This window comes from Equus asinus, chromosome 22 (assembly GCF_041296235.1).
Source record: "Equus asinus isolate D_3611 breed Donkey chromosome 22, EquAss-T2T_v2, whole genome shotgun sequence".
Classification (NCBI taxonomy): domain Eukaryota; kingdom Metazoa; phylum Chordata; class Mammalia; order Perissodactyla; family Equidae; genus Equus; species Equus asinus.
Window position 1 is genome coordinate 21,439,945 of NC_091811.1, and position 60,948 is coordinate 21,500,892.

At 34.4% G+C, this 60,948-nt stretch overlaps 2 protein-coding genes across 11 annotated transcripts; one reads left to right on the top strand and one right to left on the bottom strand.

Moving 5' to 3' along the window:
* The first annotated feature begins 6,330 nt into the window (after nt 1-6,330).
* Nucleotides 6,331-14,794, top strand: LOC106837406 (killer cell lectin-like receptor subfamily E member 1). The gene is made up of 7 exons (XM_014850920.3): nt 6,331-6,468; nt 7,770-7,970; nt 11,392-11,505; nt 11,738-11,776; nt 12,463-12,611; nt 13,458-13,558; nt 14,650-14,794. The coding sequence occupies exons 2-7, from the start codon at nt 7,784-7,786 to the stop codon at nt 14,792-14,794; spliced, it is 735 nt and encodes a 244-aa protein (XP_014706406.2). The 5' UTR covers nt 6,331-6,468; nt 7,770-7,783.
* Nucleotides 14,795-15,310: 516 nt separating this feature from the next.
* On the bottom strand, nt 15,311-56,314 carry LOC123280008 (uncharacterized). Of its 10 annotated transcripts, none has more exons than XR_011497159.1 (7): nt 55,976-56,132; nt 54,954-55,049; nt 54,058-54,141; nt 49,257-49,336; nt 47,110-47,178; nt 43,546-43,645; nt 33,338-34,121 (listed from the first exon to the last, which is right to left on the bottom strand). XR_011497159.1 is itself a non-coding variant. In XM_070495113.1 (5 exons), exons 1-4 carry the CDS (start codon nt 56,052-56,054, stop codon nt 49,266-49,268), a joined length of 330 nt encoding a protein of 109 aa, XP_070351214.1. In that variant the 5' UTR covers nt 56,055-56,132; the 3' UTR covers nt 15,311-15,443; nt 49,257-49,265. The 10 variants fall into 10 exon arrangements, 4 of the variants coding, with proteins under 4 accessions (XP_070351214.1, XP_070351212.1, XP_070351213.1 ...); XR_011497164.1 differs by lacking the exon at nt 33,338-34,121 and adding an exon at nt 34,136-40,772; XR_011497160.1 differs by lacking the exons at nt 33,338-34,121; nt 47,110-47,178 and adding an exon at nt 15,320-15,443 and having other exon boundaries at nt 55,976-56,130.
* Between the last annotated feature and the right edge of the window lie 4,634 nt (nt 56,315-60,948).

Below are 60,948 nucleotides of genomic sequence, written 5' to 3' on the forward strand. Positions count from 1 at the left end.
AAGGGAGCAGGAACAAGGAAGCTATACTAGACAAAAAAAGTGATTGTTTATGGCAAGATCATTTTCCTTTAGGAGATGACAGAGATCTATTAGGCAGATTACCTAACTAGTGCCAATTAGGTGATTCCTGATTGATTGGTTTAAGATCTCATTTCCAGGAGAGCTGAAACTGTAATTAAGTCTTGGTTTGGTGATTTGGGGCTTAGCAGAAACAACTCCATTTTGGGCCTATTGTCTTGTTTTTGACAGAATCAAGAGTCAGATGAAGAGATGCATATGACAAGGTATGGGGAAAAGGCACAGAGCGTCTACACCTTCTCTGAGTGTGCCACTCTCCCCAACTCTCCATGTGTTCACCAACCTAGAAGCTCTCTGAACCTCTTCCTCTTGGGTTTTTATGGAGGCTTCATTATATAGACATGATTGATTAATCATTGGTCATTGGTGATTGAACCCAATCTCCAGCACCTTTCCCCTCCCCAGAGGTGGGGGAGTGTGACTGCAAGTTCAACCCTCTAGTCACATGGTTGGTTCCTCTGGTGGACATCTTAGGTGACCTAGGAGCATTCCAACACTCTCTTCACTTAGGAAATTCCAAGAGTTTGAGGAGCTATGTGCCAGGAATGAGGTCAAAGACCAAATATATATTTCTTATTATAAATCACAATGTCACCTGTTTTCTGATTATACGCAAAGGATCATTGAAGACCTTCATGTGATCGGTAGTCACAAGTGTCATGTTTCATTGTTCCTCATCCTTATCAAAGTTTTATTTAATGTGGCAATAGTTTTGTAATTGGATCTCTAAGGTCCCTTAAACCTGAGTTTATAGATAGTGCCTCTCCAGCTAGATCTTTACTAACATGCCACTCTTAAAAGGAAGGCAAGCAGTTTGGGGACGGGAAGTGATTCATGTGACTTGGCCATCTCAGTAATAGTGCAAAAGGCAACGAAGTGTAAAGTTTGAATCTAAATGAATGAAATGCTTCTAATCAACAGTTTTTATTTATTTTATTATTTTTAAAAGACTTAAATGCAGCCCCATGTAGCCTCTGCATGCAGCTACAGAGCTATTCAAAGAGTGAAGGCTACCTTTCCTAACTTTGTTACTGCTTCTGAATATTGTTAATAATAACAAAAAAGTTCTTTTCTTGGGTTTTATTTTCAAGTCTAATATTTCTCTTTTCCACGTTGTGAGATTACACTACATTTATTGACTGAATCATTTTATAAGTATATATGTATGTGTGCATATGCATACTATGCATCATTCTAGGGGAAAATATATAACATAATGAACGAATGTGATTTCTTTTAAAACTGTCGTGACAGGGCAAATCATATATTAGCATATATGTGGATCATTAAGAAATAGAGAACGCGGGTCAGAATATGTTGCTATAACTGAGCCACATACATCTGTTTATAATCCTTCTTTAGCAAACGCAAAAAGGAGGGGCTTGGTTAATTATATATTTCTCCTTAATTCTGTAAAGAAAACATGAGTTCCTTACAAGAAGTAAAGATTTTCCTAACCATTGCATCAAGTTAAGTTACTGCTTTGTAACATATTGAAGTGGATAACCTTATTATTATTCCTTTTAATGAAAAGAAATGAGATTCTCAAATTATAAGTAGTTTTTCCATCCTCCTGTTACTTTCTAAGATTTGAATTCTTGATTGTATAGCATTATTAGTTGCTTTGAATAAGCAAGGATACTAGATGAAAAGTCATTCAGGGAAGAGAAGAAGGCAGACTCCAGGAGAAGAAACATCCTACCAAAGTGTATGAACATGCAGATTCTTCATCTACAGGAAGGAGAATTAATTTTTAGAGCAAGCTGATTTAAGCAAACCAAGACATATCACTGAAAATATATGGTGGGGTGGTATGGAGTAAAATATTTCAGCTGCCTGTGCGCAAGAGTCAATAAGCCAATGTTAGAAGTGCAGCAGTGTGATTTGTGACTTGGGTCTGGTCTGCTTGACTGGACATAGCTTTTGTGGATTCCCCCTTCTGAGTCGGTGGAGAAAGGTGAAAGAAAAAATATATAGTAATTCAGCATCCAATGAACATGGTTTTGAAATTGCAGAATACCTCTTAGAAGGGATTGGGGTTTTTTTTCTATTTTACTTTTTATTGAGGTTATGATAATTTACAACCTTGTGAAATTTCAGTTGTACAATATTAGTATAGGTGCACCACTTCACCCTTTGTGCTCACCCCCCCTTTCCCCTATTAACCAGTAATCTGTTCTCTTTTTTCACGTGTTTGTTTATCTTCCACATATGAGTGGAGTCATACAGAGATTGTCTTTCTCTATCTGGCTTATTTCTCTTAACTTAATACCCTCAAGGTCCATCCATGTTGTTGTGAATGGGATGATTTTATCCTTTTTTATGGCTGAATAGTATTCCATTGTATATGTATACCATATCTTCCTTATCTAATCATCAGTCAATGGGCAGTTAGGTTGCCTCTACATCTTGGCTATTGTGAATAATGCTGCAATGAACATGGGGGTGCATGTGTCTCTTTGAATTGCTGATTTCAAATTCTTTGGATAAATACCCAGTAGGGAGATGGCTGCGTCATAAGGTATTATCTTTGAAGGGATTTTTTTTTAAGTTAGAAGTCTAGCAAATTATTTGCACCATATCCTGCCACATGTTTTATACATTTGTTTCATTCCCCAAACCAAAGCTACAAGAATAATCTTAAACTTCTATTCAAATAGGACTTTGTTCAAAATAACACAGCTAGGCAGCTTTCTGATAGCTCAGTTTGGCCCAAGAATAAATCCAAAATTGGTAGATTTTATACTAAAAGATTATGTATGACTGTCATTCCTCTCATTGTGAATTTGAATAAAAAGTGTATGTAAGAATTTTCTTATGTTTATTCAATGGAAAGGACATACAGTTTAGCAATTTGGTGGTTGCATGAAATTGATTGTATAGAGCTACCTACAAAAAAGAGAAAATAAACAGATTGAAAACGTATACTTTAGTGGAGACTGTGAGTCCAAACCACACTTATTGATTTATTGGATAAGAAATTTAATCTCACAAAAAGATTCATTTACAAGTAGAGGTGATTTTCTCAAGAAAGACTATTATTATGTGCATAAACCTTGTATGTTGCTATGTTTTCTTAATAAATTAGCCTCTTTATTGTCATGAAATCAACTTCTTTATCTCTGGTAATATTCTTTGTTCTGAAATTTACTTTGTGTGATATCAGTATAGCATATCAGCTTTCTTTTGATTAGGATAGGTATATATTTTTTCCATCATTTTAGTTTTCACCTATTTGTGTCTTTATATTTAGAGGGTGTTTCCTTCAGATGACATATAGTTGTCTTTTTTTTTTTTAAATACAATCTGTCAATATTGGATTTTTTTGTGTGCGTGAGGAAGATTAGCCCTGAGCTAACATCCACTACTGATCCTCCTTTTTTTGCTGAGGAAGATTGGCCCTGAGCTAACATCTGTGCCTAACTTCCTATTTTATATGTGGGACACCTGCCACAGTATGACTTGATAAGTCCTGCATAGGTCCACACCTGGGATCTGAACCTGTGAACCCCTGGCCACTGAAGTGGAGCGTGCGAACTTCACCACTACACCACCTGGCAGCCCCCAACATTGGATTTTAATTGGGATACTTAGGCCATTTACATTTAGTTTAATTATTGATATGCTTACATTTAATTTTACCAATTTTTTTCTTTATTTTCTACTTGTCTCATCTTTTATTCCCTCTATCTCCACCTTTTCTTTTTCTTCAGTCTTCCTTTGGATTAATTGAATATTTTTAATGATTCAATTTTATCTTCCTTGTGGGCTTATTAGCCTACTCTTTGCTTTGTTAATTTAGAGGTTGCTTTAGGCTTTATAGAAGACAACTTTACCTGTCACAGTCTACTTTCTAGTGATATCACTTCATCTGTAGTATAAAGACCTTATAAGAGTGTGCTTTCATATCTCTCTTCCTAACCTTTTGCTACTATTGTCAAATATTTTACTTTTACATATATTATAAACTCCACATTGCATTGTTACTACTTTTATTTGAATAATTATTTTCAAATAGATTTAAAAAGTAAAATTCTCATAACCATGTAGTTACAATCTTTGTGCTCTTCACTCCTTTGTGTAGAACCATATTTCAACCTGCTATAATTATTTTCTATCTTAGGTATTCCTTTAACATTTCTTATAGTGTGGGTCTGCTGGTGATGAATTCCTTCATATTTTGCATGTCTTGATTCTGCCCTCATTTTTGAAAGCTGTTTTTGCTGTGTATAGAATTCTAGGTTGATAGGTATTTTCTTTCAGTACTTTAAAGATGTTGCAGCATTGTATTCTCATTTGCATTTTTTCTGACAAAAAATCTACTGTAATTTTTATCTTTGTTTACGTGCATGAAACTTTTTTTGTCTAACTGCTTTTAAGATTTTTATCACTGATTTTCAAGAATTTGATTATAATGTGGCTGGGTGTAGGTTTCTTCATGTTTCTCTTGCTTGGACTTGATTAAGCTTCTATATTTTTATAGTTGTCATTGAATTTGGAAATTTTTTAGATTCCACTATTTTAATTTCATTTTTCAACTATTATTTCTTCAAATATTTTCCTGCCCTTCCTATGTCTACAGGAACTCCTATTGTACATATATTAGGTCTCTTGAACTTGTCCCAAAGCTCACTGATGTTCTGATTGATACGTTTTTTGGGGGGGGAAGATTAGCCCTGAGCTAATATCTGCTGCAAATCCTCTTCTCTTTGCTGAGTAAGATTGGCCCTGAGCTAACATCCATGCCCATCTTCTTCTACCTTATATGTAGGACACCTGCCACAGCATGGCTTGATAAGCAGTGTGTAGGTCTGGGCCTGGGATCCAAACTGGTGAACCCTGAGCTGCCGAGGTGGAGTGTGTGAACTTAACTGCTATGCCACCAGGCCAGCCCCTCGCTGATATTTTTTCTAAATGCCTTTTCTGTGCTTCATTTTGGGTAGTTCTTATTGCTCTGTATTCAAGTTCACTAATCTTTTCTTCTGGACTGTTTTATATCCTATTGATAATGCTTTATTCTCTACAGCCTCTCAGCACTATATCCTCACTAAGAGTATACACTTGGCTTCACCAGAATTCCCCTTTCCTGTGCTGTGGTTTGGAAACTCTCAAGTCAGTTAGCTGTGGCAATCATAAGCTCATATAATTTGTTTTCCATTTTGCAAGAATCACTGTCCTGTGCTGCCAGATGTTCAGTGTCTGAAACAGTGTTTAATATCTTTTATCTGTTTCTTTATTATTTTTGGTTGTTTCATACAGAAGTATAAATCTCATCCATTTTATTCTATCTTGGCTGGTAACTGAAGTCTACTCTTTGTTTTGTAGTTTCATTGTTTAAACCATTTACATTTAATACCATTACTGATATTATTAGTTTTAAGTATATTATGTTGCTATTCACTTTCCATTTGTAAATATATATATATTTTCTAACTGGATCTCAACCACCTCCTTATTCTCCCTTAACTAATTAATTTAGCTTATTATTTCTAACTCTGCCCAAATATCCCTTTCTTAGGGAAGCCTTCCCTGACTCCCTGAAAGTTCAGTTTTTCCTAAGTATTTTTATAGAATCCTATATTTTTCCTATCCACTATTTACACCATTAGTAAATATATATTTGTGAAGTTATTTCATTATTCTTTCAATGAATCAACAGACATTTATTAAGCATGTACTATATGCTAGGTGTTCTTGTGTCCTAGGATTATACCAGTAAATCTATCCACCTATCTATCTATCTATCTATCTATCTATCTATCTATCTATCTGTCTATCCATCACATTTATGATGATTATGTGCTAATCACTTTGTGTATTAATGAATTAACACATTTGAAGGGTTAATATTTCAGTTAGTATAAAAATTAATGGATAAAAGAATGAAACCGATCAGATGTACATCCCAAGAGAACTTCAGAAAACAAGATAGCTATGATTTTTCTGTCTCCACATATAAATTTTAGTATAAACGTGAATATTTATATTACCATTATGACTTAATCTAATTTAATTCATGGCTTCAAAGAAGCCAATTTGAAAATCTTAGTGAAAATATGCTAATTGGAAAAGAAGATTTGATCTCAGCTTTCTTTTTGTTTCACAGAGTCTGTTATTTAGCATGGCTTGAAATGAAATGCGTGTAATATTTTTTTCTAAGCTAACCTAAGTTACAAGACATAAGATCCGTGAGATAATCTTGTGGGTGCTAAGGACAGATAAAAAAAAATAAAAGTGTAAAGTCCTGTTGGTTATTTCTGAAACATGACCTAGCAAGTACTTTTTCCACTGGGGAACACAGTTTCTCATTCTGTTTCAAGTTACCAGGTCCTGCTTCCTTAGACTCACACACACTAATTCTTAGCACAAGGAATTCCCTCCTCACTTCAGGTATGTTTTACCATTTCTGGTTCCCTTGTAATCCTCCCTTCCCAAATTCCTGGAAAATGTGACCAATAGATATTTCTTCTCTGTGCTGTTTCTGTTTGTGGATATTATTAATAAAAAAATTAAGTATAATATATTTTTTGGCTTCAAGATATCAAAGTTTTGCTTTATTTGACTATGTTTTAAAAAATTTTTTACCTTATGTCTAGTCATTTTTCTTAATAAAACTTTTCTGAGAAATTCAAATGGAAGATGAGTGACTTTTTCCCGACCAGTGTTTTCCCAGCTCTGAAGCTAATAGCCCATATTAAGAAATATTTACAACAAAATTATCCAAATTTTTGAATTTTAACTATCTTGATAGATAATCTATTTTAGTTATTTACTTTTTTTTTTTTTTGGTGAGGAAGATTCACCCTGAGCTAACATCTGTTGCCAATCTTCCTCTTTTTGTTTTTTGGCTTGAGGAAGATTAGCCCTGAGCTAACATCTGTGACAATCTTCCTCTGTTTTGTATGTGGCACACCTCCACAGCATGGCTGATGGATGGAGTAGGTCCATGCCTGGCATCTGAACCTGTGAGCGTAAGGCCGCTGGATCTAAGTGTGCAGAACTTTAACCACTCGACCACGGGGCCTGCCCCAGTTATTTACTTTTTAATAATAGGGAGGACTTATATAAACATATATAGAATCTAATAAGTCAATTGGCTCTGCACATATATGGATTGTGGTCTTATTTAAATCATAAAATAATACAAAAAGCATTTGTCCATTAGTCAGTTTTTAATTATGGAGTCACTTAGGAAAAGTCTAAAATGCAATTATTAACCTTATGTTTTAATCAGAAATTGTGCAGTGCTTCCTGGGGAGCACTGCTAATAAGCATAACACTTTGATTTCTATGGTAGTAAAACATCAACTTTGTCTTTTATTATTCAATTTCAAGAGGCAAACTGCAATAATGTTAGAGAGGGATGGTCTTAGAATTTTTGGAGATGACTCCATTGGAGACCTAGAATTAATTTTTAAATTTTGTACTAAAGGCAATAATTACTCTCTGTATAAGAATTAGATAAATAGTTCCTAAAAGCTCTTTTAGTATTATTTTATTTCTAAGTTTTTGATAGTATGTTTTTTCATATTGGGGGCTTCAAACTGTTAAGAACATGCTTCCAAGAATGCTAAAAGGCATATCTATTTATCAACTCAAATTTTTAAAATTATTACAGCCCTCTTTATTATAATATAATGTACCAAATTATAGAATGATATACTGACGTTTGAGCTGTTTATCCCACACAGTTTTCCCCTATGTAATGATGAATGAGGAACCTATAATTTATACTACACTATACAAAGATTCTCAGCAGAAGCACACACCAAAAAATAATATCGAGCATAAATTTAGTTCAAATGAATTGCCGTTAACCAAGGAGGAGCTGAGACACCAGAAACCTTATAAAAAATGGCACAAGAAGACAGCAGAAGATGTCAATGGCCAAGGTAAGATATATTAAAATATAGTTTTCAGTAAACATGTACAGAATGCCTAAAATTATGTACTGATCTATTCTATGTACTAGTGAAATACAAAAATATAACAGTTTCTAAATCTACTTAGAGAAAATATACAAGCAAAAATTTAAGTATCAATTTAATGCAGATTATGACAAGGACCAACTGGTAAATATCATAAATAATTTAAAAGATCACTCGGAACATTTAGAAATTTCACTGCTAAAGTGAAAGTTAACTTAGATTTTAAAGGAAGAGTACAATTTGAATAGAAAAGGTTTGGAAAGTAATTCCCTTGAAACAAGAATGAAATGTTGCTATCCACAGCTGTTTAAGAGGACTGGGCCTAGACACCTTGTTTTGAAACACAAGAACTGTATTGTGAGAGAAGTAAACATTGTTGGACTGAATGATTTCTGGGCTAGAGTGTGGCGTACAGAATATGCCATAACTTCTAACATAATTATTTCCTGAAACAAGTAAACCATAAATATATTTCTTTTAAATTTGGAGCACAAAATGGATTTGGTAGTAGTAAACATAATAATGAAACGTGGTGTAATAAGGTTTAATGATGTGAAGTTAAAGTTGCGGGTTGTTGCTTGTTTCTGGAATCTTGAGACTGATTGCTGCAGGGTTGTCTTTTCCTAACCTGACGATTTTCTGGGAAAGAGAAGAAAGCTTGCCTGTAGGCTGGTGAGCTTTCTGAAGTGACAGAGACCAATCCCAGAGATTCCAAAAAGAGTTTGTTTTTTGGAATGATTTTTTTTTTTCAAAAACACAAGCACTTTTTTGGTAAGTTTGTCTGAAATTGATAATAAAATTATAAGTGAATATTTTTCTCCTAAAGAAAGAAATTATAAGTAGTCCTTATATTGCTTGTTGATTAAGTTAATATATGTGCATTAGGGATAACATTAAAAATACAGGCAACTATACACTTTGGAAGTCACCCATAAGGCTACATTTCGTCATATACCTATATATGTTTCTGGACTTGTAGTTTTATATTCTTTATGTTTATAGTTTGCATTTATTACCACATAATGAACGTCTTCCATATACTGTCTGATTTTATTTATATTAAGTTTAAATTGAGCAAAATTATTTGGTGGCAATAGAGATAAGGATAGTGGTTACCTTTTGGTCCTGGGAGGGGCCCTGTGGGAAGCTTCGATGTCACTGGTAATGTTCTATATTATGATTAGGGTGATGGTTACACAGATGTGTTCATTTTGTGAAAATTATTGATCTATACGTTTATCATATGTGAACATTTCTGGATATATTCTATACTTCAAATTTTACTTAAAAACAAATTTAAAAAGTTGAAACTATATATAGTAGTAATTGGGGTCTGTAGGATTGTTGATGTCAGTTTATTTTTCTTTGTGAGTCAGTGAGGTAATTTTTGTTGTTGTTGCACCTTTTATCATATTCTAACTTTTTTATGTATTAGAATCTGTTTCAGACACACCTATTTCTGTTATATCTATCTCTTTAAAAATCAGTCTTTCTTAGTAAGACCACTTAATTTTAATCATGGACAGGATGAGATCCTTAATTATATTTCAAAATTATCATGATTTGTTTCATTTGCCTCTTTTCCAAAAGTACTCTAGATCTGCTTAGTCAAGTTCCAGAACAATTCCCACTACATTTCTTAAACTGTATTATATTTATTCATATAATTTAATTTGAGAAAACTAACATTTTTATAGCAGTCTTTCCAACTATAAAAATAATCTACCTGTCTTTTTATTAGATTCTTTTAATAGAATCTCACAGAAAAGGTTGTTGTGTTTCTACCTTGTAGCAAGGTTAAAGGACATTTCTCAAACTTCTGAATTTGAATTCCTAAGCATAGTTCTAGCACAGCTGCTATTGTACCTGTTAGGACCACATGGGTGATGTATGCTGTTGAAGTGGTCACTAAAAGCAGCTTTTATTTTCTGTCCTAAATAACTCGGAAGAACCTTACTAAGCCATAAATCTCTATCTAGTTTGGCTAAGCACAAGTAGCCTGAACAATGCCTCCTTTGTTTTGTGTTCTACATTGTTCTGTGCTTGTGGTTGGTTCTATGAAGCAAGGGAGAGCTTCAATGAGAGACAACCTTAGGACCATGTTTTCTGCTACGAGAGAGAATAAAGTGAAATATATGGTCTGATGGAAGTTCAAATAGATTAAAACCCAAAGAGATTATAATACAAAGAGTCTACCAATGAAATGCAACCTAAGCCTTTGACATTTTCCCCTCATCAAACTTTGTCTTTTGATCTTCGTTCATTTTTCATAGGAGAAATGACTCAGTAGTGGTGGCTATTTGAAAAAAAAAATACCAGTGCTGAAAATGGGAGAAATTGGTCAAGAATAATAAAATAATTGTCAAATGTGACTGAGAATCAAAGTGAAGTTTGAGACCTTGATGTGAATCAAAATCAGGCTGTTTGGCTTCCATCATCAGACATGTTTAACCCAGAAGTAGAAAGAGAGACGGTAGAATTTAATTCAGCTGAGTAACAGTTAACTAGCAGATATGGTGGAAAATGAATGTTTCATGGCAATACAGCCATTTAGATGACTCACCCTTAGGTCTAGGATGGGTGGTTAAGCCATACCAATAATGATGAATGAGGAGAAAATAAGTTGAGATGAATGCCTTAATATTATTGAGGAAAAATTCAGTGGGAGAAAGAAAGTTAGCATGAAAAATAAAGGTGTTCCACACAGATTATTTTTTTAGGTATTTAATATTCCGAAGTTGGAATGACAAAATAAGCTGTCATTTTATTGCTTTTGATCTTCCAACTGTCTCTAACTGATGGACTATACATTCAACAAAGGGCGAATGCCTCATTTCATTCTTTCTCTGTCTCCATTACTGATTCTCATCCTTGCATGACACATTGTGAAACTTCATATATGGTCATTCAGTTAAGGATGAGAGGGAAGAGTGGCAGAAGGAAGAAGAAACAAATGATACTTATTTGACTTCCTAATTTAAAATCCAGCCACTTTTAGTTTTCATGTAGGGAAGAGCTCAGTACCTAAATGAATCAATTACCATTCTGATTTATGCTCAGCTCATTTTTTGTTCCTTATAGTGGGGAGGGATGATAGAGTAGGATTTGGAGACAGAATTAGTGAATTCGGGGGGCTTCATTCTGCTATTAATTGATTGTCATCTTAGACAAATAACTTATGTAAAAAATGAGATTTTTACCTCAGTTATTTCATAATTATCTAAAATTGAGTAAAAGTATTTCACTGGCTTGTGAGGATCAAGAATTAACAAGTATTTGAATGCATTCTTCACTGTAAACTGCTCTATAATCATTATATTTACTATTTGTCCTGTCCTCTTGCTCCAATTACTCCTTTTGTTTTTGATTCTGCTTGTGTTTTTAGTTCTTTCAAGAGATTCCTCACCTCACCCGTGGAGGCTTATTTCTATGGTCCTGGGCATCACGTGCCTTCTCCTGATGGCCATAGCTGTTGCAGTGGCTGTCTTTACTGCAAACTGTAAGTAACTATTGAGTCTGTTAAATTGTCTTCCCCTTTAGGAACATTATTTATTTATAGACTATGTTAAGCAGATACTAGTCTTAGAACAATTTTATCTCATCAAAATTCTTCCTTTTTTATTTTCTTTAAAGTTGCTGATTAGCTCTTATAGAATGTAGTCTTTTAATATTTCATTTTGATGTTTCAATTTAAAGCAAGATCTAATTATGATATTTGATTATTTTTGTAGCATCTCCTAAACAATCATCTCTCACAATCCAGCAAAAAGGTAGGCACTGGTTTTATAACCTAATTTCTTACGCTGATTTAAGCAGAAGAGTATTATTTGTACCAGCTCCACAGACATAGCACCTTTGCTAGGCAACGTACTCTGGTATGTGTAGTAGAAAATATAAGGCATAGTCGCAGCGATTAAATAACTTAGAGTCTTGTGAAACATAAGTTTATGTGATTAACTGCAACATAAGAAGGCAGAGGTAAGGCTTTATTTTTTTAGAAATTCTTGTAAGATTTCATAGGTTTGTATGGAAGTAGAAATAATTGCTGGAAGCATACATTTTAGAGAGGTAGAGTTTGTATTAAAAGGGCAAAATTTCAACAAAAATTAATCTAATGGTGATGTATGGTGAAGACATTGCAGTCGATAAGTGCTATAATGGTACGGAGGTAAGAAAACTAGTGGCTCAACTACTCCTTAGATGAATAGACCCTGGTTGAGTTGTGTTATATGATATATAAAGAATCTAAAATGTAGCAGCAAGTTGAGAGAAAAATAAAAACAGAAGTTTTTATTTATAATTCATAATTTTGTTATAATTCACTTTTGTTTCTTCACATAATGCTACCATAATTACAAAAAGTATATTTCCATTTGCAAGGTGTGTTTTAAAAAACAATAAACAAAATGACGCTTTGTCAGTTTATTCAATGCAATGATGGAGAATCTTTGTCTAGGACCTCGTTGTCATTCTTGTCCAAAGAATTGGGTTTGGTTCAGATGCGGGTGTTACTACTTCTCCAAGGAGAGGTTAACATGGAGAGAGAGTCAACGTGCCTGCTCATCTCTAAATTCCAGTCTCATAAAGATAAACAGGGAGGAGATGGTAAGTTCTTATTTTAACTGAGCATCATAATTGTATGTGACATACATGAAGCTGATTAACTGAATTAAACTGAAGAGTCATTTACATTTACTTGACTTCAGCACTAGACAAATGGCTGAAGGCTATAACTAGTTTATCTTTTGTTTCAAGTTTCACACACAAAATGTGGCATGAAATCTACACATTACGTAAAAAGAAAAATTTTTTGAAATAATATTTAGAATGTCCCTAATGTAAAAAATGGTATAAATAATGAGTTTAGAAGGAGATAGTTATTACAAAGACAATCTCAGTCAGAGAAAAAAGAACCTGATATAGCCTAATGCTGAGATGTTATAGCTTTGTGGTCTAAAGGCTATTACCATGATTGATCAGTGCATCAGAATCTAGAACACTATGTGAGAAGATGGGAGAGCTTTCCCTCACTCCTACAATGTACATCAGCATCGAGTTAAAGTACCCACTGTATAAATTCTCCTGATAGAGAAGACTTTGTCTATCTCACACCTGAAGAGAGAGGAGATAGACACTGGGGGTAAAATTAATCTTCAAGATGTCTATGAGGGCACTGCTATTCTTTTAAAAAGCTCACTCCCTTATGCCCCAAACCAACACTATCTTTTTACTACTTTTCATTTGTTTATTTTCTATACCTCTCACGAGCGCAGGAATTTGTGGTGTTCATTGCTGTATCATTAGCATCTTGGAATATAGCATGCATTAATGAGTTTGTGTACTGGATGAACTAAAGAAACATGAATATGATGTTGGTTTTTTTTAAGGTACTTCCATGCAGTTGCTGAAAAGATAATAATGAAAACTTTGTATCTATTTCCCTACCACCAGCATTTCTTCTCTTTAAAATCTTTCTTTTGGATTGGAGTCTACCATAATGGAATTGGCAAGCACTGGCTATGGGAAAATGATTCGATTCTGTCCTCTGATATGTAAGTATCTCCCTGACATAATGAAACCTTCTCTATCCTTGGTTTAATTGTTGCGTTTGCCCAAAATAACAGAAATCAAGAGAGCTGAGGGATAATTTCAAATATATTTGGGGAATTGAGAAAAGAGACAGTAGCTGAAATCCAATCTTGTATACAGCATTATGGATTCCAGAAGCAGGTAACACAACTCAGTTTCTTCATTAGCTCTCTCCTGAGACTTTCCGTATCAGTTTGCTAGGGCTGTCATAACAAAGCACCACTGACTGGGTAGCTTAAACAACAGAAATTCATTTTCTCACAGTCCTGGAGGTTAGAAGTCCAAGATAAGGTGTTGTCAGGGTTGGTTTCTTCTGAGGCCTCTCTCTTTGGCTTGCAGATGTCCATCATCTTCCTGTTTCTTCACATGGTCCTCCCTGTGTCTGTGCCCAAATTTCCTCTTCTTAAAAGGACATCAGCCATATTGCATTAAGACCCACCCTAATAGCCTCATTTTACCTTAATTACTTCTTTAAAGACTCTATCTCCAAATACAGTACATTTTGAGGTACTAGGGGTTAGGACATCAACATATGCGTTTTAAGGGGATGCAATTCAACCCATAACACAAATCATGGCTTAGTCTGCTAACTTTCTCACTAACCACATCGTTCTATAAGGCCTGACTTCTAGGCCATTGATATATCCTTAAAGTCTTCTGGCTTTTTTATATTCTATTTTTTATGAGCGTAAAGACTATGGAGCCTAAAAATGTTTTTTTCTCCACTAGAAAAATTTCTTAGGCCTGTTGTTCATAGGGCTTTTATTATTTTATTTTTAATCTGCCTGACAATCAGCACACTTTCCATCCTCTTAGACTCTTATTCCTAGTTGTATTTTTGTTAATATTTAAGATCCTGTAATAATATCAATAACTTTTAAATTTATAAAGATCTTATTTATCTGTGCTACTAATAGAAATTCAGTTCAATTACATATAAATTATGTTTTTAAAATTTATATTTAACTTTTAAAATGAAAGTTTTATATTTCTTCTCTTTGGTATTTGCATGTTATAGAATTCCATGAAGACTGTGACATTTTTTGTCTTTTAGGTTTTCTCCTCCTACACCTCAAAAAGAACAGCTCTGTCTATCTTACAAATCAAGAGATACTTACTTAGGTGAAAAGTGCGAACTTAAACAAACCTACATTTGTAAGAATCCTCTTATTTATTCTATAAATTCACTGGAAAGATGAAAAGTACTTTTATCTAACCCTATGTCTTGATAGCATTGCCAGTGTTGACTTTCTTGTTCTAGGGAGAAAATAAGTAAATTTATACCTTTGGTTTAATAAAAATAGAATCTTCTAAAAATATACAACAATGCCATTTAAAAAGTGTACTAAAATTTTGGTGAATGAATAAAATTTTGATTTAGATGACTTTTCATGAAGTGACACTGTGACAATATTTAGGAGGATATATTTTATGTGTATGCACATTAGGAGACATTAAATATTTTCTGGATTAGACAATGAATTAAGGTTAGACTTTATTGGATATTAAACAGGCTGTCTTATGTAAGGTTGCACTATTGTCCCTGATATATATATATTGCTCTTTTTGTCTACAAAATTGTGAAAATATATTGTTAGGCAATAACACACAGAACTGTTATACCAGAAGTAGAAATTAGTATAACCACACAGGAAATAGAATTGTTCTATAAATTTTTGGAAATTAATTTTCAGCTTGATTACTATCCGAGAGTCCAACTTACTCTGTAATGTGGTGACTCTGAGACAACTAATCAGACTCACAGATGCTAATGTGGTACAGAGGGCTTTGCTTTAAAATCTTCATTGTTGAATTTTTATTTTCTTAAGTTGTTCTATTACATAGGACCTTTTAAAAATAAAAAATAAATAATTAGTAATTATTTCAGTTTAATTGTATCAAAGGCTTTAGAATTATTAAAACAATATTGATGTCAAGCTGCGCTTTCTCTTCTCTTAGTTTGATAAGATTCTATGGCTTCTACACATATTGATACAGTAAACACCTTCTTTGTTTGTTCCATAAGACTTGTACTATGATTATATACAAAGAGTAAAAAATTATGTTTTATCAATGTCCCTATTTTACTATTCCAGAAACAACATGATAATGACAGAAGAATTAGGCACTCTATTCAGTGTTAGTTCCTTCCACTCCACAACATCTAGTTAAATACTTTTTTCCTCTAAATGTGTCCCTTCCCAGATGGTCATTTTAAACAAAAAAGCAGATCAGTAGGAATTTTTCAGAGTTTAAGTCTTTACTTTGGTATGTATCTTTATGGGAATTTTCTAAAGAGAGTTTACTTGCAATATTAATATATGCATGCAAATTTGTCAATACAGGACATTTATGGTAACAGAATGGATAGAGAGAAGAACTTGTGGGTAGAGAGAAGACTATTCTGAAAATCCCAACTGCTATAAAATTCAGGCACTGTTGTCAAGAGAAATAGACACTCTGTTTTTGCAATAGATAATTGTTTTTATTTCTGAGATGCCAATATTCTTCCTTATTTCAAGGAATATACATTTAGCATATAAGGTCTTTTCTAAGCCCACGTGAAGGGAGGGTGGCCAACTACGCTTTATAGACTATGGGGTCACTAGAAAAGTAAAAATTCTCAGAGTTTTGACACTAATAAAAAAATTAAAAAATAATCCCCCACAAAAGTTTATTAATTCCTGCTGTTATAAAATATGATTACCATTAAATATGGGTTACAAACTCTTCCAAGGCTTGACAAAAAATATGCAAAAAAACAAGGAAGTATGTAGACACAGAAAGATAGCAATAACAAAATGGGCAAGAATGTGTAAGCATTCTCTGTAAACTGTACTGAAGAAAAAGGGAAGTTTTATTTTCAAGAAAACTAAATAAAACTGTTATTATATATAGGAGTTTGTGTTTATTTAATGTGGTGTTGTTAATTATATATCATCTTTTATAAGTAGGAATTTGTAAACTTTTCAGCTTTATTCTTTAAAAGTTACATGATTATTTATAACAATGTAGCACTCGTTCTTTTTTTGTTACCAACTGTTGAATGGTCATATCTGAAGTGCTGTCATGTTACAGTTACAGTTCATGTTACAGGCCATGTTACAGCTCTCCCTGATTGGAAGTCAGTGAATAATGTAACTGAATTATATGTAGAAACTCACAAAATATCACACATAATTATACATATTTCACCCAAATATCCCTGAAGTATATGCCAATATTATCATTGGAAGAAGAGACTGGAACCACAGAAATAAAGTTAAGCATTGCCATTTAGATCTCCCCTCCACTATACTGTGAAAATTTCTAAACAGAAAAGATGAAGGAATTTTACAGCAAACATAGGTATACCCACCACCTGGATTGTACCATTAACGTTTTATTGTACTTTCTCTATCACATATCTGTCAGTCTCTACGTCCTTTTATCCATCCATCAATACATCTTGTTTTTTGTGCGTTTCAAAAGAATTTCCAGATATCAGCATTATTCCTTCTGAGTACTACAACATGTATATCACTAGCTAAATTTCAATTTTTGTTTATGATTCACTTTGTCTTTTGAAGCAGAATTTATATATGATGAAATCCACAAATCTTAGTGTACCTTTCAAGGAGTTTGCCATACATCTGTAGCAAACCTTGATCGAGACGAAGAATATTACTGTTTCCCAGTAGATTCCTTCAAGCTCATTCCAGATCCCTACCTTCTCCCCAGAGCCAACCACTGTTCTGATGTTTCTCTAGTATAGATTAGTTTTGTGCATTCTTTTGCAAGAATTTGGATGATGCAGCATGTCCTCTTTGTGTAATACATTTTTTTCCTCAGTGTAGTGTTTTTGAAATTCATCCATGTTATTAAGTGTGGTATTCAGATTTCAGACAATGAATGATACTAATTTATGCTGAATTTGTTTCCCTAAGCTGGTGAGTATTTTATTTTTGGTGTCCTAGATTTCCTTTGGCAGTCTTCATGAAGTGATGAGTTAGTTTCACCATCTTCATGGATTTCAATCAGGTTTGTGATGCAGTGCAATCATAGACTGGCACGGAGTATGGGATTCTGTTTCTGATTGCAGAGGCTTCCACTGCATGCCTGACTTGTGACTCCCATTGTTGACCCTGTTTTCTGATGGAAGAGACCATAAAGCACAAGGCATTGCTTTCACCCACTCCTGGCAGATTAATTACGTCAGATATTTGACACTTTCTTGGAGTTATCAATGGTGCCTCACTACTGTCAGCACTTTTATGGGTAATAGTGTTACTATTCCAGTCTGATCAACCAATTACATCCACACTGTTTTAGTCCATTAATATAATCTGTGTCAGGTTTTCAGCTTTTGAGATTATTTACATTCTGACAATGGTGCCCATTTTGATAGAGAAGCCACTAAAAATGGATAACAGTAAAGGTATTTAATAGACCTCCAGTCTCCCTACCACCCTTAGGCATCTGATTGTTGCTGAGTTTTAGTATGGCCTCTTCAAAAATTTATGAAAGAAATTTCTGACTTTCCTTACTTCTTAGTAAGACAATTTGGTCACTGAATGAGGCTGTCCCCAGAAAGATATGTGTGTGCATGTGTGTGTGTGTTTGTATTTTCAACCAAAAATAAAGAATATATAGCAAGGATTTGGCATCCATTTCTAGTTCTATTTCTTTAAAGAAATAATGTGAATACATCTTATATTTAACACAATCCCTGAGTAGGTGTTGTCTTGAATTCTCTTTATATTCTATTGGTTCTGTTGTTTATCCCATAAGCTTTTGTTTCATGATAACCATGGACTTTTAAATCCTTACTATTATTTTAAAATAAATTTTTAGTTTTAAATTATGTTCTTCCTAAAACTGCTATTTAAATACAGAGCTTTTGTTACTGATTACTAAGAATGGGTTGCTTCTTTCAATATGGTCTACAAATCATACCCTTTTCATCCACTTATTATTTCAAAAATTATTTTTTCATGTTCTCATGGTCTAGCTTTCTCTTTCTCTAATATAAATGTTTGCATTTCTATTTTGAAACTTTCTTGTCCAATCACAATTTAATTCTCTAAGGGAAAATAATTCAAGATTTCAAAAGATTCTGTTTTATATAAATCAGCAGTATGAGAGGTGTTCAGGAGTTGTGCCTGATGTGCGTTTACTTCCCTATTATTTTCTTCTAAAACGCATGCCACCTCAATATACTCACTCAGGAAGACATCTCTAGGCAATAAATATATCATTCAGAATGTGACTATAACATTTACATAGTCATATGTATGACTTGCATCAATGATTTCTTCCTCCTCGTGTTATATCTCATTTTCATTATATCAAACATTTTTCCAGCCTCATATTATTTCACATTGTCATCTGTCTCTTCCTTCATTCTTCCCTCCTTTTCCAGAGGAAAATCGAGTCATGATTCTGAAGTTAATGTTTTACCTGTGATGATGTGTGTCTAACAGATAATAACACTTCTGTGACAAACTGCATAATGATCCCTCACTCACATCCAAGCTTGTAAATCTCAGTTTTTATTTTCTTCTCTTCTTTTGAACTAAATCTTCTGCTTCTTGACATTACACAGGATTGACTTCCAATACATTCTGAAGTAAAATCTTGTCATTCTTTCTCATTAAAAATTTAATTATCTTCTCCCATTACCCCCTTTTACAATCCTAAGAATCATTACAACAATATCAAGAGTTGTCTAGGTGCTAAATCCTCTTTTGAGTGCCAGCAACACTGTGGTTGGAAGTGTTCTATAAAAAGAAGTGTACTGTGAGTGGATGTGTAAGCACCACTTTTTATATATCTAGAGTATGTTAACCAGATGCATTATGCTTAAACTAAAAGAAAATGATTACTGGATTAAGTACAAAGAATTTCTTATCACATTGTCTGGGGAAAGAAAGATCACAATATGCTATATTAGACATAATTATTTTTTATATAATTTTTGGCAAATAATTTTTAGCAGTGAAAATTGTAGAAAGATACAATAGGACACCCTATCAGAATCCAGATTTTGATTTCTTAATAATAATTTCATGGCAAATAGCTCTTTTTCAAGCAACCTATATTCTAGGCCACATTGTGTAGTGTGACAGGATAAGGATCACATTGTGCTTCATTGTTGAATGTAAGACGCCGCCAAGATCTCATAGGAGAGATTCTAGCCATTGCCAGGACATGGCCAAGCAAAGAGGAAGCTTGAGAAATAATTTATCCACTTTCTCCTTCCACTTTCTGATCTCCACCAATATCTCCCAATGGCTGAAACCAGCCAGAAGCCAGAGGGCAAGGAAGACTGCAGCATGCAGTTGTTAGAGTTCAGCTTCACCGGAACAGAATGCAGCAAAGAAGCATGGAAAATAGACATGGTGGTGAGGGTGTGCAAAATGAGATTGACAACCATACAATGAAGTAGATTATGATGTCAGAGTCATGAAAGCTCCATTGGGAACACATTATACATGTGCCAATACTGGGTTAAACTATGTCTGAGTGTTTCTTTTGTACTAAAAGGAGCCTACCTGAAGGTGAAAAGCAACTTGGGGTCTCCTGGATTCTGTGACAGACTAGTGGCCCCAAAGATATCTAAGTCTTAATCCCTGGGACCTGTGAATGTTACCTTCTATGGCAAAAGGGATATTACACATGAGATTATGTTAAAGATCTTGAGATGGGAAGATTATCCCAGATTATCCAGATGCGCCCTAATAAACACAAGTGTCCTTATAAGAGGGAAGCTGAAAGTGCTTTGACTATGGAAGAGGAGAAGGCAGTGTGGCCATGGAAACAGAGAATGGAGTGATGTAACCGCAAGTCAAGGAATGCTACACAAGTCAAGGGAGTCACAAGAAGAGAATAAAACAAGCAAGACTTTCTCCCTTGAAGCCTGTAGAAGAAGCCAGTCATGATGAAACCTTGATGTTAGTTCTGTAAGACTCATTTCCACTTTGCAGCCTCCAAAACTATGAGAATACATTTCTGTTGTTTTAATCCCCTAAATTTCTGGTGATTTTTTTATAGCAGCAATAGCAAACAAATACATGTACTATATAAGAAGATTGTCTGGGGGGTTGTAAAGTTTGAACAGAATATATAGAACACAGAATGCCTTTGGTTTGAGGGAATGATTGTAACCAGACAACAAACTAGTGAAGGTTCATTGCCTATGTGAGGAGAGCTGCAGGTACAGGGCTCCAAGGGGATTTTCCAAGAAATCCCTGAGACCCTGCCCTGAGATGAAGACTCAGAATTTGAGTTTCTCCCATATCCAGAGAGCATAGTGTCAAGAAAATGAGAAATTCTCTGTTCCTTATGTGTTTTTCATGCATCTTTCTCTACATGTTTGGAGAGGGGAGAACCAATATTATCAAGGCTGGGGCCAAAAAAAAAAATTAAGTGAGGAGTGGGAAAAGTTAAATACATCCCTTCTCATCTGCAAGTGTCATAGCCTGAGTGAAGTTAAAGTTGAAGGAAGGAAAGAAACTTTATTTATTATTATTTTTTTATTGCGGTAACATTGATTTATAACATTATAAATTTCAGATGTACAACATTATATTTCAATTTCTGTATAGAATTGTCATGTTCACCACCCAAGGTTAATTATAATCCATCACCATACACATGTGCCTAATCACCCCTTTCATCCTCCTTCCTACTCTCTTTCTCTCATAACCACCAATCCAAATCTTTGTCTCTATGTGTTTGTGTGTTGTTGTTTTCTTTTTATGAGTAAGATCATACGGTATTTGACTTTCTCCCTCTGACTTATTTTGCTTAGCATAATACCCTCAAGTTCCATCCATGTTGTCACAGATGGCCAGATTTCATTGTTTCTTATGGCTGAGTAGTATTCCATTATGTATATATACTACATCTTCTTCATCCCTTGATGGGTACCTAGGTTGCTTCCAAGTCTTGGCTCTTGTGAATAATGCTGCAGTGAATATAGTGGTGAATGTATCTTTACACATTCGTGTTTTCATGTTCTTTGGATAAATAGCCAGCAGTGGAATAGCTGGGTTGTATGGTAGTTCTATTCTTAATTTTTTGAGGAATCTCCATACTGTTTTCCATAGTGGCTGCACTAGTTTACACTCTCACGAGCAGTGTATGAGAGTTCCTTTTTCTCCACATCCTATCCTACACTTTTTTATTTCTTGTCTTGTTAATTATAGCCATTTGGATGGGTGTGAGGTGATATCTCATTGTAGTTTGATTTGCATTTCCATAATAATTAGTGATGTTAAAACTCTTTTCATGTGCCTGTTGGCCATCTGTATATCTTCTTTGGAAAAATGTCTGTTTAGATCTTTTACCCATGTTTTAACTGGATTGTTAATTTTTATGTCTTTGAGATGTATGAGTTCTTTATATATTTTGGATATTAACCCCTTATCACATATATGGTTTGCAAATATCTTCTCCCATATGTTACGTTGACTTTTTGTTTTGTTGATGATTTCCTTTGCTGTGCAGAAGCTTTTTAGTTTGATGTAGTCCCATTTGTTTATTTCTTCTTTTGTTTCCCTATGCCTGATCAGACATGGTACTTGAAAATATTCTTCTAAGACTGATGTCAAAGAGCGTACTGCCTATATTTTCTTCTAGAAGTTTTATGGTTTCAGGTCTTACATTCCAGTCTAATTCATTTTGAGTTAATTTTTGTGTAAAGTGTAAGATAAAGGTCTGCTATCATTCTTTTGCATGTGGCTCTCCAGTTTTCCCAACATCATTTATTGAAGAGGCTTTCCTTTCTCCATTGTACATTCTTGGCACTCTCGTCAAAAATTAGCTGTCCATATATGTGTGGGTTTATTTCTGGGTTCTTGATTCTATTCCATTGATCTGTGTGTCTGCTTTTGTAGTACCATGCTGTTTTGATTACTATAGGTTTGTAGTATATTTTGAAATCAGGGAATGTGATACCTCCAGCTTAGTTGTTTTTTCTCAGGATTACTTTGCCTATTCAGGGTCTTTTGTTGTTCCATATAAATTTTAGGATGCTTCATTCTATTTTTGTGAAAAATGTCATTGGAACTTTAATAGGGATTGCATTGAATCTGCAGTTTGCTTTAGGAAGTATGGACATTTTAACTATGTTAATGCTTCCAATCCAAGAGCGTGGAATATCTTTCCATTTCTTCTTTGTGTGTTCTTAGATTTCTTTCAACAATGTTTTATAGTTTTCAGTGTATACGTCTTTCACCTCTTTGGTTAAGTTTATTCCTATGTATTTTATTCTTTTCATTGCAATTTTAAATGGGATTGTATTCTTAATTTTTATTTCTGCTACTTTGTTGTTAGTGTATAGATATACAACTGATTTTTGTATGTTGATTTTGTATCCTGCAACTTTATTATGTCTAAAAATTTTTTGGTGGATTCTTTAGGGTTTTCTATATATAAAATCATGTCATCTGCAAATAATGACCGTTTCACATCTTCCTTTCCAGTTTGGACCCTTTTATTTCTTTTCTTGCCTTATTGTTCTGGCTAGTACTTCCAATGCTATGTTAAATAAGAGTGGTGAAAATGGGCGTCCTTGCCTGGTTCCTGTTGTTAGAGGGATAGCTTTCAGTTTTTCTCATTGAGAATGATATTAGCTATGGGTTTATCATGTATGATCTTTATTATGTTGAGGTAATTTCCTTCTATACCCACTTTATTCAGAGTTTTATCATAAATGGATGCTGTATCCTGTCAAATGCTTTCTTTGCATCTTTTGAGAGGATCATGTCATTTTTATTCTTCATTTGGTTAATGTGGTGTATCATTTTGATTGATTTGCAGATGTTGAACCATTCCTGCATCTCTGGAATAAATCCCACTTGATCATGGTGTATGATCTCTTTAATGAATTGTATTTGATTTTCTAGTGTTTTGTCGAGGATTTTTGCTCCGATGTTCATCAGTGATATTGGCCTGTAATTTTCTTTTTTTGTGTTGTCCTTGTCTGGTTGTGGCATCATGGTAATGTTGGCTTTTTAGAATGAGTTGGGAAGCTTCTCCTCCTCTTCAATTTTTTGGAAGAATTTGAGAAGGATAGGTATTCAGTCTTCTTTGAATGTTTGGTAGAATTCACCAGGGAAGCCATCTGGTCCTGGACTTTTATTCTTTGCAAGGTTTTTGACTACTGTTTTGATCTCCTTACTGGTGATTAGTCTATTCAAATTTTCTATTTACTTTTGAGTCAGTTTTTGAAAGTTGTATGAGTCTAAGAATTTACCATTTCTTCTAGATTATCCAATTTGTTGGCATATAGCTTTTAATAGTATTCTCTTACAATCTCTTGTATTTCTGAGGTGTCTGTTGTAATTTGTCCTCTTTCATTTCTGATTTCATTTATTTGAACATTCTCTTTTTTTTTCTTGGTGAGTCTAGCTAAAGGTTTGTCAATTTTGTTTATCTTTTCAAAGAACCAGCTCTTGGTTTCATTGATTTTTTCTATTTTTTTGGTCTGTATTTCATTTATTTCTGCTCTTATTTTTATTATTTCTTTCCTTCTACTGATTTTTGGCTTTGTTTTTCCCTCTTTCCCCATTTCCTTTAGGTGCACTGCTAGATTATTTATTTGAGATTTTTCTTGTTTGTTGAGGTAGGTCTGCATTGCTATAAACTTCCCTCTTAGAACTGCTTTTGCTGTATCCTATAAATTTTGACATGTATTTTCATTTTTATTTGTCTCCAGGAATTTTTTGATTAAGAGAAACTTTAACTTTGAATAAAATAATTTTGTTATTATTCTGAACTGAGGATATGAATTATTGAAATAAATGGTCCTGTGCTGAAAATGGGTAAACGATTTGAACTATCTGAGAATTACTTATATTATTGGAGACTGAATGGAAACATGGAAAGAGCAAGCTTATGTTTAAAGTTTAAAGCGAAATTGAGAGAAAAAAAGTAAGTTGCTTTCAGCCCTTCCAATATAACAGATGTGTTCTTATAGTGCCTAGTTATTTTTGACTCAAAACTAAACTTACATAGACAGTGTCTGACTTATTACAATTGTTCCTGTTATAGGAATAGAATTTTTGAATCTTGAGTCACACTGACTCCCATGCAATTATAAACCTTTTTATCTGTGTTTTTTAAAAAAAATCAATAACCTCTGATCTCGTCTAGTTTCAGTCTTCCCAGACCATCTAGGTTTCCAGTTGAAATGAGACTCATGTCTTCTAAGGTTTTATGTCATTTTTTCCTTTGTATTTGTTAAAATAAAACTATCTGATCTCTATAACACTGTCTATAATCTTGATCAATCTCAGTATTTATAATCATAAAAACTTACCATAAAGATACAGACATCCAATAAAAATACACTTAATAAAATTTACATATAAGAGTAGATTTAAAATATTGGGTCATTTTAGATTTGAATTTCAGTTGTTGGTTCTGTGAAGGAACTTGGGCTTCTTTATCTGTGTAGGAAATGTTGTAGATTATATGGAATGATGGGGGTACACATTTAGAAAAGGTGGTCAGGGAAGTAGTCACAGCCTAGGTGAGTGACATTTAAGCAAGGTCTGAGTGAAATGACGGAGCGAGCCTCTAAATTATTTGGAGGAGGAAGTCTACAGTGTGAAGGCTCTGTGATGTAGATTGAACGGCATGTCTGAGGAATAGAAAGAAGGCATTGTGACTGGAGAGGAGTGAATGAGGTGAAGAAGGGGAGGGAACGGACCAAAGGAATAGTCAGGGGAACAAGGGTGTGGCAAATAGTTGATCATATTTGAAGGAAGATGGTGTACCTATGAGGTTCCAGGCAGGCAAATAAGCCCATGCCAGATCCTGAAATAGAGGGAACTGAATACAGGAACATATGTACAAAGTAGCTGGGAAACATGAAAAGACAAACACGACAAAGAGGACAACCCAGAGATGAGCATTACAGAAAGCTGATACCATTCCTAGGGCTGGAGGAACTGAGAGAACAAATGGCTTTCCCAGAGTCACGTTTTGGGAACTGGGACCACAGTGGATGGTGCCTGGTGGGAAGAGGAGGTAGTTGTCATTTGGCAGAAGTTAAAACCATGTAGCATGAGTGGCCATGGCAGGAGACATACCCTGAAGCAGAGAGAGAAAGGAAAAAACACCAGCCTTCTCCCCCCTTTCCACCTTCCAAATGTAAGTCAGTTGTTCCTGTTGACTGAATCTAACTGGAAGCTGGTTGGCCAAGGAAACTGTGAAGTGTATTTTGCGTAAATCAACACCCTGAGGTATGAACAGAGCAGGGGGAGGGAGAATAATAAGAAAGCAAAACAGCCTTATTTCTGATATGGAGATGGTTTTAGTGGTCTGCATAGATCAGACCAGTAACAATATTATCTTAAGCCAAAACATAATTCAGAGGAAGGCCCTGACTTTCTTCAATTCTGTGAAGGCTAAGAGAGGTGAGGAAGCTTCAGAAGAAAAGTTTGCAGCTAGCAGAGCTTGGTTCATGAGGTTTAAGGCAAGAAGCCATCTCTATAACATAAAAGTGTGAGGTGAAGCAGAAAGTGCTGATGTAGAAGCTGCACGTTATCCAGAAGATCTAGCTAAAATAATTCATGAAGGTGGATACACTAAATAACAGATTTTCAATGTAGACAAAACAGCCTTATGTTGAAAGAAGATGCCATGTATAACTTGGCATAGATAGAGAGGAAAAGTCAATGCCTGGCTTTAAAGCTTAGAAGTCAATGCCTGATTCTCTTGTTAGGGGCTAATAGAGCTGATGACTTTAAGTTGAAGCCTATGCTCACCATTCCAAAAGTCCTAGGGCCCTTAGGAATTATGCTAAATCTACTCTGCCTGTGCTCTCTCAATGGAAGAACAAAGCCTAGATGACAGCATATCTATTTACAACGTGGTTTACTGAATATTTTAAGCCAACTATTGAGACACACTTCTCAGAAAAAAAATTCCTTTCAAAACATTACTGCTCATTGACAGTGCACCTGGTCAACCAAGAGCTCTGATGGAGATGTACAAGATTAATGTTTTCATGCCTGCTAACACAACATCCATTCTGCAGCCCAGGGATCAAGGAATAATTTTGATTTTCAAGTCCTATTGTTTAAGAAATACATTTCATAAGGCTATAGACGCCATAGATAGTGATTCCTCTGATGGATCTGGGCAAAGAAAATTGAAAACCTTCTGGAAAGGATTCATCATTGTAGATGCCATTAAGAACATTTGTGATTCATGGGAAGAGGTCAGAATATCAACATTTAAGATGAGTTTGGAAGAAGTTGATTCCAACTCTCATTGATGACTTTGAGGGTTTCAAGACCTCAGTGAGTAAGTAACTGCAGATATGGTGGAAATAACAAAAGAACTAGAATTAAAAGCTAACCCGGAAGATGTGACTGAATTGCCGCAATCTCATGATGAAACTTTAACACATGAGGAGTTGCTTTTTATGGATGAGCAGAGAAGGTGGTTTCTTGAGATGGAATCTACTCCTGGTGAAGATGCTGTGAAGACTGTTGAAATGACAACAAAGGATTTAGAATATTACATAAACTTAGTTGATAAAGCAGTGGTAGGGTTTGAGAGGGTTGACTCCAATTTTGAAAGAGTTCTACTGTGGGTAAACGCTGTCAAACAGCATCACACTCTACAGAGAAATCATTTGTGAAAAGAAGAGTCTGGAGCTAGTTGGTGGTGCAGTGGTTAAGTGCGCACGTTCCACCTCGGTGGCCTGGGGTTTTGCTGGTTCAGATCCCGGGTGCGGACATGGCACCACTTGGCTAAGCCGTGGTTTGGCAGGTGTCCCACATATAAAATAGAGGAAGATGGGCTCAGATGATGGTTAATATTTTTTAAGAATAAAGTTTTGGGGTTTGTATTGATGAGGAAGATTGGCCCTGAGCTAACATCTGTGGCAATCTTCTTCTACTTTGTATGTGTGGTGCTGCCACAGCATGGCTTGATAGGAGGTGTATAGGTCCACTCCTGTGAGCTGCCCCCTAAAGTATTTTGTAATTACAGTATGTACTTTATTTTTTTAGACATAATTCTTTTGCACACTTAATAGACTACAGTGTTGTGTAAACATAACTTTTATATTCATGGCAACCAAAAAATTTGTGTGACCTACTGTATCGCGATATTCACTTGATTGTGCTGCTCTGGAACTGAACCCACAAGATCTCCGAGGGGTGCCTGTAGTTAAAGTTTAATCTCCAAACTTACTGTAATTCATGACCTCTGTCCTATGAGCCCTAGCATACATATATTTTTTCCTAATATTTTTGATCATTTATTAGTTGCTAGGTACTATGTTAATACTTTACACATTTATACATTGAACCATTCTCATGACATATTTGTAAGAAATTATTCAGTTTAATTTTACATTTTCCAGATGATGGAAATGAATCTTAAAGGGATTATGTATTTGATTCAAGTTTAGAGATATAACAAATAGCAGAATAAGACACTTGAAACAACTGACTTTTGACACTTCACATTTAGCAGGTTGAAAAAAGGAAGAGAAAATTCACCCAATTAGGATCAATTAAAAATTAGTTTTGAATGCTAAATAGTCCACCTTTGTGTTGTATCTCCTTTAGCTCTGTGCTGCCTTTTTTCTAGCTACACTGTGTGCTTTGCTCTCATTAGATATTCCACTCAATCAATAATTTGGAAGAATGATGAACATCATTGAGCAAACCCATTTAATTCAGTTTTCTTTTCCTGCATATTATTGAGACAGTTGTGTTGAATCTGACCTTAGTTGATTCTTAAGTGCCATTCAGTTTTATCATGCTACCCCTCACCTGGTTTCATTTATACATCTTTTCATTGAAAAAATAATTAATAAAAGGTCGGCAATGGTTTAGACACAGTTCTAAGAGCTTTGGATACAGGAGTAAAAAGGACAGGTAAAATCTGTGATCCGATGTTACTTTTTCTGGTAGGACTGACAGAAACAGAAAGTGACAACGTGGACATTATTTTAGAGTCAGAGTTTCAATAGAATGCACATGAATTTTCCTGTCTTCTCAATGCATTCTATGCATATAGAACTATATTATCAGAAACTCAGTTCATTGCAATATAGGATTAGTACTTTTTTAAACTGTTCTGGAAAATTTAATTTAATTTAATGTTTTTTATTGTGGTGAAACATTTAACATGGTATTGCCTTCTTAACAAAGTTTTAACTATAGGCACAATGTTTACAGCAGATCTCTAGAACTTATTTGTATTACATAACTAAAACTTTGTACCAGTTAAACAGCAACTCCCCATTTCTCCCTCTCCCCAGCCCCTGATAAATACCATTCTACTCTGTTTCTATGAGTTTTAATGCTTTTATATACTTCATATAAGTGGAGTCAGACAGTATTTGTCCTTTTGTGTCTGGCTTATCTCACTTAGCCAAATATCCTCCAGGTTTATCCATATTGTCACATATGGCAAAATTTCCTTTCTTTCTTTTTTTAACGCTGAACAATATTCCATTGTGAGGGCATACCACATTTTCTTTATCTATTCATCTGTCAATAAATATTTAAGTTTTCCTTTCTTGGTTATTGTGAATAATGCTGTAATAAACATGGAAGTATAAATATCTCTTTTAGATCCTGATTTCAATTATTTTGGATATTTACCCAGAAGTAGGATTACTGGATCATATGGCAGTTCTATTTTTAATTTTTTGAGGAATATCTATACTGTTTTCATAGTGGCTGCACCATTTTGAATTCCCACCAGCAATATACAGGAGTACCAATTTCTTTACATTGTTGGATCATTTGTCTTTTGTTTTTTTGATAAAGGTCATCTTGACAGACATGAGGTGATAGCTCATATAGGTTTTAATTCTCATTTCCTTGATAATTAGTGATGTTGAGCATATTTTCATATATCTGTTGGCCATTTATATGTCTTCTTAGGAGAAATGTCTATTCAAGTCCTTAGCTCATTTTCTAATTGGCTTATTAGTTTTTTTGTTATTGAGTTTTACAAGTTCCTTATATATTTTGGAAATTGACCCCTTATCAGATATATGGTTTGAAAATATTTTCTCCCATCTTGTAAGTTGCTGTTTCACTCTGTTGATTGTTTCCTTTGCTGTACAGAAGCTTTTAGTTTGATATAATCCCACTTTATTTTTATTTTTGTTGCCTATGCTTTTGGTGTCATATCCACATAATCACTGCAAAGACTGATGTCATGAAACTTTCACTTATGTGTTCTTCTAGGAGTTTTACAGTTTCTGGTCGTATATTTAAGTCTTTAATCTATTTTGAGTTAATTTTTGTGCATGATGTAAGATAAGGGTCCAAATTTATTGTTTTGTTTCTGGATATTGTTTCCCCAGTGCCATTTGCTGAAAAGATTATCCTTTCCCTATTATGTATTCTTGGCACCCTGGTCGAAGATCAGTTGACCATACATGTGTCGATGTTTTTCTGGGCTCTCTATTCTGTTCTATCAGTTGATATAACTATTTATGTTTATGTCAGTACCATACTGTTTTGATTACTGTAGCTTTGTAACATGTTTTGAAATAAGGTAGTGTGATACCTCCAGTTTGCTGCTTCTTGTGCAAAATTGCTTTGGCTATTCGAGTTCTTTTGTGGTTCTGTATGAATTATAGGATTTTTTTCCTGTAAAAAATGCCATTGGGATTTTGACAGAAATTGCATTGAATCTGTAGATTACTTTGGGTGGTATGGACATTTTAAGAATATTGTCTTCCAATCTACAGACACAGAATTTCTTTCCATTTATTTGTATTTTTAAAATTTCTTCCATCAGTGATTTTTAATTTTCACTATATAAGTTTTTCACCCCGGCTTGGTTACATTTATTCCAAAGTATTTTATTCTTTTTTGATGCTATTGCAAGTTAGATTATTTTCTTAATTTTTTTCACGTAGTTCACTAGTTTATTCTTGGTGAATAGAAACACAATTTATTTTTGTATTCTTAAGTTTGCAGAATTCACTTATTGGTTTTAACAGGGTTTTTTTTTTTGATGGAATCTTTAGAGTTTTCTACATATAAGATCATATCAGCTGCAAAAAGATAATTTCACTTCTTTCTTTCTGATTTGGGTGCTTTTTATTTATTTTCCTTGCCTAATTACTCTGGCTAGGCCTTCAGTACTATGTTGAATAGAAGTAGCAAGAGTGAGCTTTTTTGCATTATTCCCGATCTTAAAGGAAAAGCTTTCAGTTTCTCACTGTTGAATACAATGTTAACTATGGAATTTCACAAGAAAACTGCAGACCAATAACACTGATGAATATAGATGCAAATATCCTCAACAAAATACTAGTAAATAGAATTCAACAGCACATTAATATGATCATACACCATGATCAAATGGGATTTACACTTGGGATGCAAGGATGGTTTGACATACACAAATCAATTGATATGATACACCACATTAACAGAATGAAGGAGAAAAATCACAGGATTATCTCAATAGATGCAGAAAAGTCATATGACAAAATTTAATGTCCTTTCATGATAAAAGCTCTCAACAAAATAGTTATTGAATGAATTTACCTCAACATAATAAAGGTCATATATGTAGCAGTTTCTTGATCTGAACAAGTTTTGTATACTTGTGTGCTTGTTTGAGGTGTCATGGCCAAGCATAAAACTGTATATGCATGTCCGAGGACCTACCTCCTTGGGAAGATCATATCTAACAAAACAAGATGGATTTTCAATGTAGGGCAAAAGTTTATCATTAGATAAAGAACCATTAAGAGAAGAGAAAGGTATTTATGAGATAAGTACAGTTACTAAATTAATATTTATAAAACACTTAGAAGGCATGCATTGCATATATATAATAATTTTATAAGAACTTGTTAAATAATAAATTGTACATGCATAATATGTAGATCATTCAGAAAATTCTGTGACTTAACATTCACACTTTTGACCAGGAAGCTGCAAAAAATAGTGTGTAAATAATATAAGAATATTTTCCCCTTGTGCTCCGTGTTATAATAAGCAAATGAGGTGTCTTAACCATTCATTTCAATAATTTCTTTAGCAAATAGAGGCCATATTGACAGTTTCTGCACTAATGAGAAATACATTTTCTATAGATATATGTAATTCTCAGCATTCCAGGTATGAATTTTTATTATCAGAAATACTAATGCCTTAGATAAGAACTGGCAATGAAGCCTTTGTTATCAGAAGTGATTGGAAACATTCCTTCAGCAACTGAGCGACCACAGGAGATGATTTGTATGAGTGTAATGAAGCCCAGAGACCTAATAATTTGAGTACCATTGATTTGGGAAAAAACTATTTTTTTCTTTGAAAAGCAAAAGCACGTATACAATTGTATTTCCCTGTCCCAATAGTTTCTTATGCAGTTGCTACCATCCTATTAATTATAACTTTTAACCAAAGTAACTAACTTCTATTACACAGAGAATATTCTGAAATGAGTAATTAGGAACTGTTTGTCATGCAAAAGCACTTTATCATATTAGCAGAAATTATGAACATAACACAATTTTCTACAGCCACGCATAACCGTTTTACATCTTCTTAAAGTTGCAAAAAGAAATACGTTAACATACTATGATATTTATTTTAAAAATACCTGCTTTTCATTTTCTTCAAGCTATTTTGCAACTCCATAAATCATAGAAACCTAATAAAATATTTGAAATTCCCACTATTATCAACAATAAACTATATGTGTTGTATGAGTCTCCATTATAATGGTTACAAAACAAGATTACCAGAGTGATTTTGGTTTTATTTTGTTTTAGTATTTTTACTCTTTTAAGTGTTATTTATAATGAAATTATTATTTATAAAATAAACATTTGTTTCATAACAATAACACCGAAAACACATTAACGGGCCAGTTTTCATTCAAAATATTAAGAGATATTAAATTCTTGAGATCTTGTTTGAATTTCCTTATTAGTTTATTGGGCCCAGAAAACAAAGATTGGTTTCCAAATCTGCACAATGACTCTGATGACAAAAAAGAAGCATACTCTCTTTACTCAGGTACTTTTTGATTCTCATTCCCTAATTCTTATTCATTGATTATTGCTTGTCTCACTCAGAACTACACTCAATATCTTGCTTCATGTTTTTATTTATTTCCATATCTCTAGTATTGTCACTAGGTCCTTGGACAACAAAGTATATTGTGAAAAAACACATGCACATCAATAAGTATAAGTTTCAATGTAACATCAGCCTTTGAATGACTTCAGAAATGTTATTTTTTTTTTATTAATGTTATGATAGATTACAACCTTGTGAGATTTCAGTTGTACATTTTTGTTAGTCATGTTGTGGGTACACCACTTCCCCCTCTGTGCCCTCCCCCCACCCCCCCCTTTTCCCTGGTAACCACCGATCAGATCTCCTTATCAATATACTAATTTCCACCTATGAGTGGAGTCATATAGAGTTCGTCTTTCTCTGACTGGCTTATTTCGCTTAACATAATACCCTCGAGGTCCATCCATGTTGTTGTGAATGGGCCAATTTTGTCTTTTTTTATGGCTGAGTAGTATTCCATTGTGTATATATACCACATCTTCTTTATCCAATCATCAGTTTCTGGGCATGTAGGCTGGTTCCACGTCTTGGCTATTGTAAATAATGCTGCGATGAACATAGGGGTGCAACGGACTCTTGAGATTTCTGATATCAGGTTCTTAGGATAGATACCCGGTAATGGGATGGCTGGGTCATAGGGTATTTCTATTTTTAACTTTTTGAGAAGTCTCCATACTGTTTTCCATAGTGGCTGTACCAGTTTGCATTCCCACCAACAGTGTATGAGGGTTCCTTTTTCTCCACAACCTCTCCAACATTTGTCACTCTTGGTTTTGGATGTTTTTGCCAATCTAACGGGTGTAAGGTGATATCTTAGTGTAGTTTTGATTTGCATTTCCCTGATGATTAGCGATGATGAACATCTTTTCATGTGTCTATTGGCCATATTCATATCTTCTTTTGAGAATTGTCTGTTCATGTCCTCTGCCCATTTTTTGATCGGGTTGTTTGTTTTTTTGTCATTAAGCAGTGTGAGTTCTTTGTATATTATGGAGATAAGTGGCTTGTAAATATTTTTTCCCAATTAGTGAGCTGTTTTTTTGTTTCAATCCTGTTTTCCCTTGCCTTGAAGAAGCTCTTTAGTCTGATGAAGTCCCATTTGTTTATTCTTTCTATTGTTTCCCTCAACTGAGGAGTTACAGTGTCCAAAAAGATTCTTTTGAAACTGATGTCAAAGAGTGTACTGCCTATATTCTCTTCCAAAAGACTTATTGTCTCAGGCCTAATCTTTAGGTCTTTGATCCATTTCGAGTTTATTTTGGTGTGTGGTGAAAAAGACTGGTCAATTTTCAATCTTTTGCATGTGGCTGTCCAGTTTTCCCAGCACCATTTGTTGAAGAGACTTTCTTTTCTCCATTGTAGGCCCTCTGCTCCTTTATTGAAGATTAGCTGTCCATGGATGTGTGGTTTTATCTCTGGGCTTTCAATTCTGTTCCATTGATTTGTGGACCTGTTTTTGTACCAAGAAATGTTATTTTGTTTTATAGGAAACTGTTGTTTTTTGCACAAAAAGAGATGATACTACCATGAGAAAAAACTTTTATAGTTTCTCTGACAGAGAAAGCCAAGTAAGATATTTATCAACAGATTTCCACATTATATAATGAGGAGAACTGGTAATGTATACTTCTCTTATTTTTTTCTTGTAGTGAGAACTCTTACGATTTACTCTCTTTACTGTGCTATGTATCATATAGCAGTGTTAGCTAAAGCTATCATGTTTTAAATTACATGTCTAGTACTTAGTTATCTTATAACTGGGAGTTTGTAACTTTTGACCACTTTCCTCTAATTCCCCTTACCCTTCGCTTCTGATCTCTTCTGATCACGTCTGATCTATTTTTCTATGAATTTGGGTGTTTTCCCCTTATATTTTTTTTAACTCCCTAATTTGAATCAAATGGTATATGCAGCATCTATATCGCCTTTAGTCACACTACATTGATAATAATTTTAACAACACCATCTATCTTTTGCAGGTTACATAGTGATTTTGCACTAGGCTCTGTGTTTACATTTACCATCTCATCTTTTCTTATTATGGTAAAATATACATAAAATTTACCATTTTAACCATTTTAAGTGTACAGTTCAGTGGCATTAAGTATATTCATATTGTTGTGCAACCAACACCACTCCATCTCAGAACTTTTTCATCACCTCAAACTGAAACTCTGTACCCATCAAATAATTTTCCATTTTTTTCTTCCCTCCATCCCTGCCAACCACTGTTCTACTGTCTGTCTCTATAAAATTGACTACTCTCTGGGGGTTGGGATTTCAACAAATGAATTTGGGGCAGACACAAACATTCAGTCTATAGCATTCAGACCCAGATCCCAAATGTAACATCCCACTGACTTCTAGCCTCCAAGGGTATCCACTGGATAATCTACTAATAATCATAGCAAGGTTCCGTTTTACTTGACACATTACTTTTCTTTTGTTGTTTTCAGGATTATCTCTGGCTTTGGCTTTTGACAGTTTGATTGCATGCCTCAGTATGGATCACCTTGGGTTTATCCTACTTGGAATACATTGAGCCTTTTGGATTTATAGATTTATGTGTTTCATCAAATCTGGTAAGCTTTTGCCCATTATTTCTTCAAATAACCTCTCTGCCCCTTTCTCTCTTCTCATTCTGTGACACCCATAATGAATGTATTGGTCTGATTGATGGTGTCCTGTAAGTACCTTTGGCTCTGTTCACTTTCCTGTATTCTTTTTTCTTTCTGACTCAATAATTTGAAATATCATGGCTTCATGTTAGCTGATTCTTTCTTTTGTCTGTCTAATCTGTTTTGAATTTTTGTATTGAATATTTCAATTCAGTTGTTGTATTTTTCAACTCTATTATTTCTGTTTGGTTCCTTTGAAATATTTTCTGTCATTTGTTGACATTTTCATTTTGTTTGTATATAATTTTCCTGTTTTCATTTAGTTCTTTGTCTATTTTTCTTTAGCTCCTTGAGCCTATTTAGTTCAGACATTTTAGAAGTTTGTCTAGGTAGACTGATATTGTGCTTCCTCATGGACAATTTCTGGAGATTTATTTTGTCCTTTGAGTAGGCCATATTTTTTTTCATGCCTTATGATTTGTTGTTGTTGAAAATTGGGCATTTGGTAAAACGGCTATCTCTTCCAGTCTTTGCAAATTGGCTCTGTGTCAAGACATCTGTATTTTTCAATTGGGTGTACTTTGAGCTTTGGGATTAGTCTGAGGTGAAGGCTTAAGGTCTTCTCAGCCTTTCTGGGCATGCATCTTGCCTAGGTCTGCATGTAGCTTTTTAAATTTTTCCATATATACGGCTGGTTTTGAATGTCTTAACTACCCAATGAGTCACACCCAGGTTCTCCACAAGGAGTTAGATGGTCTGTTGTATGTCTCAACTTCTGATCTCTTGCCCTAGGTGCCTGTGGGTCTATAGTCTTCTGCAGCATTTACCTCAAGTGCCTGCCATTTTCACTGCTTTTCCCAGTTTGAGATCTGAGTTTTGCTACTATTCCTCCCCTGAGCTCCAAGTTCAGTGAAACAAAGAATAGTCCTTCAGGCAGCCCTCAGACAAGTTCAAACATTGGAAGTAAGGTATGCTTTTCTCCCTCAGTTTGAGGCAGGGAATTGAGATCTGGGTTGCCACCATCTCCAGGCTAAGACCTTGCCACATGAGGGAGAGTGTGGGGCAATTACAAGTAAAAATGCCATAAAAATTCCTAATATTTTGAATGTGGCTTTTTCTTGATTGGGCATTCCCTTGGTTGCTGTAGGTCTTTGACTATTTCTCAGACCACCTATAAAGTCGTTATAGGCAGTGTTTAATTTTTTTTAATGCTTTCTTGGAAGAACAAGGGCCTGGAGCTTCCTATTCTGCCATTTTGCTGGCATCATTCCAACTCTCTCAATTTTTTATGATGTATATATTTTGTATCTATGATCAAAGTACTTTTTAAGCCTTGGCTTTCTTTACCTTACATTATAAGTATTTTTAAAATTGTAGACATACAAACTTGTTAGCCTGATGGATGACTTAGTGAGTCTAGCCTAGGCTAGATGATCCCTGCCACTCCCAATACCTCTATAAACATACGAATCTGAAAGAAATCAGGATTCCTTTCCCATTATGCAACCTATAGTGTTCAGCTGTGCTCAGCACAAGCTCATCTTTGGTTTGACCAAAGTCTGTGGTACCAAGTGCTATTCCTGGGTTTCTTTTGTCTTGTATCATGTATCATTTGTGGTGTTTGTTCTCTTTTACTAGACAGTTAGTTCACAACATAGGACATAAACCACTCTTCACCCAGATAGTGGCATTTTGAAAGTGGAACATAGTCTGTCCAGCAACTTTAGGTGGGGAAGCATCTTCTTTTGAGGGAATGAAGGTAAGGCATTGAACCTAAATAGTATAGTCAGTGACAAGATGATCATGGGAATTTTATCTGGGGACTACAAAGTCTGGGTGCAGAGGATCTATTGATAATAGAAGATAATAAAAATGCTTGGAATCTGGTTCAAGATGTCATTTAGGAAGATCCTGAACTCACCTCCTCCATGGACACACTAAGGTCTACATCTACAGATAGAACAATTTCCTCTTAAGAAAACCTAAAGGCTGGCTGAGTGATGACTAAACATTGGGAAGATGTGAAGAAAACCATATTGAAGTAGGTAGTTGAGACTGAGACACGGTCTTGTGATAAACCCCACCCCCAATGTGGCATCCCACAACTGGGAGGGGATTCCAAAAATGGGCCTTCTCCCTGAGGAGTGACCAGTTTGAACTTCACAATGAGCATCCCAACTTTTAAGACATAAACTTGAGAGATGGGTCCCCAAAACATCTAACTTTGAAAACCAACAAGGCCACCATCCTGAGACCCACAAGACTGTAGCAATCTGAGAAACCACTCTTAAAAGGCTCATGCATTCCGACTCATCTACCCTAGAGGCCAGCTCAGAGAAAACTGATTTCTGGGAGCGAAGGAGGCTCACCTGCCTATATTAAGGTGTTGGCTCAAAGGGAAGATATATAATTTAACACACACATCTAGAAGCCTGCTGAAACCCTCTCTGGGGATGGAGACTGGCAGGTGCCATCTTTGTGCTCTCCCTTTGCCATGCTCTGGAGTACCACTGTGTCCTGGAAGGGACCTTTCACTTGCATCTGGTGCCTGGAGTTTTGTGACTGCTGCCTAGGGGATGCCTCCTGATTGCGTGTTTCTGAAGGCTAAGGGAGCTTGTGTTCCTGGTCCCATGATACTGTAATGATTAGTGTTACACAGAAAGAAGCTCACAGCCCTGTCCAGCATCCCGACTTTTGTGACTGCTGCCAGGGGACACCTCTACATTGCCTGGCTCTAAAGGCCAGTGGAGTTTATGCTCGTGTGCCCCACAGGACTGTAACCAACAGACGAGTCCTTAAATAGCTACCACCCCCAGGGCACAGCAAGAGGTAACAGACCCAGGAGCTGAATCCTTCTGTGAAGGAGACCTATTAGCTAATTATCATTACTGCAGCCTGAGGGATAGGCTTCTAATTAAACACACAACTTCCAGCCTACTGTATTCCTTTCCATCGACCTCAGAGTGTGGGCACTATCTTCATGCTAACCCTCTGCCATGCTCCAGGGTTCCACTGTCTCCTGAAGGGGAGATTTACACATGCCTGATGCCCTGGTTTTTGTGTCTGCTGCCCAAGTTTATGCAGCTGCCACCCAGAGGACACCCCTTAATTTCCTGGTCCTAATGACCAGTCCCCCTGCTTGCATTCCTGAGTCTCACAGGACTATGGCAATTGGAAAGATGATTCTTGGCAAACTGCCACTCCAAGGGCACTGCACAGACATCGGACTGAGGCACACTCTCCACTCTTTCTGTGAAGGAGGCATCTTTGTTTATCTTGGAGCTTTGACCTGAGGATCCGTCTTCAGGTTTGGCACACATTTAGTGGCCACTAGAGTGCTTTCAAAGAACATAGGCTGTGGGTGCCCTTTTTGCATTCTCCCTCTGCCTTGCTCCAGCTCACTGTTATTACCCAGAAAAGAGCTTATATATCTGAAGCCCTTATTTCTGCAATTGCCACCCAGGGGACACCTCCAGAATGTCAGGACTGTATATATATATATATATACCCACTGTTAAAAGCTGATGCCTGAGAGTCTGCCTTCCAGTCAGCCTGAATCTAGGTGCTGAGATCGTCTTGTTTGGGAAACTGACAGTCTTGGCACATCCTCTACTACTGGGAGCTATTAAAATATAAAAGACTGCTTGAACAAGCACAAAGGTTTACAAGACAACCAAGAACTGAGGAAGGGTTGAATGATATGTTTCATCTCCTACACAAGCCTTCTTCTTCAAGACTGGAAGAGCTGGTTATTTCATCTACTATATAGAAACCAACACAGGGAGTCAAGCAAAATGAAGAAACAAAGGGATATATTCCAAATAAAAGAACAAGATAAAACCTTAGGAAGAAAACAATAATGAAATGGAAATCAGTAAGTTATCTATTAAAGAGTTCAAAGTAATGGTCATAAAATGCTCATCAAACTGGGGAGAAGAACGAGTGAACACAATGAGAACTTCAACAAAGAAGGAAAATATAAGAAAGTACCAAATAGAAGTCACAGAGCTGAAGAATATAATAACTGCACAGGAAAATAAACTAGAGGGGGTCAATAACAGACTAGATGAAAGAGAAGAAAGGGTCAGTTAATTCAAAGACAAGACAGTGGGACTTACACAGTCAGAGCACCAAGAAGAAAAAAGAATGAAAAAGATAAAGATAGCTTAAGGGACTTATGAGACAACATCATACAGATTAGCATTCATATCATAGGGCTCCCAGAAGGAGAAGAGAGAGAAAAGTGCAAAAACCTTATTTAAAGGAATAATGGCTGAAAACTTTCCTAACCTGGGGAAAGAAACAGACATCCAGTTCTGGGAAGCCCAGAGAGTTCCAAATAGGAGGAACCCAAAGAGACTCACACCAAGACTCATTATAATTAAAATGTCAAAAGTTAAAGATGAGGAGAGAATATTAAAAGAAGTAAGAAAAAGACCCCAACTTATTAAATACAAGAGAACCCCTACGATACTATTAGCAGATTTTTCAAAAGAAACTTTTCAAGACAGATATATTCAACATGCTGAAAGAAAATAAGTTCCAACCAAGAATACTCCACCCAGCAAAGTTATCATTCAGAAATTAAGGTGAGATAAAGAGTTTTCCAGAGAAGCAAAAACTAAAGGAGTTCTTCACCACTAAATTAGCCATAAAAAAATGTTGAAGAGACTTTTTTAAGCTTAATATAAAGGGTAATAATTAGTAACAAGAACACACGTGAAATGATAAATCTCATTGTAAAGATAAACATATAGTAAAAGTTGCAGATTAATTACTTGTAAAGCTAGTGTGAAGGTTAAAAGACAAATGTAGTAAAAGCATTCATGGTTACAATAATTAGTTAAGGACTACACAGATAAAAAAATTTAAAATGTGACATCGAAAACATAAAACTTGGGAATAGAAGAGTAATAATGTGAAACTTCACAATGGGCTCAAACTTAAGATGTTATCAACATAAACTAGATGGTTATAGATACAAGTTTTTATATGTAAGCCTCATGGTAACTACAAAGCAAAAACCTATAGTAAATACATTAAAGATAAAGCAAAAGGAATTTAAGAATATAACTAATGAAAGTCATCAAAGCACAAAAGAAGAGAGCAAGAAATGATGAAAGGAACAGAACACAGAGGAACTACAAAAATGACCATAAAACAATTTAAAAAGTGGCAACAAACACATACCCATCTATAATTACATTAAATGTTAAAGGGCTAAATTCTGCCATCAAAAGACACAGAGGGCCAGCCTGGTGGTGCAGTGGTTAAGTTCTCATGTTCCACTGTGGTGGCTCAGGGTTCAGCAGCCTGGGGTTTGGATCCCATGTATGGATCTAAACACCACTTATCAAGCCATGTTGTGGCAGGCATCCCACATATAAAATAGAGCAAGATGGGCACAGATGTTAGCTCATGGCCAATCTTCCTCAGCAAAAAGAGGAAGATTGGTGGCAGATATTAGCTCAGAGGTAATCTTCCTGAAAGAAAAAAAAAAAGACAGAGTGGCTGAATGTATTAAAAAAAACAAGGCATGTCTATATATTGGCTACAAGAGACTCACTTTAGATGTAAGGACACACACAGACTAAAAGTGTAAGCATGGAAAAAAGTATTCCATGCAAATGGAAACCAAAAGAAAGGTTGAGTAGCTATACTTATATCAGACAAAATAGACTTAAAATAGACTATAATAAGAGACAAAGAAGGGCATTACATAATGATAAAAGGGCCAATACAATAATAAGATACGTTTGTAAATATTTTTGCACCCTACAAAGAAGCACCTAAATATAAAAAGCAAATATTAACAGATCTAAAAGAAGAAATAGATAACAATATAATAATAGTAGGACACTTTAATACCCCACTTACATCAATGGATAGATCATCCAGACAGAAAATCAAAAGGAAAGATCAGCCTTAAATGACACATTGGACCAGATAGACTTAATAGATATTTACCAAACATTCCAACCAAAAGCAACAGAATACACATTCTTCTCAGGTACACATGAAATATTTTCCAAGATAGATCTTATGTCAGACTACAAAACAAGTCTTAATTTTAAGAGGACTGAAATCATATTAAGCATCTTTTTCAACCACAATGCTTTGAAACTAGAAATTAATTAATTAATAGCATGCTACTGAACAAGTATTGGGTCAAAAAAGAAGAAATCAAACGAGTAATCAAACAATACCTTGAAACAAATGAAAAAAAAATGTTACATACCAAAATTTTTGGCATGCAGAAAAGCAGTTCTAAGAGAGAAGTTCATAACAATAAAGGCGTACCTCAAAAAACTAGATGTCTCAAGAGGCTCAAGATGGTGGCATAAGAAGATCCTAACCTCACCTCCTCTCACAAACACAACACATATACAGCTACATATGGAAAAAATCCCTCTAAAAAGAATCCTAGAACTAGCAGAACATCTGTTACACATAAAAGTTTAAAGGGGCCACACTGAGACCGGTAAGAGAGGCAGAGACATGATCATGCTAAAAACCCCACCCCTGGCATGGTAAGCCACAATTGGGAGGGATAGCAAATCAATCAATCAATCAATCAATCAATCAATGGAGCTTCTTCCTGAGGATCAAAGGGTTTGTACCCCACACCAGGCACCCTACCCCTTGGGTCCTACACTAGACAGATGAGACCACAAAAATTTCTGGCCTTGAAAACCAATGGGGCTTACATTCAAGAGAAACATAGGACTAGAGAGAATGAGGATCCCATTCTTAAAGGGCTCACACACAGACCCACTCACCACTGGACCCAGCGCAAAAAGCATCAGTTTGAAAGAGCCTTGACCATACGTGAAGGAGAGTCACTTGTTAATCTTAAAGCAGCTGCAAGAGTGGCAAAAGTCTGTTGGGACTCTCTCTTAGGATAGAAAACTGGTAGGCACCATTTTTAAGGGGGAACAGCCCTGCCCCCCAGCACCATGCTGCCTGTGCATGAGACCAATAGACATGAAAGGTGAGGAGCCCTGCCCTCGCATGCTACTTTCATGACCCTACCAGAGCCAACGGGCACAAGCAGACCACACAGTGGACAATCCTTTAGCGCCTAGCTCTGGTAGTCAGAGGGGATTGTGCTTAAGGGCCTCAAGTGACATTTATACAAGTCTGCTAGAGGCACTTAATTTGTCTAATACATAGAGACAAACACAGAGGATAAGACGAAATGAGGAGACAAAAGAATATGTTCCAAATGAAAGAATAAGACAAAACATCAGAAAAAAAATTAATGAAATGGAGATTAGCAATCTACCTGATAAAGAGTTCAAGGTAATGGTCATAACGATGCTTCCTGAACTCAGAAGAAGAATGGATGAACACAGTGAGATCTTCGAAAAAGAGATGGAAAATATAAGAAAGTTCCAAACAGAAGTTACAATGCTGAAGAATACAATAACTAAAATGAAAAATATGCTAGAGAGCTTCAACAGCAGACTGGATGAAACTGAAGATCCTATCAGTGACCTGGAAGACAAAGCAATAAGACTCAACCAGACGAAGCAGCAAAAAAGAAAAAAAAGAAAAGAAAATGAAGATAACTTAAGGGACCATTGGGATAACCTCAAGTGGGCTAACATTCACATTATAGGAGTCCCAAAGGAGAAGAGAGAGAGAAAGGACCAGAAAATTTATTTGAAGAAATAATGGTTGAAAACTTCCCTAATCCGGGGAAGGAAACAGATATCATGAAAAGAAGTTCAATATCACTAGTTATTAGGTAAATGCAAATCAAAACCACAATGAGATATCACCTCACATGTTAGAATGGCTATTATCAAAAAGACAATAAATGACAAGTTTTGGAAAGAATGTGGAGAAAAGGGAGCCCTTATACACTGTTGATGGGAATGTAAATTGGTGAAGCTGCTATGGAAAACAGTATGGAGATTCCTCAAAAACTTAAGACTAGAACTACCATATGCCCAAGCAATTCCACTTCTGGGTATTTATTCAAAAACACAAAAACAATAATCTAAAAAGATGTATGTGCACCCCTATGCTTAATGCAGCCTTATTTACAATAGCCAAGACATGGAAACAACCTAAGTGTACATTGATGGATGAATGGATAAGGAAGATGTGATATATATATATATACACACACACACACACGCATATATATATATATATATATATATATCTCTACACACATTTGCGTGAGTGCACACACACACACACACACACCAGAATACTACTCAGCCATAAAAAAGAATGAAATCTTACCATTTGTGACAACATGGATGGACCTTGAGGGTATTATGCTCAGCAAAATAAGTCAGATGGAGAAAGACAAATACTGTATGATTTCACTCATGTGTGGAATCTAAAAAAACAAAACAAACAAACAAGACAAAAACAAAAACAAGCTCATAGATTCAGAGAACAGATTGGTGGTTACCAGAGGGGAAGTACTCAAATAAATAAAATCAGAAATGAAAGAGGAGTTGTTACAGCTGGTACCACAGAAATATGAAGAATCATGAGACTACTATCACCTATGTTTTCTTCTAGGAGTTTTGTGGTTTCAGGTCTTATGTTCAAGTATTTAACCCATTTTGAGTCAATTTTTGTGTAAAATGTAAGATAGGAGTTCAGTTTCATTCTTTTTCATGTGGCTATAGAATTTTCAACACCATTTTTTTAAGAGACTGCCCTTTCAAGTGTATATGAACAATTATACACTAACAAATTGGACAACCTAGAAGAAATGGATAAATTTGTTTCTACTACTTAGCAACACTGGATGCTAATGAAATGGGAAATCTGAATAGACTGACTACTAGTAAGGGGATTGAATTAGCAATCAAAAATCTCACAACAAACAAAAGTCCAGAACCAGACAGTTTCACTGGTGAATTCTACCAAACATTCAAAGAAGAAATAATACCAACCCTTCTCAAACTCTTCTAAAAAATAAAAATGGAAGAAACTCTGCCAAACTCATTTTATGAGGCCAGCATTACCCTGATACCAAAACCAGACAAGGATGCCATAAGAAAAGAAAATTACAGGCTAAAATCCCTAATGAACATAGATGCAAAATCCTTCACAAAATATTAGGAAACAAAACTCAACAGGAGTTTCAAAGAATCATGCACCATGGTTGAGTAGGAGTTATTCCAGGGATGCAAGGATGGTTTAACGTCCCCAAATCAATCAATGTTATACACTGCATTAATAAAATGAAGGATAAAAATCATATGATCATCTTAATAGATGTTGAAAAGCATTTGACAAAATTCAACATCCACTTAGGATGAAAACAAATAGTCATAAAAATTGTATGGAACCACAGAAGACCTTGCATAGCCAAAGAAATCTTGATAAAGAATAACAAAGCTGGAGCCATCAGGCTCACTGATTTCAAAGCATATTGCAAAACTATAGTAATTAGAACAGTATGGTATTGGCATAAACACTGACACATAGATCAATGGAACAGAATAGAGAGCCCAGAAATAAACCCACACCTATATGGTCAATTAATTTATGACAAAGGATCCAAGAGTATACATGGGTGAAAGGGCAGTCTCTTAAAAAAATGGTGTTGAAAATTCTATAGCCACATGAAAAAGAATGAAACTGAACTCCTATCTTACATTTTACACAAAAATTGACTCAAAATGGGTTAAATACTTGAACATAAGACCTGAAACCACAAAACTCCTAGAAGAAAACATAGGTGATATGGTATTTGACATAAGTCTTTGTGATGATTTTTTGAATCTGACACCAAAAGCAAAAGCAACAGCAACAAAAGTAAAAATGTAAACAAATGGGACTACATCAAATGAAAAAGCTTCTGCACAGCAATATAAACCATCAACAAAATGAATAGGCAACCTTCTGCATGGGAGAAAATATTTGCAAATCCTATATCTGATAAGGGGCTAATATCCAAATATATAAGGAACTCATATAACCCAATAGCAAAATACCCCAAACAATCTGATTAAAAATCGGGCAAAAGACCCAAATGGCCATTTTTCCAAAGAATACATACAGATGGTCAAGAGGTACATGAAAAGATGCTCTACATCATTAATCTTCAGAGAAATGCAAATCAAAACCACAATGAGATATGACCTCACACCTGTTAGACTGGCTATTATCAAAAAGACTTGAAAAAACAAGTGTCAGCAAAGATGTAGAAAAAAGGGAACCCTTGTGCACTATTGGTTGGAATGTAAATTAGTGCAGCCCCTATGGAAAGAAGTGTGAAGCTTCCTCAAGAAGTTAAAAATAGAACTACCATATGATCCAGCAATTCCACTTCTGAGTATTGATCTGAAGCAAATGAAAACACCAGCTTGAAAAGATATGTGCATCCCCATCTTCACTGCAGCATTATTTACAATAGTCAATATATGGAGACAACCTAAGTGTCTATCAATGGACGAATGGATAAAGAAAGTGATATATATATATATATATGTATAATGGAATATTGTTTAGCCTTAAAAAAGAATGAAATCTTGCCGTTTGCTGCAACATGGATGGACCTTAAGGGCATTATACGAAGAGAAATAAGTCAGACAGAGAAAGACGAATACGATATGATTTCTCTTACATTTGGAAACTAAAATACATCTATATCTATCTTTATATATAAATCTAATCTATGTATCTATATCTAATCTATATCTAATCTATGTATCTATATCTAATCTATATCTACATTTATAAACCAAGCTCACTGATGAAGAGAACAATTTGGTGCTTGCCAGAGGCAGGGGATGATGAGTGGGAGAAATGAGTGAATTGTTTTTGTTTTTGTTTTTGGTTTAAATAAATTTATTTTAAAAAAATGTAATGGAAATTAAGATAATAAATATGCTTGAAATCTCAGCCATTGAAACATTTGGAACAATCATATACTATCAGTTCCACATGGGGACAAACTAGTTCTTACAGAGACATATGTATCTTAAGGGGAGGAAATAGAGCAAAACTGACCTCAGAAATTTATTTTGGACCTTCATTTGAGATTAAAATAAATTGGGAGGGAATGACAACGATGAGGCTCTTTAATGTGGCTTCCTCACACAAAACCACATGGCTATTTTTTTAGAAAAAGAGATTGAAAAAATATATTATGGGTTTCCAAATCATATATATATGTAGCATATACTTAGATAAGTGAATCTGTAAGAATTATTAAGAAGCCAAGGGAACCTAAATAGTTTTTAGGAAAAGGACCAATGGACAAAGGTAAATGAAATTAGTCTGCAGGTGAGAGTAGTTGATAGGAAAATGGAACACAAGAAAACTGACTCGGAAGCATTTAGAGATGCTTCCACTTTCGTGATTGGAATCATTCATTCCTTCTCCAATATCCTTCTTCAGTACTTTATGGGCCCCTGAATATCCAGAAAGAACTCAGGAGATAAAGCTGAAGATCATGCTTGAACTCCTGCAACCCTCAGCATCTTTGTCCAAGAATGATCCTGATATGAATTCTTCTACTTCATTGACTGCATTATATATTGTTCTGTTAAGAATTACTCCATTAAATTATTATTGTTCCATTAATAGAGATATATTCCTCCAATATTCTCATAGTTATGTAATATTTTGTTATGATTTTGGTGCTTATCCTTAAAATTCTAACATGCATCTTTGATTTAATGTCCAATATAAAAGGTTGCTTGATCTCTTCCTAGCCATGTCTCTCCCTTTTGATGTAATTGCAACACTTAAAGTGTACTTTAATTTTATGCAATTTAAAACCGTTAATATTATGGTTGTATGTAATCGCTATCCATTTACATTTACACCCATATTTACCTATTTCATTGCCCTTCATCTTGAATTGCCCTTTATCCTGAGGTTCCATTTGGGATCATATTCTTACACCTAAAGAACATTATAGTGTATATCCTTAGTGCAGTCCAAAGAAATTAATTCTTTTCTTCTACCTATCTTAAATTACCTTTATTTCACCTATGAAATATGATTATATACTCATATCATTCTCATATAGTTAGCATCTTGTCTCTGGGAATAGAATTTTAGTATGGCACTAGTCTTTCAGTAATCATATGGCTTTCATGTTTTCTTCTTTTTATGTTAGCTGCCAATTTTTCCTTTGAAGGTAAATTCTGTTTTTCTCTGCCTGCCTTTCAGCTTTTATTTTTGGTCTGGTTTTCAGCAATTACATATGATATACGTAACTTTGTTTTCATTTTGTTCACCCTACTGGGGTTCACAAGGCTTTGTCAATACTTAGTTTGTTGTCTTCTATCAGTTTTAGAACATTCACAGACATGAGTTCTTCTACTAAAAGTTACGGGTAAACTGTGATTTACAAAAGCAAATTTTGAGGTAATAGATCATTAGGAGACATTGCCTTAGTAACTGATTACTGTTTTTATATATTTTTTTACTTGCTCTTCCTGGGAGATTTGACTGGTGATCTGTACATACAAGTCCAGTTTGAAACAGTATGTATACAAGACGAAAGCAAGGCAATGGGCAAAAACTTTCAGGTGTGCTTTGTTGAAAATTATTCAACGTGGAGTCCAGCCTCAGTAGGGAAGAATGTTGTAATTATAAGGAGTACCTTCCAAGAGCATCGTATGGAAATTGTCAGTATATATGCCATAAATTTACCATCACTGATATGGATTGAAATCTTTATTAAAGGTAATAACAGAACTTGAATACAATGTAAAAGAAGAAACAGTATAGAAACAACAGCCACAAAGTGGATGAGAACTAAAACGTAGGAGACCTCTATTCTTTAGGCTTGCTACAGTCTACTAAGGGGAAAAAATCACTTCTATTAATCTTTTTTTCATATTCCAAAAAATAATTAGTATAAAAATAGTCATTCCTTATGAAAAATTATTATGGTATTTGATTCTTGAAAGTTCTTTTTCTCATTTGTTTCTTGCTGAAAGATACATCCAGGGGAGAAATATGTAAATCTGCTTGCATGAGCAGCCCTGACTATTACCAAAGAAGCAACATTCTTACAACTTGGTTTGATATGATTCATTGTTCTGGGGTCAGCATACATAATGGTTATGCTCATGATCTCTAGAGTAAGACTACTTTGGTTTAAATCTTGGTTCTAATTCTTACTAGCTATACAACCTGGGAAAAATTTCTCACACTTTCTGGGCCTCAGTTTCTTTATTAGTATGACAAAAATAATGATAGTACTGTCTTATAGGATTATTGGGGCAGTGTATGCTTTAATACACGTAATCACTGAAGTAGAACCAGGAATGTTAGAAGCAATCAATGAATGTTGGTAATTTTTTAGGTGCCAATTGTGACCAGATTCCCTTTGGTTTGTACGTCCTATGTTGTTTTCCCCCCATTTGTTTAACAAGGTCAGAAAGTTTTATATGTTAGTATTTACTTCTATATACAAATATACTGAAAATTTAAAAATAGCATAATCATTTTAAATCCATATCTTGATCTTTTGGGATTAAGAGATTTCCAATTATAATATGTTGAGTGTAGCATGCTTGAATGAACCCAAGATATTAAAAATCTCTATTTATAATTATCTTCCATATAAAAAGGATGAATATTATGCCATACTTCCAATTATTCCTTGCTATTTGTCTTGATAAGACTGTAGATGTGCTTCAGAACAATTTTCTTGCTGACAAAATTTTATTTTCAGCAGAAATAAAATACAAATTTTCTTCAGAGAACGACCAGTTACCTTGACAGACAAAAAGTACATGTATGAAGATAATTTCATCACACATAGTCACTCCGTGTATTATAATTTTTGCATTATTATTTGCAATTATCCTCCCTAAGTTAGAGAGAAGTCTTTATATATGAGAATTTTTGTACATGCGCCATAGTTATCTAACTTTGATCTCATGTTTATTAATTGTATGTGTATATATCTAAATTTAAATAGCTTGCATGTGATACCAAGATTCCCATTGCAATGCAATACATACCTTTTTTTGCTACTTCAATTTGCAATATGTAGTTGTATCTGATATATTCAACTCCTTTAAAGTCTCTTCTAGACAATGAACTGAAATTCATAAAATTTGCAAAAGAAAATATGTTTTAATACTATTATTACTTTCAAACATTTGAGACAGCAAGTAAAATAGAAATCTAAAATTTCTTAAATATAATTTATCCATTCATTTTTTTATTATTAAATGAGGAATGAATTTTAAGTTATTTGCAAGTAACTGATAATAAAGTATGAACTTTTACTTATAAAGTATATTTATGAGTTAATAACTGGTGCTTTAATAATTGCAAGTTTCAACATCTGATTGATACCATTCTCAGTAGTTCGTAAACTTGGACAATCAGGACGTAATGACCTAAGCTATCTTTGAGGCAAATATCTTTGACATAGCACACATCCAATCAGTCACAAAGTACTATTTATTCCATCATTTCAATGCTTCATATATATGTTCCCTTCTTCACAGTATCATAACATTTTCCCTATTCAAATTTTTGTTGTTTTTATGTAGAGGTAGTATAATATTCTGTAAACTCTCTAGTTCTTACTTTACAATAGTTCCCTCAAAATGCTTCGACCCCAATGCACAGCTTGAATAATGTTACCCTTTCAACCATGTTCAGAGACTCTCAATCGTTTATATGCTAAAATTCAAACTCATTACAATTAAGTTTTTACAAAATTTGGCCATTTTTTAACAGCTCTATTTCTGTATTCAAATACAAAACCTTTAATCCACATCACTTCACACCGATGTGTTTTGTTTTATTTGGAAGGATCTGGCACACCAGATGGCACAACTTGAATTTTAAAAAAAATGAGTGAATGGAATGTTTCTAGCTTGAATTTATTTAAGTCTGAATGATCTATGGTTACTTCTAAGAGATTTTGGAGACCTCACATGAATTGGAGAGAAAAGATTCCTGCGTACCTGCTTTACCAAGATCTGATCCCAGTTCAGTTATACAATCATGTAACTTGTTATTGGACATAGGGTTTCAATTTGGTCAAGTACAACATGATTTTAGATCTTTTTATATCAACATGACTTTAAATTCTCTGGACCACATTACTCCAGTTTGAGTTCCAAATTCACTGCTGGACTCATTGGAATAAATGTAACAAATATTGCTGGCTCATTTCCTAATCAGACCACTTACAGTATTAAAATTCAATATGTCTTATGATGAATCAGTGTAAAGAAAAGAACATATTATCATCAACTTTCCATTTCCTCACACTTGCAGTCTTCCATGTTTGTTCCCTAAATTGATCATTCCATATTTTAAACATATTCTCCTAAGATGGATGTTTCTAGTCACTGTTCTGATGCAGTTGAACATGGACCTACATCTTCTCTATCTTCTTTAAAATAAGAAACCAAATCTTAAGCCACCATTGAGTAAGCAAGCTATGCTCTACTAAATTTTCTACCCAAGAACATTCTTGTTTATTTACAGGCTTTATCCTCCATTTATGTCATAAGTTTATTCATCCATGATTCACTTATGATATCCAAGATCTCCCTTCAATTACCTATAGCTTATAGACTATTTTGGCACCTGGAAAGCCTAGATCCCTACTTCTCTTGTTAATATATTTCAATATGTATTTTGTTAATCTCAGGCATTTTTACTTTTATGTATAATTTACAAGTAACTTATCATAAAAATGCATTTGCATTGGAATCACGTAAACCTTAGTCTTTCCACCAAGGTACATTTAATATATACTCAATTCATTAATGCCTTTCTTTATGCCTTTTAGTAAAGTATTATAATCTCTTTCATATAAGCCATATCAATTGTTAAGTTTATGAATTTATTTAATCAAAAATATTCACTAAGTATCTGTAATGTGTCAACATAGTATTTGAAGCAAAGATTATATGTAGAGCAAATACAGACATGGGCTTTGTGATAATGAAGCTAACAATCTAATGGGAGAGACAGACATTGAATAAACAACCACATGAAGAATTATACATGTGGGATTGTGAAAGATGCTACAAATAAATGGTACATAAGATATTGTAATAGAGATATTTTGTCTAATTATAAAAGAATATTGATTATTCTGAGATAATTAATTACGCTAGGATTTAGTTATCCAGAGAAAAGTAGAAGGAAGGATGCTTCAGGTCAAAGGAATAGTTTATGCATATGCCCTGTAGAAAAGGGATCACAGATAAAGTCACAATTCAGACCAATCTGCCCAGAGAAGTCCTGATTTATGCTTGTTGTCCCAGAGTAATTATTAACAACATCAACTCTCATTCTTAAAATTATCCTTGTTTTTATGATGTTACACTGTAACTCTAACCATAAATCATTCAGTGAACTAAAGGGCAACAACTATGGCTGGAGCTTAGAGTGTGAGAATGTATGTAGCACTAGCAGGGGTAGAAATCTATGGACCACGCAAGGAAGGACTTTATAAACTATGTTAAGGATTTTTAAATTTATATTGAATTTAAATTACTAAGAAGCTAATAGTAAAGTTATGGTGAGTTTATGAAATTTATATTTTGAAGAAGCTACTCTGGAAATAGACTGGAAGAAGTCAAGGGTGGATGAAGTTAGAGGCTAGTAGAGTAGATAGATAAAAGAGAGAGAGTGATTATTATCTTGCATTAGATAGATAGTAATGCAAATGTAGAGAAGTGTACTAACTCACTAAATTGAGATAATCAGTGGTAGTTAGGTAACACAGATGACTCTTAGGTTCATTTCACTAGATATCAAGTGCCAAGAAAGATAACAATATTTAAAGTATATTATTTTTTTCTGGATGTTGGTAAAGATCAAGGCTGGGAAGATAGAGGTTTGGAAAAGTAGTGTGCTGGGTGTTTTTTAAGATGTCTAAGAAGAAATGTCAAGTAAGAGGTTTAAAAGATGGACCTAGGTATTAGATATTAGCGCCTGCCAGTATGTAATAAAACTTGGTTAATTTTGTATCCAGCTTCATTATTGAAGTATTCGTTTTATTCTGATTTTTTTTTCCAGTAGATTTCCTTGTAATATCTGGGGAAGAAAGCACATCATATGCAGATAATTTCAGTATTTAATTTTTAATATTTATTTTATATCTAACTAGGTTTTCCTGCATTATGGCTTTTTTTTTGACCAGGACATCCAAGAAATGTTGAATAATAGTTATTATATCAGTCATCCTTGTCTTCCTGATTCTATTGAAACAATAATTTTCATCATGAAAGATTACATTTGCTGAAGGTTCTTATACACATCCTTAATCAAGTTAAATATGTTTTCTTCTAATTGTAGTTATTTCTTTTTTTTCTCTCTGTTGACAAATCTCTCAACAGCAGTACAAACCCCTCTGATCTTAACCAGGATTTGTTCATCGTGTAGTGTTCTTTTAGTCAGTGGTGTATTATGTTGGCTCTCTCATGTAGAATTTTTGCTTCTATGTTTGTAAGGTCTATTGTCCTAAAATAGCTTTCTGTGTACAGAGATAATTTGGAATAATGCTATGCCCATCTTACTGATTTGGGTGGGGCTCTTTCACTTTTTGCTAGCTACTAAACAGTTTATCTTGGCGTCAGTTTTTGTTATTAAGATATTTTCAAGTTCACCCTTAAAAATTATCAGTCAGTTATCTGTTTGGATGTGCATCTTTGATTAGGTTATTTATCTGTAGAATATAGTTATTCAATTTCTCTACATTGTCTTGGGTCTCTTTATTATCATATGTGTCTTTGCAGGATATCATACACTTAAACAAGGTTTTTGTGTTTACTATTAAAAATCACATATTCTGCAATATTCTGAAATAATTATCTTTGAGATTATAATTGCTTTAGACAAATTATGCCTTTTGAATAAATTTCTACTCCATGTGCTTTGAGCAATTTGAGCACTTATTTTCCTGTTTTATAAATCTATCTTTTTCTTTTTAAAGATTGGCACCTGAGCTAACATCTGTTGCCAATCTTCTTATTTTTCTTCTTGTTCTTCTCCCTAAAGCCCCCCCAGTACATAGCTGTATATTCTAGTTGTAGGTCCTTATGATTGTGCTATGTGGGCTTGCTCAGCATGGCTTGATGAGCAGTGCCGCATCTGTGCCCAGCATATGAACCAGCGTAACCCTGGGCCACCGAAGCGGTGTGTGGGAACTTAACCACTTGGCCACCGGGCAGGCCTCTAAATCTAATATATCTTACTTTCTGTATTTGAAATTTTTCACATTTCTGATTTGCTAATAGTACTAAGAGTTTTATGGATTTATTCTTTTAAGTGCTATATATTTTTTGTAATATTGACATATTGAATTCAAGCAACGTGTAGGCTCAGTCCAACATCCTTGATCATTTTGCTTCATTTTTTGATGAATATCTGTCCATAATCTTTTATTTCCTCTATTAAATTCTCTCTTTCAAATTACTTGACTTGATGCCCTTACAGTTAATTTTTAACTATCCCACCAGTAAATTATATAAATATTTTCACATTTTATTACACCTCAGTTGGTGAATCTAATGTCAATAACATTATGATAAAATATAGACTGCAGCTATTCTTTTCTATTTTTATCAAAACACCCAGCTATCCACTGACATCTTTGATAAAGTCACCTGGGCCTATGCTATTCTTGAAAATTCCAAAATTGAATTGACAAAATTATCATATAATTAAAATAACAAATGAGAAAAATACCTTGAGGAAATTCTTAGAACCAATTTTAAAGGCTTTTAAAAATTATACTGTACTGATTTAAAACACGTTAATGAAATAGTTCTGAAAATTACTTACCCTTAGCTGTCATAATTGCAGCTAGTGCGAGGAAAATTAGATAAAGGAGGGCAAATACCACTGCAGCAATGCACCATGGAGAGCCTGTCCAAAGAGAGGGAAGTGGGCTACTATACTGATCAATGGAAAGACGACTCAGGAGTCGGGATTAGAAAGAATTTTGGTCAGGAATACTCAACCCACTTATATTAGATTGAAATCTAAGCTCATGGGAGCACCACAGCATGGGAAAATATACCCCAGCCTGTGAGAGGAACTCTAAAGTATTTTGCAGATTTGGGGACAACCAGGGAAGATATGAATATTTTTATGTAGGAAAGGGTTGCTTGTGGACTAACAAGTTGCTCTATTAAAGAGACCTTACAAAGACCACAAAAGATCCCTTCACAAATCCTAGGGATTTAATTCGTCACCCTCCTCCAATTTTTAAAAAATGGTTTCTTCCATCTTTGTAGCAGAACTAGTTTAAGAATAAAACTCCTTCATTAACTGTTGGCCCAGACAGATATCCTGTGACAGTTTTGATAAAAGTCCATTTATCATGAGATACTTCACAAGCTCCATTTTGTTTTTAGAAATACTGAAGCTTTAAAGGAACAGTTGCCTTTTGCAAAAGTAAAATATCAACCCAGAAGAATATATATGAAACAGCCTTTATCCTACGGCTATGGTATATCATTGTAAGTCATTGTGGCCATCAGTGATTCATTGTTCATTTTCGTTTGCTCTTAACAAAGCACTTTATGTCTCTAAGACTAGTTAAAAAGTGTTGGTACAAGAGACAAATTCTGATTCAGAGACTAGTCCAGGAATATTTATTTTTATGATTAGTTCATTAAAGCATTAAAGTTCATTATTCAAGCAAAAAAAGAAATCTAGTTTTAAATGTTTTTTACCTTTTGACTTTGAAATCCTAGTTATTTTTCTCTTCTGAGTATTTGAAGAGTTTTGAACTTTGACTGCTGTGTATGTTATACCTTCCTCACAAAACTCTAGAAAAGAAAAATACATGCAATAACCATAATTTATATATACGTACATACATATTTATACATATATATTTATATACACATACATAATTTATATATACATACACAAGTACTTATACATACCTACCTGTATGATACATAAACATACAATTAAAAAGAATGCTAGAAATCGTAAACAAAATTTGCCCCATTTTATGCCTATAAGAAAGTTTTAAAATTGACCCAGTCATTTAGTTACTTTGTGAAATGTGGCAAGTTCTTTTTCTTTTTTAATCTTAATTTCTTTATCACGATGAAGTTCCCTTCACAGAGGTAACAACAGTATTCATTCATAGATATATTATAGAGATTAAATTAATGTACATAAAGTCAGTAGCAGAGTGCTTGAAACAATAAACATGCAATAAGTGTTCTTGTAGTAGTAGTAATAGCAGTGTAGAATGGTAATTCTAAGAATATAATGGGCAATACCATCAGCAGTAACACTGGTTGCAGAAGCAAGAGTAGAAAGATAAAAATTAACTTAAATACCTATCTTTGCCCCTTCTTATAGTTACATTTAAGCTTAATAAAAGGAGCATGAGAAAAAATATCATCTGTCATCTAATTCTCAGTAGGTAGAAAAATTCTCTTAGCAACATATTGCATGTACTCCTTCAGTTCAAGCGAAGCAAAACTCATAGGCACCAAGTCAATAACATTTTTCCAAATAATGTTAAATCTAATCCATTTGTAAATATTTACTTATCAAAGGATGATTGTCTGAAATTTCAATCCCCTTCAAGTGGAAAATCTTAAATTCACTTATAAAGACAAAAGATTTTCAACTCCTCATCTAAAAGTATCTGGCAGTGGACTTTGTTGTTTATAATATTATTTTCTCATCAAATAAATGGATTACTTAGCATAACAACAGTATCTGATTTTACCTGTATTTTCATGAAGTTCCACTGGCGAAGAATGAAGATCAAGACAGGGGCTGGACAGTGTCGGTGTCTCTGGTTCCATAGTTTAGATTAGGTTGCATGGATCAGATGACGAGCAGAGGGTCAGAATGAGACAGGATCAAGGAAACACATCTCTTAACATTGCAACATGAGACAGGATGTTTACTCTAAATTTAACATGTAAACTATTTTTTCACTTAAGAAAATAAAAGGCAATGTAATCCAGCCCCTATAGATTAAATTTGTTGTTCTTCTATGTAAGAAAACACTTCTTTATTTCCAAAGATAAAGTTTGAAATTATTTAACCATAATGATTTGTTCTCTGCTTGTTGTTTTTCAAAAACAACGATGACTAGAACATATTTATGTAAATAAATGATATCTTGTATTTGAATAAGATTGTAACAGATACTGATTTTTGGAAATATCTTTTTTGTGATTATATATCTAGAGTCATTGTAAATAATTCAAAAAATATTAGAATGTGTCGTATAGAAAATGAAATGACGTACAACCCTGTTCCCTCAATATAACCACCGTTAACATAATTATTCATAACCTTTCCTAATTTTTCAAGTGACCAATGGATGTTTTGTTTAGAAAAGTAAAAGGAACAATTTAACTATCAATAAAGTAAACAATAAAATAAATTATGATGTACTCCTCTTATAAAACTTATACAGTCATTCATATAGAAAAGAGTTCTGCAAGTATTGATTGGATAATTTCCCATGATGTATTAAGTAGGAAAAAGGTATAAATTATTGCATAATATGATTTTATATTATGTTTGGTAGAAAAAAATCTGTTGTTATGTGTGTGCTTGTAATGTAATAATGTATATCTAACCTGGTAATTTAAGACTGTAATGTAATAATATTTAAGTGACTAACTTGGTAGGTAAATTTTTATTTTACGTATGTGATTTTTCATTTTTGTGCTACTTTTTTAAATGAGCATAATTAAATTTTATCATTGAAAGGATTACAGTGTGCATATGTGAAATTTTATTTTCAGCCTTGTGTGCTCTGAGATATACATACCACAGTGACCACAGAGGCCCCTGCCCTCACCTTTGATCAATAGAAATAAACTTCATAGCATAAGTGTATAACTTGACTGGGAGACCATAGAGTGTTCTTGGAAGAAGCAAAGATAATGATCAATTTCAGACATTAATAATTTGAGTGCACATGCATTAGATTCTAGAATAAATGCTGAAAGGATGGAAAGAAATTATAACTTCAAAAATTATAGAGGAATACATAGAGGAGAAGGATAAATAAATCCGAAAGAAGCTAGAAAGGAAGGAGGAAAAACCAAGAATAGGTAGGACAAATAGAAAGCACAAAAGTATGATACTGATAAAAAATACAATATATCAACAGTAAATGTGAACTCTCTAAATGCTCCAGTAAAAAGATAAAAATTATCACTGGGTTTTTAAAAAATTTTACATGGTACATCTTATTTACAAAAGTCACTTCTAATAGATAAGAATGTGTAATGGCTGAAAATATATATAATGCAAGTGCTAATCAAATTAAAGCAATTGTAGCTCTTAATATATGACAAAAGACACTTTAATGCAAAATGTAGTATTTAAGGTGGGTTTCCTAACAACAATAAAAGTTTCAATTCACCAATAATGTATCACAATTTTAATGTAACCTTATAATATTACTTCAAAATATAGCAAGGATAAATGATATGTAAATATAGAAGGGAGCAATAAACAAAACACAATCACGGGGAAATTTTAATATACCGCTGATACATCAAGTAGACCAAAAACAAAAATCAGATTCGGACAATCTAAAGGAGATTCAAACAACACAATTTCTTTTATTGAGTGAAGATGCCAATTTCTCTCAGGTTTTGTTTGTTTGAAAAATATATTTTTTTCTCATACTTTGGAAAAATGGCTGTGTATTGAATTCTATCTTGATTCATTTTATTCAGCCATAAAAAAAAAAAGGAAATCCTGCAAATTGCAATAACATGGAGAGAACTTGAGGGCGTGTGTAAGTGAAATAAGTCAGACAGAATCAAACAAATACGTACTGTATGATCTCACTTATCTGTGAAATCTGGAAAAAACAAACTCATGGAAACAGAGGTCAGATCTGTGGTTGCTAGAGTGGGGCATGGGGGATGGGGGAAGTGGGTGAAGGTGGTCAAAAGGTACAAACTTACATTGAAAAGGTAAGTAAATTCTGGGGACATAAGGTACAGCATGGTGACTATTTAGCAATATTCTATTGTATATTCGAAAGTTGCTAAGAGAGTAGATATTAAAGGTTCTCATCACAAGGAAAATAATGTGTAATGATTTGAGGGGACTGATATTAACTAAACTCATTATGTTATAATTTTGCAATAAATACACATATTAAATCATTATATCATACATCTTAAACTTATAGAATGTTATATATCAATTATACCTTAATAAACTGGGAAAGAAAACCAACAGAAAAAAAACCCCAAAAATAAAATCTTGGCCTGGTAATCTTTTAACCAGAGAGGTGGTATTAATGCAGCCTGAAAATCCACAAGAAGTCTGGCTTCAGGGAAGCTATTTCAGCAGGAAATTTTCCTTTTAGTAATCTGGGGAAAACTGATTTAGTTTAAGTTCACCTTTATCCTAAGACTGTAGTTAGGGTTGCCAGATTTAGCAAATAAATGTCCATTTGAAAAAATGAAGATCCTTAATCTCTGTCGACTGGATTCTTAAATATGATTTCTTACCAAATTCACTATTTCAATTCCCGTCTAAAAGCCACAGTGTATTAAAATATTATTTTTCCTCACAACCACCAATAGGTTCAGTGAGTGAGTTAACCCACAGATCAATAGCACACAATAAATAGATCAGATACACGGGATGCAAAGTAAAGATACCTCTTTTAATTGAAAATAATGTATTTCTTTTTTTCTTTTTTTCTTTTTTTTGAGGAAGATTAGCCCTGAGCTAACATCTGCTGCCAATCCTCCTCTTTTTGCTGAGGAAGACTGGCCCTGAGCTAACATCCGTGCCCATCTTCCTCTGCTTTATATGTGGGACGCCTACCACAGCATGGCTTGACAAGTGGTACATAGACCGCACCCAGATCAGAACCGGCAAACCCGAGCCACCGAAGTGGAATGTGCGAACTTAACTGCTGCACCACCGGGCCAGACCCTGAAAATAATATTTTTGATGTAATGATATTTTAATAACTTAAATACTAATGTTAATTAAATTAATTCAATGTTAATCATGGCTTTACCAAAAATCTCAAAGCTATCATTAATATGACAATTAGATTGTTTTTAAAATATGTTTTCATTAAAAGTAATAGATTGAGGAATAAGTTAGGGGCATGAATCTTTCCTACGCACTAGGTGTAATTATAATTCTTGATACAGAGATTGTTTAACAAAAAGAATGTCTTCTGAATGCATAGTCAACTATCCAGAACTATAGTTAGTTTACATTTCTCCAGAAGCTGAAGTATATTTCTGAATTATAATTTATGTATAGTATAAAAATAATGACTTTGACCACCACTCTGAAATACGCATCATTTATGGTTTATAAGTAAACAGACTTAAGACTAAAAAAATAATGATAGGTGCTGGCCTGGTGGCATACTGGTTAAGTTCGTGTGCTCTGCTTTCCCAGCCCAGGGTTCACGTTTCAGATCCTGGGTGTGGACGTACACATCTCTCATCAAGCCATGCTGTGGCAGCATCCCACATACAAAATAGAGGAAGACCGGCACAGATATTAGCTCAGCAACAATATTCCTGAAGCAAAAACAGGAAGATCAGCAAGAGATTTTAGCTCAGGGCCAGTCTTCCTCACACACACGAAAAAAGATAAATTAGGGAAAATCAGATTTAAAAGGAATGGAAGTAAAACTGAGAACGTAATGTAAATACACAAACCAATTGGAATTTTTTTTCTCTTAATATCTGACTCATTTTCATTTATCAGAATCCAACAGATAAGAAGCACATTCAAGATAATTTGAGGAAGTTAATTTACAAAGGAGCACATTACAAAGACATGGGTGAAGGGTAAGGGAAACAAAACAGAGCAGAAATTTGGGGGTAAAGAACAGTGAAATTTCAATACCCTTAGATCTGAAGGACAACGGAAAGAAGTCACAGGAGCCAGAAAAGAGAAAGAACCATGTAGAGTAGTTCAATTGATTTATTTGGTATAATCATACGAAGTGTCACTTCCACTTCCACCTCCTTGCATTCTGGCTTTTAGGGGACATTACCATAAGCTGGCCACTAGTTTAAGGCATATATTGCATCCAGTAGGACTATCAGCCTTGCAGGGTCCCATCTCCCAGCTGTCACCATACCTGGGCTTTCAGTAGGTGTTCTTCCCTTCTATCAAGACAACTCCTTCTAGGTGATAAGGTACTTTTATAATAGCTGATCTCTAAACCTTTATGGTCCTAATTAAGTAGCAGATCTAACTTGCTGTGTAGACTACTCTTTGTTTTAGAAAATAACATTTTCCATGCATAAAATAATGTTTAAGTTTCTGCACTTTACAGCAAAAGATATCTGTCCAATTTAACCATAATTATTTCCTCAGGGTCTTCCAGGTAGTAAAGGGGAGGAGAAATCTAAGTTGCCTTGGGATAAAAGCTATAATCTTAACTAATGCTCTTTATAATCCTACCTAATTCTCAGACTGGAGACACCGTGGGTCAGAGGTGGACAATTTAGAGTGTTGTGGGAAGTCTGAATTAATCAGGAACCAGGAAGTCAGAGTTCAAAGTCATAACAGAATGCTATTTTAGTCATAGCTTTAATATCAAATGATGTAATATACATGAAAACACTTTGCATTTGTATATCTTCCATTATTTTAAAATGAGCTTTTATGGTAATAAAAATAATGAATTAAATGAGGGAATCATATAGGGTTTTAGTTTTCACTGTGAAA

Coding starts and splice junctions, on each gene's coding strand:
- LOC106837406 (XM_014850920.3), top strand. CDS start 7,784: ATGATGAATGAGGAACCTATAATTTATACTACACTATACAAAGATTCT. Junction 7,971..11,391: donor AGAAGATGTCAATGGCCAAG/GTAAGATATATT, acceptor TTGTGTTTTTAG/TTCTTTCAAGAGATTCCTCA. Junction 13,559..14,649: donor TCGATTCTGTCCTCTGATAT/GTAAGTATCTCC, acceptor TTTGTCTTTTAG/GTTTTCTCCTCCTACACCTC.
- LOC123280008 (XM_070495110.1), bottom strand. CDS start 56,054: ATGGAACCAGAGACACCGACACTGTCCAGCCCCTGTCTTGATCTTCAT. Junction 55,050..55,975: donor GGAACTTCATGAAAATACAG/GTAAAATCAGAT, acceptor TTTCTTTTCTAG/AGTTTTGTGAGGAAGGTATA. Junction 52,309..54,057: donor TGCAATTATGACAGCTAAGG/GTAAGTAATTTT, acceptor TTTCTTCCCCAG/ATATTACAAGGAAATCTACT.